Genomic DNA, 71,844 nt, shown 5'->3' with positions numbered 1-71,844 from the left:
TGTTATTTATTATTTAATTCTTTTAAATATGTCATTTTTACATGGAAGAATTATTTAACCCTTGTAAACAGGATAAGAATTTTCTTTGAAGATTTATTTTATCGCAGTAAAAGAATTTTTTTTAGTTGGGTCTATCGGCAAGTTTTAAAAGTCACGGAAGTTGTAGAATGCTTCTTTACGCATTCTGATTTTGTGTTTACAAAGTACGTACAGGGAGATGGTCGTGTAATTAAATAAAGGGGGATTTATTATTTTCTGTATAAGTCCTAGAACAGGATTTCTGTTACACCTTAAAGTTCTTGAAATCAGACTAGATAACCGTGAAACCTATTAATATCCATTATCTATTACAATACCTGGAAATACGAAACGCATTCAAATGATAGAACATGAAGATAAAATGTTAAAAGGAAAATAGTTGTTTTTTGGTCGTTAGCTCGCGGTTAGGATTTAGCAAAGAAATAAAATTGGCACAAGTTAACGCATGCGCTAATGAACAATTTCTTATTATTAATTAGCGCGCGCGATAAGCAGGTGTCAACCTATAATGCTTCAGTTTTTCAACTTTTTCATTTTTAATGTTTATTTTTAAAGAAAAAAAAAAATTTAACTAAACGTACTTTTTACACTTTCTAGGAAATTGTCAACAACGCAACCCTAACAACACTATTATTAATCTTTGAAATGTCTATCGTGTGTGTCTAATAGCTTCTACTTTTGGAGAAATGTTCGCCAGTGTTGATCTCACCACAGCAAATGAACAGTATTGACATTACGCTATTTTTTATATTATTTTCCGTTTCAATTTTATATTCGGGTTAATTAAGTGACCAATTTTCGGTTTATAATTAATTATGTGGATTATAAAATCATTATTGAAAATGAATTTGACGTGATTACAATTGTAGCGATTCTAAATGTTTTCTTGCGTTTAAGCACCTCTGACGGTAGCGTCCGACGGAACATTTTTGAATATTCGTGCAGTCGTTAGCCGAGAGTCAAATATCTCAGCAGATATCCGATTTATCAAATATCTGCTCGAAATATTCGATAGTTTCTCCTGCACTTATATTTCGTGTAATATACGAAGTTCATTTATAAAATTGCATGCAAGTCAATCAGATGGAGAGTTAAAACTAATTGAAAAAAAAGTTATCAAACAAAGGATGTATTATATCGCACTTCATCTTTCATTGTTCTCCATAGTAGAACACAAAAGATTAGCAATCAGATGGAGAGCCGAAAAAAAGTGAAGCGCGAATGTTTTAGAACAACAAGAAACAAGAACAGCGAAAGAGACAATGGTGGATGATAAAACCGATATTCAGCGAGATATCGTAATTATTCATTCTCTCTTTGTTGATATTCGAATGTTACGGCATTCATAAAAAATTCTCCATAACACGAGAACATGGAAACAAGGGTAGCTTTTTTTAACAAAAGCATTTTTTTTTTCTTTTTACGAAGTTGTAGACTGCTATTGGTTGTATTCTAACTAGTATATTTCGTTTACTTATTTATTTCCTTAGTAATCTTTTGTGGTCTTTTTAGGGTTTAGGGAATTGAGATTTTATGTGCACGAGGTTTCGCGCGCGCACCATAAATTAACGCGCTCGTTCGCGCACGAAAATTTTTTTTATGCCAAGGGTCTACGCAACTTGCAAGTCATTCATTCATACAATGAGTTACTTTAACCTTATTGTTTCTTCATCATATGGACACAACTTTAACTTTTATTATTAGCAAAATAAGCAAAGAAGAGGAAATGTTCTCGCGGCGCAAATTTAATATCGCCGTATATTTGACATTTAATACACGTTGTTTTTTTTATAAGAACAAAGTTTATTAGAACGGAAGGCTTCAAAACCCTAAAAATTAAGAATATGTTAAGAACATTATGAAGGCTTCGACGCGATTGGACAAAAAAATTAAGGTTAGAAAAAAAGAAGATTATTAAATCACAAATACATTCTTTTTCTTAAAATTAACAAAAGTCTTAAAACAAATAATCCTATAATATATAAACATAACTTTTATATCACGTTTAAACTTTACAGTATTCTCTGATCAATGTCATTGAAATCATCTATTCTAACTAAATCTGAGCCATCCTATTATTCGACGAGATATCGGACAAGGTAAGAGTTGAAGTACTTGATTTTCCCCTTAAACCATCCATTTTCATATAGACCCGTGAACTATATGACCCGAACTCACTACAGGTGGATTTCATTTTTTGTCATGTAAACAGACGTTGATTTCAGCCCGGTTTGAAAACTCACCACGGGTAAATTTCACTACCGTAAACGCAGCCTAAGTTTATATTTTATTGATATAAAAAAAGTTTAAGAGCATTGTAAGAACAGTTTTAGGCTATGATATATAAAAATTAAGAACATTGGAAGGCTATCCCCGATTTTTGTGTTCTTATAAAAAAAACGTGTAATGACATGTCAAAATTGTTGCGATGAAATAGTTCGAACATGGCAAAGATGAGCGAACTTAAATTTTATTTCGTTTTTGAATGAATTTGAAGTTGTTATACTTGTCTAAATTAATATAAATATTGGAGGACCTGTACGTTATTTCGTGTGCGCCATTATATTACCACGTGCACGTTGTATGCACGCTCATCGTGCATGAAGTTTACCAACGTCTGTGTTTTATTCATAAATATTAATTTTCTATAGGTCAGACCATTTGATGTAACTTTTTTTGTTTCTGGATGATTTTCATCAGTAAAAGGTGAAGACACGGTGAAAAAAACGTACTTTTAGGTAAATATATTTAGCGTAACGAACAGTAGTCTTTACTTGCTACGTTCTAAATTTTAACTGCATGCAGCACGTGTGTAATAAAATAAGCAACAAACACACAGCTAGTAGACATCGAATAAGAGTATTTTATGCCTGGCAAAACTCGAAATTGCAGTTTTCTACTACTTGCTTTCACCTTACTTTGAAATAGTTTGCTTTACTTGATGTTATTGTACTATGCTTGGTCTAGTCCATCATCCTCCTAAGTCTAGTAAACTTTACTTTACTTTACTTTACTTTTATTTACTTAGCTATATGTTGCTTTGCCTTGCCTTTTACTTCACTTCACCTTGCCTTGTCTTGCCTTGTCTTGCTTTGCTTTGCTTTTCTTTGGCTTTTCTTTGGCTTTGCTTTTTCTTTGCTCTACATAACGTTTTTACTTTTCTCCGTTTTATTTTTACCATTTTTTGGTTAGCTTTTCTACATGACAATACTTTGCTATACTTTCTTGCTTGCTTTACTGATCTTGTTTTGAGTTGACTTCAGTGTTTTAACTGCTTTTTATTAAAACCCATAACATTTAAGTTTATATTGATTGTAATATAAAATCATATACAGGAGAAGAATTACATAGACACAAGATGGCTAACACTAAGAATTGAATTTATACATCCACGCAAATAATATCGCTCCATAAGAAAGGGGACAACAATGTTACATTACCATGCTGAACCGTGAGCACGAAATAATTAACATAAAAAAAACAGCGAACCACTGCGTAGAATAATCTTTTCGTGTTCAGCCGAAACACTGATTTTTGCCTTTCAAATTCAGCAATGCATGAAAAGTTCCGAAAGTTCTACTCAACTGCTTTTTTTTAGCATTGCGTTGGAGCATTATATATACAGCTCCCCCAAAATGCGACCATGGTTAGATCTTGTGTAAAAACTAATAACTATTCTTTAATAATGCATAGATAAAAGAAAACAAAAAAAAATTGTTTTTCTGAAATATACATAGTCATGCATTCTCCATAATGAAGCTTTTGTCCAGAATATCCGAAAGGGATTCTGTTATATTCCTATCGATTTTGCCTTTCAACTCTGGCGGACTTGAAATATTCTTCGTAATGTTTAAATTCTTCATATCGATTTTTCAACACCAGCCACAGCTGCGAAGCAACGGATGACTTTCTAACTTCATAATCTTGCACTTTTTTTCAGTTTGTCGCGGAACAATTCCCATTGATTATTACTACTGCTTCACATGTTTTAGTTTTAAAGGTTTGCGAAGAAGCCTAGTTCTAAAAAATGACCAATAAAAATGTTTTTAGGTCATATCAATACTGTATTATTTCTCATAAAAATCCTGGCGGTGGTGTATGATTCAGTGTGACGCATAACTTATTGAACGTGTGTGCATGCTTCTTTTTGGTGTATGTTTCGTTTGTTATTGATATTTTTTTTACCTCTCCAGTTGCTGCTTCAGTGCTATCCTTCTTTTAGCTAAAAGTAAGAATTAAGAAGTATGAAGTTTCCATTTTCGAAGCTTAGTCATTAGGTTGACTCACTGGTAATCTACCTAAGTTTCGCGCGTTTTTGTGCCTTCTCGCGAAAGGCTTTAAATTGCCACGATCGCCATTCAAGAAAATATGTTTTCGCGAATTTCTTTCAATTCCGTTATTTCCGGATACAAATTGTCGCGAAATTAAAAACCTTGTTTTACTAAAATTTGGAAATTCTCGCAAAAATTAATTCTTGCGAAAATATATTTTATCAAGGTCGTTTTTATCATTCCCAGTGCGGTAAGCTAGAGATCATAACATGAAAAACTAGTATCATCATGAGAATCTGATTCAAACCTTAGGTATACTTCACTTTGAATTTCATATATCAAACTAAGCGAAAGAAGGGAAAAAAGAGGTAGCAAATAGACAAAGATGCTTACCCGCTTTGACCGCTTTTGCTTTAATAGCTCGATATAAAGTTGCTAGGGCTAAATAAAAAAAGAAAGAAGAAACTAATTTTTATACCTTGTGTAACTTACACAAAATTAGATAAAAAAGAGAGGTTGCAGATTTTAATCTCTGCGGCAGTCTATACACTAATATCTTAGAAGCCCTCGCAAATGGTGAGAATAGGAAAAGTGCTATATTTACAACACTTAATTCGGTAGGTTCTAAATTATTTTTTTAGTTATCTTTTTTTGCAAATTTTTATTTCATCCAAAATAGTACTTCAGAACGAACCTTTTTCTTCCACGATTTGAGCTTGCGGTGCTGACATGGATTGAATTTGTGATTGCAGTTTCTTCAGGAATCTTCTAGAACTTGCTGTCAACGTTGACCTGGTGTGCACTTCAGGCGAAGATCTATCCAACACTTGCAACGTTTCGTTAATCCGTCTTAAAAATGTGTTACTCCCTTCTATTGTTGTGTTATGGTTACTTGTATTATTCTTTATATTTCTATTGTTACTCATAAAGTTTAAGATGGAGCTATTATTCGTCTTTGACTTCTCCATATCTGGATTTCTACTTAAATGATTCACTTCTTCTTCGGCTTTTTTACTTAACTCTGTTAATGGTTTAGACTTTAAAAACTCGTGTTCTTGTTTATTGTGATTTGCTTCGTCTAGAGTATCCTCTTCATTTTCTTTCTTCCCAGATAAATCTAATACAGTGGAATTAAATAATAGCAGATATTTGAAATGTAAGTTACATTTATATCAATACTGAGATTTTGTCTAGAAGATTTTACATTTATAATCTACTGTTAAAGTTGAGAATTTCTTTATAGATACACACCAGAAAGAAATCCGTTATTTATGATTTAAGCTCTTAATTTGTTTTATTCTTATATGTACTTTTACGCAATTCATCAAAAAACAAAAAAATATGTCACGCATCATATCGAGGTTAGATACACGACCTTTAACTGTCTCAAAGGAATTAAAGATGCGCCACAAAACATTCTTTCTTACATGCTAAACCTCTTCCTTTTGCTTCTTCCAATTGAATTTCTTTGGACGCAATCATTGCAGCTAATTTTAAGTTCTTGATCAACAATTTCTTAATGGCATCATTTCGAGCTGTCTTAGGATCGTTGTTTTTATTGCTAGTTGATTTCTTTGCTTGCTCTTCTTCAAGTTGTGTTAGTTTTTGTCTAAATATAAAAATAATGGAGATTGCAAGGTTACTGTGTGGTAAATGTTTTTATTTTGGATTATCCAATTGAAGCACATTTTATACCTCTTCAATTAGTCAACAAGAAGTTGATCTGATAATTGAAGGTGCCTAATTTTTTAAAATTTTGTAATTCCCCCCGTCTTTTTACCTAAAGAGAGTTCGCCGGGGACTACAGAGGCCGTACGATCAAATTAAAGAAATCAAATTGAAGAAATTTAGCTTGTTAAAAGTTTGCGCTTTCCTATCAGGCCGTTTACTAATTGAGTTTTCGCTGACTGTGGTTTTTCTGCAACGAAATTTTTTTGTTATTCGGAAGTGTTTATTCGTTTTTTACTTTAAATCTCAGATTACCACATTCATTAATGCCAAGTTTGCTTACAATAGAAGAGTAGTATATTTTCTTTATCCGAGAGTTTTAAAATTCTTTAAAATAACAGAGTACGCGCAGAAATACTAAGCTTTATTATTCCAATCACTTTTCTCGTCGAAGTGTTTTTGTCCAACTAAAGGAGTCCACATTTGGAATGCAAGGAAATTAGTTAAGTACGTTTTAACTTACCTTAATAATTTTAATCTATTTTTTAACTTTAATAATTTTGTTTTATGTTGTTTTGCAGCAGTCTCTTGGACTTGTTGTGCAGTTTGTCTCGATTCTTCAGGTGGCGGTGCATCTTTGGCTGAACTTCCAGGTTTATCACTTGCATGAGCGTGCACTGTGACTGGCTGGATTGAACCAAGGTTTGCTTGCTGGGACATTGTGCCAGATAACTGATTAAGTGCGCTTTGTTGTTGGCTTGTGGTATCCTGGTTACTGCTGCTACCAAATACATTTGGCATCTCATCAGGAGCGTTGGAAGGCTGAGAGTCCATTTGGTCCATTTGTCCCTAAAAACAGCCGAAGAAGATGAACTACTAAACAGCGAAAGATTGTGAAGCGACTGAACCAAACAATAATGGTATTACGATATCTTTAAGGTAAATCTTAGATACAGCTATAATTAAGGAAAATATTTTTATGTGTTGCAATTGAAACAATTTAAAGGGGTTAACACAAACAAAATTCACTGCTCTAAATAGTGTTAGGTATTATTATTTTTTTGCTTTTTGTAAAGATATTGGGAATAACAAGATGTTCTATTATAATTTGACAAATGAGAGAAAAAAACATTACAGTAAGAAATCAATAGTATATACGTTGTAACATATCTCATTGAAAGAAGATATTGAATGAAAAAAATGCCTTGATACCTCCATGGTACATACAAATAATTAATTAAGTATAACTTATGTGACTAAAAATGTAGCCACATAAGTGTTCATCACCGAAAATATTCTGTGTTGATAGTTTTCCTACCTGTGGATTGAGTAGGGCGCTTAAGGAGGTGTCAGTGTTACCACTACTTCCAGCGGTTACACCTCCACCGGCCCCACCACCTGCACCATCAGGTGAATAATTACTATCTGAGTTTAATCCGGATTCTAGCATCTTTTGGAGTTTCTCGTCAGAAGTGTCGAGTTCTCCAAGTTCGTTTGTCAGAAGATCTATGATTGAAAGCATACTGTCATTTTTCAATTGGTGAGTGTGAGGGGAGTTGGATTAACCTCCGTCTTTATTCTGAATATCTACTCAAAGAAGCATAATTTTTGCATTATTGAATAAGTTGATGGTTGGGAAATCGATGATAGTCTGAGTAATTTAAAAAAAATGACAATGGTAATGATTTTAAAAATAAAACAAATGGTATGATATGGTTGCAAAATATTTGGTTAAAAGTTAAGACACCTTTTTTAAGACTATTTTTTACATAATTTAAAATGGTTCTGCTCACCAAACTGTAGCTGCTTTTTAATACGATATATAATTTTACCTTGTACATCACCATTTCCTCCTCCTATGCCTTGCCTGTCATCGCCTTGCTTGTGTTTATGCTTTGGTGATTGCAACTCTTGTAAAAATGACGATTGTGCTTTACCATGGTTATAACCATAATCACTAAATGAATTCATATCAAATTGTCCAACGCCCGGCGTATTAACATTATCACCTAAATTTATACTATGCTCTAATTTTCCTTCTAAGGAATTTGCATCAAATGGAGATAGAATGTCATCATTTACGTCATTGCCATCATCCATACTGCTGTATAGCGATTCACCGCGCCCAATTTGACTAAAACCACCTCCTAATGCTGACATAGATTGGTCACTTTGACCTTCAAATTGGGACTGGTCATTTGGCGACGCAAATTGTGCAAGGCCTAGAATACAAAGATGATGTATCTAATTTTACCAGTGATCTCACATGTGGTGATATACCGCATTACTTTTCTTTTAAAAAACTTTATACACAAGAATGAGTTTTTTTAGGAGATTAAACAACTTTAGGAGATTAAACAACTTACAATCATTTTTTATAAGATTAAAGAACTTCAAAAATAACCTAGTTTGTCAGTCAAAACATTGTTAAATCATACCTCCTCTGTTGTCTCCACCAGCTCCGATTAAATCTCCTAGACCTTCCTGTCCTCCTCCTCCTCCTAATCCACCAAACTGATTGGAGCCTAGCAGTGCATTCAGGCTGTCCATACCATTGCCTTGAAAGCCTAAACCACCTGCTCCATTCTCAGATAACTGCATTCCGCTATCGTATCCTTCACTGCGGCTTCCACCCTCCTCTCCACCGTAGATACTTTCATCATCGTCGTATCCTCCCCCTCCCCCTCCTCCTCTACCATAGCCTTTTGAGAAAGAATTCCCGTAGTCTTCATCACCGCCGTCTCCAAAGTTTACAAACTGCTTTTTCTGGCCACTATGCCCATCACTTTTCTTTCCGCCTAAAAAGATAAGAAGGAAATAGTTAAAAAAAACAGCAAACGGTTCAGTTGTGTGAGATTATTTATTTAGACTTCCCAATGAAAAAACCTAAGTCGAAGACATTTTAATGAACACACTAAAAAGTATAAAAATAGAAATTGAAATGATAAATAAGAATAAAAATAGAACATGATTTTTTTTAACGATCATTTTAAATCAATCAATTCCAAAGTAACTCTTAAAATATTTCCTTTCATTCTTTCTATTAAGAAATTAGTCATGCCGCTCCAAAACACACTGCAAAGATCACAAGATAATATGAGTATTCAAAACAAGAACAACCCCGGATATTTGGTGGAAATGGTTGCTTTCTGAATATTTCTCGAAAAAACCAAAACAGCATCAAATGGCCAGTAAAATGTTACTGAAGAAAGGGATGTAGGCAACGTAAACAACGCTGAAAATGATTTGGCTTTTCTTTTTCCACAATGTCCGCATTACAAAACAATCCTCTTCACCGATGGAGAAAGGTCCGAAGAATGGGCGAATTTCAGCGAGCTGACGTCAGCACAAATTAGGACTAGTTAAGTTTCGGATCTAACCAAGTAGGTTAAAGTCCGTTGGGATCACCGACCTGTGAATTTTGATAAGCTCAGAGTGCGTATTACTTACATAGAAACGGCTTTTACGATCGCTTGTGGTTACGAAGTTTAAAATCTCGCCCTCCTTTGTACTAATTTATATAGTCGAAATTGTAATTTAAGACTGTGGCTGGTTTTTAAGAAACACACATATTAACATAAGATACAACACTTGCGATATGCTGATTGGACCACTAGATAATGAGAGTATTTTATTCTCGAATTACAGCTCTTATTCCCATACGACGGAAACGGTAACTATTGTTACACCTCATAATATGAAAATTAAAAACAAACTTTTCTTACTGTTTTGGTGAATATACAGGAATATGAAAATAACAGCGAATTTCATCTTTCATTTTTAACAATGCATTTGTCTGGATGAAGCTATTTCATTATACATAGTATACATAAAACTAGAAAAAAAGACATTAAGTGGTAAGGATTTTATATTTGCAAATTTAAATGTCAAGTCAAAGTAGTTCACTTTTACAAGAAAAACAAGAGTTTTTTAAAGGAGAAACTCACTCACACTTCTTTATAAGCAACACAAAATTTAAGCTAAGACTCATTGTTGGTTAAGTGTCTCTCCTTCCTTACTATGTAGACTATCTACTTTGGAACACCAAATTTAAGTTTTTGATTGCCCTCTTTGTCGGTTAGGCTAGCGTGCCAATAGAAATTAAACTTTACAAAATAGTATAGTACTCTTTTTTGCTGAGAATATAATATGGTCACCATCTCACTGACAATATAGTATAACACATCATCTCGTTGACAATATAGTATAGCACATCATCTCACTAACAATGGTCACCAACTTACTGACAATATAGTATAACACATCATCTCGTTGACAATATAGTATAGCACATCATCTCACTAACAATGGTCACCAACTTACTGACAATAAAGTATACACATCATCTCACTGACAATATAGTATAACACAACATCTCACTGACAATGATACATCATTTCACTGACAATATAGTATAACACACCATCTCACTAACAATGGTCACCATCTCACTGACAATATAGTATAACACATCATCTCGTTGACAATATAGTATAGCACATCATCTCACTAACAATGGTCACCAACTTACTGACAATAAAGTATACACATCATCTCACTGACAATATAGTATAACACAACATCTCACTGACAATGATACATCATTTCACTGACAATATAGTATAACACAACATCTCACTAACAATGGTCACCAACTTACTGACAATAAAGTATACACATCATCTCACTGACAATATAGTATAGCACATCATCTCACTAACAATGGTCACCAACTTACTGACAATAAAGTATACACATCATCTCACTGACAATATAGTATAACACATCATCTCACTGACAATGGTACACCATCTCACTGACAATAAAGTATACACATCATCTCACTGACAATATAGTATAACACATCATCTCACTGACAATGGTACACCATCTCACTGACAATAAAGTATACACATCATCTCATTAACAATGATACATCATCTCACTGACAATATAACATGACACATTATGTCACTAACAATGGTCACCAACGTACTGACAATAAAGTATACACATCATTTCACTGACAATGGTACACCATCTCACTGACAATATAGTATAACACAACATCTCACTGACAATGATACATCATCTCACTGACAATATAGCATAACACATCATCTCACTAACAATGTTCACCAACTTACTGACAATAAAGTATACACATCATTTCACTGACAATATATTATAACACAACATCTCACTAACAATGGTCACCAACTCACTGACAATATAGTATAACACACCATCTCACTAACAATGGTCACCAACTTACTTACAATAAAGTATAGCACATCATCTCGTTGACAATATAGTATAACACACCATCTCACTAACAATGGTCACCAATTACTGACAATAAAGTATACACATCATCTCACTAACAATATAGTATAACACATCATCTCAATGACAATGATACATCATCTCACTGACAATATATCATAACACATCATCTCACTAACAATGGTCACCAACTTGCTGACAATAAAGTATACACATCATTTCACTGACAATGGTACACCATCTCACTGACAATAGAGTATAACACATCATCTCACTAACAATGGTCACCATCTCACTGACAATATAGTATGGTACACTATCTCACGGACAATGGTACACATCTCACTTGCAATATAGTATGGTACACCATCTAACTCACAATAAAGTATGGTAACCATCTCACTGACAAGATAGTATGATACACCATATCACTGACAAGATAGTTTGGTAAACCATCTAACTCACAATATAGTACGGTACACCATCTTCCTGACAATATAGTATGACAAGAAAGCCTAAATAAACCTATATTATATCTCTCCGTGAGTAAGGTTTCTCTTTGATCATAAAGCTTGTAAGATAATAATAAATTAAAATTAGTCTTGGTCACACAGTTCTCTATACCTCACGGGAAATATATGTGCTACATATATATCACCACAACCTGTATGTCTTGTTTAGTTCATTAGTACAAAAGTATGACAAAAAATCTATTATTTTCGTTTACATATTATTAATTAAATATACTGAATATTATGCAGAAAAAGATTGAGTTCTTCTTCTGCGTCTTTCTTTACTAAATATTGAATGGTGTGCACTCAAGCAGAAAAACCTGTAACTTTATGTCTAAAATGAGTTTAACTAAATATCAACATATAAAAAACAACCCTGGGTGTATGATAAATGAAGAGAAAATGAATGACTTCTAAATTTTTACTCGTAGCAACGAAACATACAGTCTAAATTTGTATCTATTGTATTCGTATCGTATTCATGAAATGTTAATTAAACACTAAATATTCGTTTTAATAAACCAGTATTTTTTTCTTTCATTGTCTCAATACAAAACGATGCTTGGTATATACAAAAAAAAGAGATTTCTATCCTTAGGAAATTGTGACTTAATTTACAATTTTTTGACTTTAACATTGATTGGTAAATATATCTTTTAGACTGTCACGCTTGGTAACAAACAGGCTTCGTACCAGAAAAGGATATTGGTACGTTAGGAAATACTTCTTTTAAACGCGTTTAGTTATTACGCTGGTCGCCAAGTCATGCTTGACCCCTGTTCTTCAAATATGTCAAAATTTCGGGGTGAAGTTTCGTAACTGGTCCCTGCAGACAGCCCTAAGAGAACTGTATACAGACTATACTAACTGTATACAGACTATTGTTCAGTAACTTTTAAAAGATATTTTTCTTAAAAAAAAGATAACTTAGATAAAACAGCTCGTCATATGTTTACAGGGTAAAGTAAACAATAAAGCGTTTAAATATCTAACATGTGTACCAGATTTTTATCCTCTTTGCCATTTGTAACACTCTTCAAAAAAGCCGATGGTGTCCCAAGAAAGGGGAGTGCGAAGGGGGGCAGGTTGAATAAACTTCGCCTAACAAAAAGGAGTGTGGGGATATTAATACAAAACTTAGTTAAACATAAAATTAAAATTATGCCTCAAGTGATAACAGATAGGTGTAGCTGACGATGACATTTTGACACTCAAATTACAAAAATCTAAATGTTTTTATCAATTTTTGCCGACATTTGTTTGAGAAAAAGTGATTATAATTTTGATGCTTTAGTTAATATCCATTCAGCTTTTAACCAATTTATTGAGGCTACCTTAGGAACTGAGACTTATCCCGCAAAATAGACAATATCGCCTAACTGTGTCTTGTTAGGATAGGATATTGTTGTTACGATAAGATTATATCGTGTGTTTTTATATAAACCGCTGTTGAGGGACCTAGGCAAGCCACTTTACCCGGATTTGTGGCACGGTTTTTCTGCACTAAAGCGCTCAACCTGGTTTTTAACACCGATTACCCAGCTAGTATTACCATAACCGTAAGATCCAGAAGTTATTTAAATTGATTAAATTAACTTCTTTCAGGATATTTTATACTCGAAATGCTAGATAAAGACAGCGTTAAAAACTTAATGGAAAGATAACCACATAAGTTGATATTGTCATTTTCATATCACTTAATTACCCGTAACTGATTGAATTACACTTGTCTACTTTTTTTTTTCCGAGATTGTAGCTACACTCTAATTAACAGACATTTATACACGAAATTTAATTAGTGGTCACCTGCAGAAAATAATGCAAAAATTAAATTGTTTTCTATAGAGAATTAACGAACGAAAAAACAGTGTTTTTACTAGGATTTCTATTGTCGTTGTTATTTTAGTAAGCAAGTAACGGGAAGACATGGTATAATTTACCTTCTTTTTTGTTTTTTCTAACATACTTACTGACAATATAGTATGGTACACGAAGCTTATCGCTGTCATTAGGCCATGGAAAAGATATCTCAAGGAAGATATAGAAATATACACGAATCATTGAAAAAGCCCAAAAATATCAACTTTTAAAAAGCAGACACCAGGAAGCGGATTTTCAGTAACGGCGTTTGCTAATTAGAGAAGCTATTGTATTTCCCTTTAGCCTAGTTGACAAGGAACTTTTTTACAAGGAAGCAAGCAACTCTCATTTCGATAAGAAATTACAAGATTACATTCTAACAATATAACTTCCTCAGGATATTGGTGATAAGCCAAATTAGAAGGAAGCGGAAAATAATTGAGATTTCTGTTTTAAAGCTGGCGAAGGCTCGATATGAATGTTATTATGATCAAATATGGTAATGGGATGACGACCATGGCAATTACATTACATGTTTCTCGCAGCATACACCAGCAAACTCATGGTGAGGCTCACTGGTTTCATCCGTCCCTTTTTTTAGGTGGGATTTAACTTTGAACATTTTGCAACGATATAGTTTTGTGGATTTTGCCGTATTTAAATCAATTTGCCAAGATCCGCGAAATTAAATCTGACAAAACAGTTATTTGATAGTCATCGTCTAAATGAAACTTTAGACCCATATTTTCTAAAAAACTTCATAAATTTTATTTATACTAGTCGTTAGCCCGTGGAAAATCAATGGGTTCGCCCGTCCTTTTTATACCGCATTGCGTGCTTCTCGCTATTGCGCAGCTAAGCTACCATTTTGCGTGACGGACGGACGGACGGACGTATACGCGCATTATAATATAGACTAGTCGTTACCCGTGGAAAAATTCACGGGTTCGCCCGTCCTTTATATTTACCCGTCGCAACAAAGTGGATAAAAATATATCGCATTCGATATTCGTGTTTCCGTAACATCATTTTCTAACTCAGAGGGGGTCCGCGCAGAGACAGACAGACGACGGCTATTATTATAGAGATTAGTCGGTGGCCAGTGGAAAAATCCACGAGTTCGCCCGTTCTTTTTATACTGCATTGCATGTGTTTCGCTACTTTTGGTACCATGTCGCGTCACAGACTGATAGACAGACGGACAGAAGACAGACAGACGTATAGGGGTATTATAATATAGTTTATAATATAGATGACATTTTTATTTATTCTTTTCCCATTTGCAAAATTACTTATTTTTTAACTTTAGAAAAAGTCTTTCATACAGAAAAAAAATCTTTGAGTTATTTAAAGTTAATTCGTATTTAAATCTGTAACTATGATGACACTTTTGTGAGGATTTTTGCAGCAATTGTCGTGAAACATTTTTTGTCGTTTAATGTTATTCCGCATATGTTCCCAATACATTTGTGGTTATTGTATCAAAGTTGAGGAGCAGTTGTAAAAAGTTCTTTTTTGCTAAATCCGCAAAGATTCGCAAATTCACACAGTTTAAACGTCACGAAATTAAGCACCCCTAATGAAGCTTTAAATTATCTGTATAGCATAAATTGGGCAAATGTCCATCGTTTTGCAGGATAGCTTCAAGTCTTTAAAACATTGCTATCGATGTGAATTATCTCAATATAAAAATTACATATACGTCTATATTGCTTGCACAATTTTCCTCACATGGCATTGATGGAACTACGTCAGCAGTAAAGACACTTGCTAAAAATTTCCGTACTCTGCACAGACATCATTACTTCCAATTAAGAAGGGAATTCCCTAACGCTCGATTGCACTGGACAACTATTTAGAGGTGTTTAACCACACGACTGCACTGGACAAATATTTAGAGGTATTTAACCACACGATTGCACTGGACAAGTATTTAGAGGTGTTTAATCACTCGATCGCAGTGGACAAGTTTTTGGAGGTGTTTAATCACACGATTGCACTGGACAAGTATTTAGAGGTATTTAACCACACGATTGCACTGGACAAGTACTTAGAGGTATTTAACCACAGGATTGCACTGGACAACTATTTAGAGGTGTTTAACCACACGATTGCACTGGACAAGTATTTAGAGGTATTTAACCACAGGATTGCACTGGACATGTAATCAGAGGTGTTTAATCACTCGATTGCACCGGGCGAGCATTTTGATATATTTAACAACTGGATCGCACCAGGCGAGTATTTAGAAATATTTAGCCACTCGACGAGTATTTAGAGGTATGTAACCACTCGATCGCACCAGATAAGTATTTGAAGATATTTAACCATTTAATCGCATCGGATAAGTATTCAGAAATATTTAACCACTTGATCGAACCGGACGAGTATTTAGAGATATTTAACAACTGGATCGCACAGGGCGAGTATTTAACCACTCGATCCTACCGGACGAGTATTTAGAGGTATTTAACCTCAATCGCAACACACGAGTAATTAGAAATATTTAACCACTCGATCACACAACTCGCGGGGTTTAATCGATCAATTCGTTAATCAAAGAGTGAAAGTAATATTTTTATTTCACCAATTACCAAGTTTACTGCAGTAGCTTTGTACTTGAATTTTTATTATTCTATGTCTTATACCAAATAGGCTAAACGATTTGAAGAGAGGCAAATTTCTTGATCACTTTAATTTCATAGGCCTGTTAATGCTCGCCATCTTCTGACATGACAATGAAATAAATGTCCACCTCTGATATACTGGAAGCCGCTGTGTGAACCCTGCCAATAGGCGATTGAAGGCGATCGAAGTGTGCATTCGGCAAAATAAAGGTAGGGGTATACTTTATTTTTTACAACATCTAAAATACGTTCACAATATTATGTTTTGACTTCATTTCTTTTTCTTTTCCTATAAACTTTTTATTAAGATCAGAAACCAGATTCATAACTAAATTTGCACGATTGATAAGATACATTGAAATACTTTAATTAAATTTCGTCACATATAAGTTTTTAAGAATATATTTGTTTGGACTAATCGCATATTACTACTTTCGGCTAAAACTTTAATTCTTGTAATTAGTTTCTGGTTCGTTTTTGATAGATTTCTAGGTCAACAGTGCTTGGAAATCGATCCAACACAAAAGTAAATGCCGTTGCGATGTTTTGACTTACGATAACCCCTTCATAGTTTTTTCACGTGGATAATTAGGTTTATTTAATCTAAAAGGAAGCACACTTGAAGGAATGTTTTTTCATATGCTGATATTTGGCCGTGTTTCATTGTTATTCTGAAGTGTTTGTTTTTCTATTGTATACAAAAATGAAGAAAAGTGTTTTAAAATTTAACGTGAACAAAAACACGCAAATGTCATGCGGCGAGATGCAGCGCCAGAGGGATCTGCATTTTCAATGTGAATTATGGTTTAGATTAGAAGCTACCTGATCAAGGAAGCGTTCTTCTGAATTTGTGACTGTATTTGCGTAATAAAAATTTAAATTCGTAGTCAGTAAAATTAACTCGACGCCGTATCAAGCAGATTGGATATAATTTTTCACCAACAAATACAAGGAAGCGAATATCATTCTCACTCTAGTGAACAATACAACTTCCGTTGGCTGCACAATAACATCAGAAGGAAGCGAATTTCGGTTTCAGATTTTTGTTTTTAAGTTAATAAAAGTTGAAATATATTTTTTAATAAAATATCCTATTAAAAAACGAATTAATTGTTCATTGACGAACATACTGTGATGTCATCCGTTTGTTACTACTGCTGACAATTTATTGTTAAGGAATCTGTGTATTTTTACAATAGCGAGTAAGATATATAAACAGACAGAGTAATTTTCTACTTTAAATGGATAAAAGGAAAATCTAATTGTTTTTTAGAAAATAAATAACTTTCACAATGACCTTGTCTCTTCACTGGACTTTGGTGTCACCAACCAGTCTTAAGATCGATTGATTAACTAAGACAAATGTAACTGAAGCTTCATTAGAAAAATGTTTGGTTTGTTAAGGACACATGTTAAACAGGGTTAAAATTTTAAAAACAAATGATATTTCCGGCAAGTAAATTACAGTGTCACACCCTTTTCTAAGCTGGTGCAAATCATGCTCCTCCCCAGAGCTTTTTGAGATACACCTTTCGAGGTTTATTTCAAAGAGGGCTGAGAAGGAGAATGCATGCAATCATAATGCAGTGGCTTATTAATTTTAAAAATGTTTATGATAAAATCATCTTAGATAAACACAAAAATACCAGTCTCTTTGCAACTATCACCATTCACAGACGAAAAAAACACTATATTATTGCCCATTCTTATCAATAGCAAATTTTTATCGATCATTGTATTGTAGTATTAGCTAGTGCGATGGAGAAAAAGATTTGTTTCAGAAGAAGATTCTTTGTAAGGCATTGTCCACTGGATGTCAGATGTTCTTTATTTTCTAAGAAGAAAGTGACTTCCTTTTGGAAAACAATTGCTTCCTCTTAGCTTGTTTATAAAGGGCAAATTACACGCGGAAGTCTTACGAGTTTCAGTTCGATTTCTTTATCTTGTAAAGAATAGAGGAAATAAATAGGAAAGATTTAATTTTCAAAAGCTTCGTTATCGTAAGGTTGTGCAAGATTTCGGGACTATTTGGTTTTTCATACAATGTACAGCAACCCTCAATGCAGATGTCATCTTACAAAAGGCTTTCAACCATTTTTATCCCTGGTGAGTATTTTAGTTTTTGTCGAAATGTTTTTATGATTCGAATTGACACAAAATTTGGTTTTGAATTCGGATCATTTGCAAATAACGACTGAGGTATTGTTCATTTCAAACGAAATGCCTTTTTTTAGAGGGTTTGTCATTAAACTTTCCTCTGTACGGGATTATAGACTGATTTATAGTACAGTTATAGCGCGTGTTTGTTATAAAAACTTAAGAAGTTCACCTTCTCTCCCTTCCTTCATATCAGTGACCATAACAACGACCGTTTTTACATTGAAAGTCAAAAACCGTTGATGTTTTTGCTACTTTTTCGCGTTTTAGAAATTCCATGCTGGATTCAATTGTACTTTATTATATTGCCAATTTAGTTTTTGTTATGTTTTTAGGTTTTTGCATACTTCTGTCAGTAAAAGTTTAAAATAACAATAAAAAAAGCGCACAATATGACTTTTATAAAAAAAAATTGGAGGTAGTGAGTACAGATATATATAGCCTCTTACAAGGATTGAATTTAACACTTCTAGACTTGATTATGCGCAGTTGTTGATGTTTGCAGCTAATCCTTTTTTAGGTAGATTGAAATTTTTGCCCTTCCTTTTGCCGGCATCAACATTCCTAATCTTGCCCTAAATGCTTCATTTAAGTAGAATATCTACTGTTGTTTTGTAATAATTCTTCTCCAAGATTGTAAAAATGTTCTAAGATGGTTCCGACTAGATGAGTATAAACAGGTACTGAAGTAAAAAAGAGTCTAGATGCCTGAAGCAAGAAAAGTATTAGAATGCAACAATCCTGGCTGAATAACATTTTTGGACAAAAATATATGGATAATTAAGATTATTTTGGTTATTTTTGTTAAATTATACACCATTAACCAGCTAGTATTCTTCACTCAGTAGTTTCCACAACTTTCACTCCTTTTAGATATATAGGTTAAATAAGCAACATTGTTAACTTATCCACGCTCTAACAAGTGTGTAACTGCCACAAAAGCATCAAAATTTAGAAAAAGTTGCAACAAGCCATCTCTGTTGCTACTTAGAAATTCTGGTACATAACCTGTCAATAACAAATCATCATTTCACAAAATTTACCTGTTTCGTATTTATATAGAAAGTTACGTTAATGAATAACATAACTCTATAAAAATAAAATTTCCAATAAGGCTTTCTTAGTCGCTGCTCCTAGCATTCAGTATCTAACATGCGCTATATAGTTTTCTTCTTGCTGCGTATTTTAGCAGCCTTAGAAGATGAGACAAGTCAATTTCAAACCATTTTTTCATTAACCAGTGATGCGCGCTAATTTTTAAACGCTGGTAGCCTCGGCTAATTTTTAATCCTCACCGAAGTTTCGCAAAATGCTTTTCCAGCAATTTGTGCTTTAAGTTATTTAATACTTAATATTTTAATTACTTGTTACTTATAAAAGTCTTATTATTGAATTAAAAGCTTGAGTATCTTAATAGACATATTCATAAAAAAAACTGCGCTAATTTGCTAATCTCTTTATGCCTTAAAGCATTTAATTACTTCTAGCCGTAAGTAAAAATGCTTTTGATAAAAGAAAACCAGTAGCTCTTAACGCAAGATAAAACGTACAGTGTTAGAGAAATGATATAATAGCGATTTTACCCTTTTTACTTTGTTGCTGATGTGTATTTATCTTGTCCCATGTCTTCCTTCTCATTTCTTTCACCCTGCTTAACATGGCGGCTAAAGTACTCAAAGGTTCTTGGTAATCTTTCTTAAGTTTTTAAGCTGCAGTAACGATTCTATTTATTAGTGTTCTTACCTTGTAGAACCTTTATTTAAGCTTACATTTACTCTTCAATGGTCTTTTGAATGGGATTTTTTTTTGATCGTGATGGTTTCTTAAGGCAGATTTCCATTTCCAAGTTTTTTGACGGGAACGGGAAAATGATTACGTGAGCATGCGCAGTTCACTTTTTTTGCTTTCCCACGTGAAAATTTTCCTGTCCTTTCTGTCCCGGGAAAAAGTTGAATCGAATCCAACTTTTTTCCGAGAGCTGGCAGGATAGGAAGATCCTGTTATTTTTGCAAACTCAGAAAAACATTCGATTCAAGATGGCGTTGCAGTACGAGTACGAAGATGATAATTTCATAGATAATTACAACTCAACCTTCGTTCAAGAAAGCGAACAATAGTAGCGTGGTATTTCCCAATAGTGATTTAATAGTAATACCAGTCAAATCCAGGATGCAACCAGTGTAAATGTGTTGAAAGAATCGAAAGAAAAATGAAGAAAAAAATTGGGAAGTCGAACTAATCAAGAAAGTGAGAAACTATCCCGATCCTAAAAAGTTGCCAGACTCATATTTTTTTATTATATATTTTTTTATATTTATTTCTTTCCTTTTTTAAGTAACAACAATAATAAATACAAAGTTCTTCGGCTCAACTTTTGAAGAAAAGCTGCCATATTTGTTTCGTTTTTTAATTTTTTCCCTTGCGTTTTTGTTTCATTTGAAGTTAATTTTTTTCCGTTCCCGTCTGTTTATTTTCCGTTCCCGTTCCCGTCAAAAGACTTCGAAGTGGAAATCCGCCTCTACAGTAAGAAAATCCTATTTCATGATGGGACTTCTTAGTTAAGAGAGGAGATTTTGAACTTCGTAACGATAACGATTCCTTCTTATTATGTTCGTCTCTGATAAAATCGACGCTCTGTGAAACAATGACATGCAGTAAACCTGCTAAAGTTAATTTTGGATTTTTGTCACTTGATTAAATTAATACTTCGTTGCCAAATAAAAGGCTGTTAAAGTGTAAGCACATATATAACCCGAGATCTACAAAGTTCTCTGAAACTCCCATAAAACGCAAAATGATTTTCTCTTCACGCGTAAAATGTTTTCTCACGTATGATTTATGTTGATTAGGTTTACACAAACGAATCGTTATACAAGACCTGCGATAGACTACAGATGCTGTCGTTTGGTGACAGTCTTATGCCAGGCTTGTTTAATTCACTACCTTCAGTAATATACGTCAGTGGTTTCATTAGAAAATTGAAAAACTGTGTCTGAAACCTTAAGATTAAAATCTAAACTGCCTTACATTAAATGGCAATTGATTAAAGAGTAAACAAAGAGTAACAAGTAAACAAACAAAATTAGATCAAAATATACAGGAAATTAAAACAAGGCTTGTGAAACTAGCGCTCGTCAGAATAATCACGATTCACTCTAGTTAAGATAACACCATTTATAGCTTCCCTTATTTGGTTAGGTTTAGCCGTCCTGGTGAAACTTAAGATTGCTTATAATATTAAGACAGGATTTTACTTCGCAAATTGCAAAACCTAGGAATCTCCCTGTATTGTAATCCTTGTAATCCCCTGTATTGTAATCAAAATATTTACTTGTTTTATCTGCCAAACGATTTGCTTTTCCAGGTAGGTCTATATATTAATATCGATAGAATAATCTAAACCGATTTTGAAAATACGTTCAGCTATTTCTTGTAGCTGGGATTTTGCACTACTTGATTTTGTTATTTTAGTAGCTCCGAAATTGTTTGATTTCCTATTAATAATTTTTCCTTTTAATATGATTTTAAATGTTTCTGATGTAAACAGAATTAAAATACAGAATAAAAATAAATGACTCCACTCACTAAATTTAATTCTCGAACAGCGTCAAGTCTTGAAGAGATTACGCAGGCTCTTTTTTTCGGTTGAACAAAGTGATTAAGAAAATAATCCTAAAAATCAACTTGTTGATTACATTGAGTTGTTGATTACAACAACGAGGAGTTTTTTTGTGATGTTGTTTTGATTTTACAGAACGAATTAAAAGCCGAGTTTTTTTTAATTCGATAGTTACATTACATTAACTTGCAATCTTTTTGCGCCCCAATCAAGCACAAATATACAGCAGCGTGTCATAAGGACGAAAGAACGCCCATTTGATTTTACACTGTTTTGGACGCTTTAAAGGGCGGGGTAATTGTATTTTTATACTTGCTCAGGAATATATGCCTCACAATATTAGTATTATTTTTTTTTTGATGAAAAACCACTGTGATAAATTTATAAGGAAATATGGTCATGTTGGCGCTCCATAGAATATGTCTATGACAATGGTTTAATTCAACCGCAACCTTTCAGCCTTCTTCAAAAGTAGTTAACTATTGCTGCAATCAATTAATTGCAATATTTCCAGTTTTACTGACTTGACCACATGGCCAAAAATAAAATGACGCTTTTATTTTACACACTACTTGTATATCAATTCTCAAGTTGTGTGTGTCTCTAATAGGAAAAGGGAATGTGTTTTTTTTTAAAAATTATCTTGTTTATTGTATGTTTTGCGTCTTAATTTTTAAATTTTATTATACAAAAGTCACTGGTATTTAACTTTTATTGTCCCATTAAAGCACATGGAACAATCTGCTGTCTATTTTATTCACTAATTTTTGAGTAAAAGTAAAGAGCATTGAAGTTATCAGCTAGTCATAATGAGTATGTACCAACAGCTTCCTCTCCAGGGCTCTTTTTCTATTTCTGACAATTTCGGCTCGCCGTCCGAGATTATCTAAAAAAGAGGAAAATAGCTCCCGGAACGAAGTTAGTGTGACAAGTCACTAAATACAATACTACATTACTGAAAATGATAAATAAGTGAATCACTTAATTTGAGACGATTTCTTTGTATCAATTTGAATTATTGAACTGAAGGAAGTTGATGAAGCAAGCGTTTTTATTAGCTTATATTCATATCAGGGTTGATGCTGAAAACAATTTTAAGATACGTATAGACGTAGGCTAGCTGTATTTCCTTTGTGCAACTAAATGTCGACTTTGTTGCAAACATTATTCCTCCCACCATTTAAGAATCCTTGCTTTCTTCTAATCTAGGTTTGTTCTTATCTGACTCTTTGCGTATTAATTGCTATCTCTGAACTGTGGGCAAATAGCATTGTCTCAAAAGCTCTCTATTGAATACAGCTCTGTGATGGTTCAAACTTGTGTCACGATAGCCAAAAGAAGGAAACAGTACATATGATTGGTTAGCTGGTACACCAGCTCCTTTTGTGCATTATTCGCTGATATCTCGTTGTTACATGTTAGCCTTTGTGGTATATCGCAAGGAGGTAGTATCCTTGCTTAGTCTACAGCCAATTCTGGGAAGATATTATCAGATTAATAACACAGGACAATTGCCCGAGAAGCAAGAGGTTCCACTCAATTAACGTTTAGTCCAACTCAATTAGCTATCATCTTTGCAACACTTTTAGGTTCACCAGTATTCTATTCTTCCATATGTGACGTTGCCCCTTTGGAACTAAACTGTTGATGAAGCCTTAAATTAATTGTGCTGCACCTTTCACTCCTAATAATTTTATTATGAAGCCTTCATTGCATGAGAATCATTGAGATGACAAAGAAAAACATATGATAAAAATTTTTAATAATAAGCTAGATTTTCTTAGTTCCTGAGACACAATATTTTTCCCCACAAAATCAGCAACAAAGGATTAACTAAAGACTTTAAACTTGACACATAGCTCCGTTGGCATTTTATTCTAAGTTTAAATTCTCATTAATCAGGCAAATCTACGTTATGCAATGATTGTTTTTAAGCGAACTGTTCAAAAAAGTTCAAGAGTGTGAACTTTTACAATTTTGATTCAATTCATAGGTCCAAAATTTTGATCCTGTGGTCCACAAGGCTATTGCAGCACGCGTTAGAAATAAATTAAGACATTCGCCTTGCAATAAAACTTACCATAACAGTTTAAAGCATTCATTTCTGTCTATTTAAAGCGAGGTTCTCTTTCTGGAAGGTTTAACATATTTGCTGTAATGAAATAGTATGTTAGGCAGAAAAATGTTTGGTACAACAAAATATGGCTTACAAAGCGTCAAGCCAGGCCCTTGAATGATTAAAAATTTGCATCACATGACATACTTTGCGAACAATAGGGTCATTCCCATTCTTGAAAAACCAGTAATTAAATCAAATCCATGATCATACTATGATCTGAAAGTGGCGGATAAGATCTTTCGTGCCGAGATTCTAAATTTGTTTTGAGGAAGTTTAACTTCTAATTGATATAAATAGGATGGATTGAGAGATGTAAATCACAGTTCATTTTATGTTAAAAAGGTAAAGCAAAGCTGCTGGTCAGTGCACTATAATGGAACCGGTAAGAAGCATATCTCGTAATACTTCTATGTTCTTTTCTGCTAATATAAATAACTAATTCTAAAACTCGTTTCACGAAGTGATATTCAATTTTGTGTTACATGCAACAAAAAAGGTTGCGTCCTGCGAGATAAAAAATGGACGAGAAACAGTATTTATAATTATCTGAAATAAGATATGTTTGATATAAGTAATGTAGTTTTGCAATACTTCTTTACAATAATAGTCATATCTTTTCCGTTTGTGTGTCAAAAGCCAGCAATACTAAGGACCCACAAATAGTGACGTCCGAAATGCGTACCACATTTTAACCAGTGGTAAGTTCCACAAGCGTAATGAGCTAAAGTTTTAATGTTTCTTTAAAACTATTAGAGTTTGTATTTTCTTATAATTTTATTGCATTACTAAATTAAAGAATACACAAGGAAAAGGCTATCCCATGTATAAGTCTCTATCAGGTAATTCGCGGTTACAGGAAAACTTCATATCGTAGCGTATTTCATAAAGCCAGCGAGTCAACTACCTAACCAGCGCCTTTGTTAGAATTAATTTTATTAAACCCTTTACAGAAAAATTTAATATCTTTGTACAACCGCACGAGGAGTTTTGCAATCCGCGTTTCTTTTATGTTCTCACGATAGGCATACCCATATAATCGATAGTATAAATTGCATAATTGCAAATAATGCTGGCAAGAAATAAATAAGAAGTAAAAAAGAAGCCAAAAAACGACCTTCATTGATCTGCTTGTTCTATATCAGCTTTAAATATATTATTTTTGCTATTTCGTTAACTCCTTGTCCTTTATTTGTACTCACTGCTATTATATATTTACGCTCTGTTTTAGCACCAAATTTTCAAAACACAACGGATTTAACCTCGTGAATGTAAACTCTGCTTTGAATGAATGTGGTGTTAAAATTGCACCCGAAGTTCTTTCAAATCTCTACTTTCAGTACATCCTCAACCGTTATCTTGTACTTAATTATCGTCTCACTCAATAACCTAATTAAAATACAATTGAAACTTTTTCTTTCACTGTTCTTTTAATTTCTTTAATTATTATTCTGTTCATTTGAATATTCTAATACCTAATTGTTGTTGTCAGAGAAGTCAATAATTGGGAATGTAACGTACATGTTTTTGCCTACATGTACATAGAGTAAAAAAACAACAAGAACAACAGAGGTGTATATAGATTAGACCTGTCGTTATCTTTAAAAAAAAAAAGGAAAGGCAAATATTATTGTTTTAGTGTAGAAAAATAACAAAGGCTATATTTTTTTTATCCTTTTTCCTCTAACCCTTGCAGATGCTATGTTTATCACATATACCACGCATTGATAACGCGCATTGTCTTATAATTTAGGGAAAAGGTATCGCATGACGACGCATTAATACACCTCCGAGTTTAGAAAAGTGCTCATTGTTTTCGTTTCATAATCTCTCCATGGGCTCGACCATTTCTATGAGGAGAAATTACAGACTCATTTTTTAGAGAAAGTGTATAATCACTTGTTTTATTTTTTTTACTAAATTCGATTAAGCGTAATGTTATTAACCCACTCTGTTATTACACCCACATACTTTTAACATTGTAACCCATTCGGAAGGCAAAGAAAAATAATTCTTTCGTAATAAGATTTTTTTTCATAAGAATTCTGATAACTAATTACAAAGTTAGGTGCAAATTCCACATGTTTTTCTGCATTGTTCATCAACCCATTTGCGCAATGCGTCTGTCTTTGGACGCGAGCAATAATCTTTATATCTCGCACACTGATCTTGGTAATCGATGCAGGATGGCACTTTAAGAAAAAATAGAAAATATTGAAGAAAAAGAATATTGAAGAATTATGCAGATAAAGAAAATGATAATATAAATATGAAGTACAGATCAACTTTGCGGTATGCTTTTGGATATTAATTAAAACAGGGACTTTATATTAATTTTTGGAGATTCTTTGTTGTAGAAAACATTTAATTCGCAGAAAATAATTATGAAGCATGTTTAGGTAAAATAAGAAAAAGAGACACAAAAATAAAAGATTATGCTTACTTGTTGGACCACCTGTGACAGGATTGTTCCCTAGAAATAAAATAAAACGTTATAAGAATAAAAAAATAATATATAATAGCTAAAATAACAAAAACAAATAAACATTTCCGAGACAACATTAACTAAATTTATTCAGATGTATGTTAGAGCATGCAGGTGGAAAAACCTCCATGGTTAAAAAAAAAAAAAAAAATAAAAATAAATAATACCAATTGATTGGAGAACTCTGTCAGAGCTATAAATCATCTCATAAAAAATAATAATAATCTATATTATAATGCCCGTATACGTGTGTCCGTCCGTCCGTCTGTCTGTCACGCAAAATGGTAGCTTAGCTGCGACGGGCGAACCCGTGGATTTTTCCACAGGCTAACAAATAGTAATAATAAAACTCCAAAAAATCTACCATTGCATTTGTACAGCAATCTGATCTGCTTAATATCAAGTGCGCTCAATCCAACATTCGAGCGATCATCATTTAATAGATGTTGTAATTTCGGGTCCTTTGTTTTTATCGTAAATCTATTTCTAGAGGTGAAAGAACTTTGTGAGTAGTGCATGATGGATCTAAATAAAGAGTTGAAAATACCATCAAAAAGTAACCATGGTGGACATTGCACCAAATATTTTGCAGGTGAAAGAAATCTGCTTTTGAAGCTGGTAACAAATATAAAACTAAAAAAGGGTAATAAATAACTCATTTTTACCAAATCAGCTCCTTCCCCAGTGTATCGGAAGTGGAATAAGTTGTAAACAAGTGACACCCTCATGTAAAGACAATTTGCTTTCCTACCTTAAATCGTAATCTACTCCAAGACTGTCGATTTTATCACGCCCGTATTTTCTAAAATTGTTTCGTGCACCTAAAATATTTCAAGAAACCTGCCAACAGAAGGGATAACATATTTATATAAGGAATATAGTTTCACTAATGAGTAATTTCTTGTTCCTTAAAATTAGAAACCGCATAAGCGAAAGGCTTATTTCGCGATGTTTTGGCCTTGTAACAGTTTCTATTACCGAAATCTGACCAAATTATGCTTAAATAGAATTATTTATTTTTAACACTTCAACAGTTAACAAAACATTTTTACTTTGAGGAACATTTTCCCAAACGATAGTGATGTAATTATCTCTATCTGGTCGACTTTGTTCATGCCAGAAACCTAAATATACAAGTCATATCTCAAAAGCACTTATATTTATATGGATATAAATATTATGGCCAATGTGTAGCTAATCACCTTGTTTTTCAATCATTTTTTTTTTATCGCAAGGCTGCGTTAATTTAGTGAAAAAAAATCTTTTTAGTGAAGAATTTTTATCTCAAAAAATGTCCCTTCACACCACATTCTTTTGGTTTCCCGTTATAAGCGAAATATTTTTAATAACTGCTTCAACATACCCAGGGCATGCATAACCTCGTGAACTATAACATCTCTTTTGTAACAGCCTCGATTTGGATCTAACGACACCTTTCGAACTCCACCGTTTGGTCCAATATGAGAGGAACACCTAGAGAAACAGTGAATTATATAGGTCTTTCTTGATTTGAAAAAAGTGGGAAAGATGTATTTGATGCCTGGTAATGTTGCTTTTGTGGGCAAGCCGAAAATAGCTAGGCTACGAATTGCACTAAGGGCTTCTATTCAGTGCATTTATGCATTCAGGACAGGTAACACATTGTGAAAGTCACTAAAACGGAGAAAATCATATAACATTTCTAGACTATTATCAAAACTATTATCTACTTATTATATATAACAATGACTGAAATGTGTTAAAATTACATTCACTCACCCGAACCCTTTGTGGAAGTAGATATATTGATGATGGTAGGGTTGTCTTTTGATGAATCTTATACATGTATGTTCCTTGTAATGCTGAACAGCTTGGCGAAACCCTTCTTGGATTTTAGCGTTAGCTTCTATTGTAGAGAATAAATAAAAAATACTGCGTAATGGTTTTGCTTTACAGAGAAAAGGTTTTTATTGACTAGAAAAGAAATAAAAGCATCGTTCATAAGACCTTTGTTTTAAATAACAAGATATAATGCTGTTTAAAAATTTGATTAAAGGTTTAAATTTTTTTTTCTTGCCCACCTATAAGACTATGAGAAATTTGTCCCAAATTTCAACTTTCTAGATTGTCTAAAAGCACAGCAGTCATTATTAGAATAATCTACGGATTCGCCTGCCCATTATTTACCGCATTTCGTGAGTGCTACTGCAGTAAGATTCTGCGCAGAGACACGCACACGACGGCTATTATTATGAAGACTAGCCGTTAAACCGTGGAAAAATCCACGCGGCCGCCCGTCCTTTATATATCGCATTTCGTGTTTCTGTAAAAGGACGCGCCTTTTGTGGATACACAGACAGACGAACGCTATTATTTAAGAGATGGCAATTTGAAATTGCTTCAAAGAAGACCAAAATTTATCAATAAATTGTAACAAACTGCAAAGTAGACTTTTCCTGTTCGAGTTTTTTGTTATTACTATATCTTTCTTTGGAAAGGTTCGACCCCTCATTGACTGGTTAGTCTATCAATTTCAGATCAAATATGTATTTTTAATTATGGAACAAAAACACATTGAAAGAAGCGTCGGACAACAGTCTCACAGCAGTCGCATAATTTTTTTTTTAAAACCCACGACAGTTGCACAGTTAAAGTGTTGTACTACTAGCATGGAGTTTATTGGAAACCATTAAATGTTATGTATTCTTTAGTTAATTCTATTATCCTTACTTAAAACAAGTTCTCATAATAAGGTAAGTTGGAACACGTTCATGATAATGCAGTTTTACGTAAGACAAAAACTTGTTGTTTTAGAAACATGAATTTGGTAATGTTTTGAGGAAAAAAAGAAAGAGACTACCACAGAAAGCGGATGTTTACAAAAATCTTTTTGCTACATGAAAAATGATGCGGTCTGCAGCATTCTTTCAAATTAAATATTTAATTTGATCTACAAGATGACTTTATTCAAAAAGTAGAACCAACACCTATATAACTTAAAACGCTGAAACCTTCTTTTACGTTTTATACAGACTGAATTATCTAGAATAGAATTGGAATGAAATCACAATTATTTTGTTTTTCTATGGGTTTTCTTGGCACTAAAACATGTTTGGTTTCTGCTCTCTCATCTGTCCCTTGTAATCGCGAAAGTGTTAAACAGAAGCGGAAAACTTTAGAATCGAAACAGGAATTGTGGGGCATTGTGGGTCACGTTTACAGCGCAAATGATCCACCAATTAAAAGTTAAAGGACAGCATCTTTTGGCATATGTACTCGATCTGCTCTGGAGTAAATCCACAGGAAATGAGAAAAACAAACTTGTAAGTATGAACGAAATTAGGACACTCTGTTTAATAATACCTGTCTTCCGTTAGTCTCAAAATGGTACCGCGGTAGCGAGACACACGAAATGCGGTATAAAGGACGGGTGAAACCGTGGATTTATTCACGGAATGCCAACTAGTTTAGATAAGTCGGCATCACATGACAAAATCATCTGTCCGAGTTTAAACATAGCTTAGAGAATAAAATTTAGAACTGATTTACAAAGATGAGAAAGTACGTACCTTCATTCGGTAAAATAGCTTGTGTTAATAAAAACAGCGAAAAACAAGCCACCAAGAACCAATGAAAATACATCCTGCTGTCTATCTCAGACTTCTGCTTCTACAATTACTTCATGTTTACAAGGAGTAACAAATTTAAAGCAAAAATAGCTGACAATCTGATCAAATTTTAGGTTTTTTTAATTCAATAATGCAAGGTATCCTTTGAAAAGAAATAAGTATTTTTATTTGACAAGCTGCATTTAATGTCTGCTTTTAAAGAAGTGTTTGTGTTACATGAAAATGTTTTCTCATTTTATTTTTATGTTTTTTTAAAGCTGAAAAGAAATTCACTAGAAATTGACTATAGTTAGTATCTCGCCATACCTTTCGTATCGATCTACGAATGCTGAATTTGTTGCTTTAAAAAAATCAGATAGATGTACCTATCGATAGATGTACGCAGGACCTATCTTAAACAGTATTTAGTACTCGAATAGTCATCCTGTATAAATATCCAATTTAATAATTATAAAAATAATAATAATAGCATTATTTTATTGGTAAATAGAAAACAAATTTTGGATATTTTTGCAATATTATCTTTCAGGTTTTAACTTTATTTTGTTGTCAAATGTTACAAGCAACATATCTCAGCAAAAAGCACACGTTTTTCTGCAGTCTTCCTCCATCCATTTTCGAGTACCACTACCCACAGGGCTAGTACAGTAACGTGTATACTTCGAACACTGAGCATAATAATCAACACATCTTGGCTCTAAAAACGCAACATTTCCTTTATCAAGACAATTTATTATTTTTTAAATGATCTGGATTTTCTTTAAGTAAATATAAAGTAAATAATATAAAATGCATGTATGTTGAAAATGATGCTATGTGCGTGAAAAAAATTAGAGGAAACATTTAGAGAAAGACGAGCGCACTTGTGGTTAACTTATGAAAACCATCCAACGCTTTAGTAAAAGTTACTTATTGGTGAAACTTAACCAACTCCAAACACACTCTATTTTCAAATCGCTAACAATTATCGGTACCTGTCGGTTGTCCAGTCGGTGGAATGTTGCCTATAATAATAATAAAAAAAAAATTAGCATTTGATTTAATAGGTGCTCTCATAAAACTAATTGAACTCAGTTTCTATTTTCTTTGGTATTTTCTTTTGAGAAAGTTCTAGAAATGTCTTTTTTTTACTAATTGGAGTCTTCCTTTAACAACGCTACAAGGGTTTATCTTTTATGTCAATGTTACCTATGTAACAAGTGTCACATGACAGAAATATTAAGTTCTAATTACAGTTCTATTAACAAAGCCAATCCTAGAAACGTTATCACGAGGGCAAATTTAAAAATTATAAGGACATTATAATTATAAGGCATTTAAGGTCAGGTAAGGTCATATGAGACTTTAACCAAATTTTGATATTTTAAAATTATAATCTTTTTCAATGTTATTCTTGATGAGTTAGAGCATTTCTCGTATTTTTTCCCTTTTCAAAAATTCTAAAACTTCACAGGCGACCGATAAATAATCTACAAAAAAAAACAATGTTTTATATACTCTTTTACTCTTTTTATGCACTCTTTTAAATTTGCGTAGCTTTTAATTATTTAGTTATTCACAACGCACATGTGCCGCACCCTCACTTATTTTCAGTGGAACAGAAGTGCGGAAAACAATTTTCCCTACCGTTGCATTTATACATCAACCGAATTTGCTTTATGTCAAGTTCGCTGAATCCAGATTTACGATTGTAGGATTTCTTCAAGTATTTTTGGTCGGCTGGATTAATGGCTATAATTGATTTGTATTTGGTGCCACCTGTCCACGCATTTTCATCATAATGCATGATTGATCTATAGTTAACGAATGTTTAAAATACTGATTTTATGCAACAAAATGATTTGGATTGAAGGAATATGCACATTGAGTTCATCGAACCACGTGAATGGGTTCGGTTAAGCAACCGGAAAGTTTTTATGTTTGTTAACTAACGCTGCACAAAGGCTGTTAAATAATGGTAGAATAAAACCACGTAATAAAAGAATAAGCAAAACAGGTCTTATACTGCCGCTCTACTTAACCAACTTCCTCGCCCCTACCCCCGTCCTCGTCCCCGCCCATCTATGTTAAATCGCATAATATCACAGCAGATAATAGTCCGTTCTGCATACTTTATTGGGAATGACGAGTTTGCATGTGTTTTTTTTCTAAATAACTTGTTCTTTTCTGACTTACTTGATATCATACGGAACTCCCAAGCTATTCACTTTGTCGTATCCGTACTTCTTGAAATTGATTCGAGCAGCTGAAAGGTGAAGAAACTTAACAATTAATTCGCTAAGAATTTAGTTATATAATTATACACATTTGTTGGAGCACATTGATAAATTGTAGTCTTTCAAAGAAAGTAAAATCAAGTAATGGAATATAAAGTATTGTATACCAAAGACCAGTATGCAAATGTAATTTGATAAAGCAGTTAGTTACCAAACAGGTGATTTGTTTTTCAGTGGAGATTTGTTACAAGTCTCCATCCACCAGTCATGCCTCAGTGTATAGTAAACACTAATTTAAGGTCTTAAAGGGTAATTTCCACTGCTACAATATATTTTACACACTTAATTGTCCACACTTGTATATTCTTGTACAAGATATTGTACAGATATAACCACGATGTACAAAATGGACTTCAAAGGTCACAATTTTTTTAATCAAATCATTTTGATTTGTAGAAACTGGTAGAAGATTCCTATTGAATTGATTATAAGAGTTCAATATATCTTTTGTTTTCACGCATTTCAGCATTATCAAAACAAAAGTGTGAAATATTTAAATCCTTCTTGTCGTTACTACTTAACGGATACTGACTGGTTTTGATGTTGTACTGTAAAATACAAAGCCCGAGGTCAAAAGTACAGACCGCGCTTGCAAAGTCTTTGTAGCACTGAAAACTGCACTGAAGAATGAACGCCTAAAGGTTCATTTGCGCAAGAAATTATCAGTGGTATTATTTCTGTATTTATTTCTAGTTTCCATTTGACATGAATGTTGCAACCAATCATTACTGGAATTACCTCACGGCACTACACAATGACTATGTGAACGCTCATCAACTAATACAAGCAGTCCAACAACAGATGCAATCTCACCTCTTGGTACGTGATCCAATATTATTCGTACGTAGTTATCTCTGTCAGGTCGACTTTGTTCATGCCAAAAACCTGAATGTGAAAAAAGAAAACTTAACCATTTTAAAAACATATGCGAATAAAGGAGGATTTTGAGGATTGCCTTAAACTTGACAAGTAGCATCAACTGGGTTATACTTATGATTTGTCCTGGAAAATATTGTATTTTTTTTATCGCTGCGTTTGCTAATTTACTTTTTTACATTCAATTATTTTGGGCCGGAATGTTGTTCAGTGACTTTTCTGTTAACGGTTTGATCCAAAGTTTAGAAAATGTTGCTTATAAAAAAGGAGCGTATGCAAGCCTACGTGTCAGCAATAGCTTAAATTATGAGCAAATATAAGGAAACCAGACGGTCAGTCTCGAATTTAGCCGCCATAAGTGATTACATTGGTTGTTTCTGAGTTAGAATCGCGCATTTGGTACTTGTCAAAGGTCAATTGTCAATGTTTGCGGCGAACTTCTCCTAAATTTTGCAACGATGTGGATTATTACGTTGTAAGGACGCGCTAAAAATGTCACGAGCAAATTTTACACGCTTTCTACCTAGCCAACGTGTTCGCAAAAGCCTGCAAGCTGTGGTTTACTGACCAATTCAACTGCCCGTGTTTAAAAATAGGACGAAAAAACTGCCTTTGTTTCATTAATTTTGCCCATAATTGTTGAAATACACCGAAGACATGGAATATCTTGCGAAGTAAAAATGAATGACATTGTTTGTTTTAAAAATTACTAATACAGACAGGACGCTGAGCGTAGGATGGCAAAAATGTTTTTGTAAATATCTAAAATTAGCAGTGACAAAACACATTAGTCGAGCGTCAAGAAAACTTTGCTGTGGTCTGACGTAAGTACTTTCGACTAATTAATTCAGAAGAGTCAAATAAAGTCGTCAAAAATTTAACTTCACTATGGAATGTTACCCTTTTTTAAATTCCTTGGAATCTGTGAGAATATTTAGTAATACCTGCTTCTAAGAAGGCTTGATAACAAAAACTTAACGCCATAAACATTTCTAATTAAATATCAAGCGTTTCTTTTGGGGTAAGAAAATTATTAAATTTTGAAAATTAGTGCAAATTAGTAAATATTAAATATTGAATAAACTTTTACCTAACGCGTGCATCATTTCATGAACAATGACGCCCCATTTGTTGCATTTCTCACTCAAGTCTACGCTACGTACGCCACCATTTGCGCCCACATGAGAAGAACAACTAAAAGAGAAGTCGATATAAATTAGTAACTAAGGGTCGTAGGGTCTTTAACCGGGTTCGTAAGTCTTTAATTTTATAAATACTTCAATACCCGCCCTTCTTGAACAGCATATATTGTCGTTCATAGGTTCTATTTTTGAATCGTAGACATGTGTGTTTCTCATAATGTGCTATGGCTAAACGAACACCTTCCTGAATCTTTGGATCTTTCGCTTAAAGTGAAATGATTTATCGGATGAATAAAAAACAAAAAAACACAGATAAAGCAGAATAGCGAAATAGCAAAACAAAACCCTCGATTCAACTGTTAGTTATCTTACCAAATTCGCTGCTGAAGGCATATGGTATGGTATGCGGCCAAATTTTTCCACTTGTAGCAGCGTAGAGGTTTTTACCATTCAAAATTGCTTCTCTCTGATCAGGATCTAATTTGATATCACCTTCGAATAAATTTAGATCTGTAAATAAAAAAAAATAATAAAAAGAATTTTATAACAATAGAAAAAGATTTACAAAGAAATCTATACTGTTTGGTGTGTGAATGAGTAACTTTTCTTAATGTCTCTAATAAATTTTGATATTTATAATTAAACACGCTTCAAATCGAGGCATTAAATTTTTATACCGCCTACACCTTCAGCGAAATTAGACGCTAATTGAGTTTTTAGTGGCAAACAAATGATTAAAATGGTTGTCATATGCGTCATGGATTGTTTAAATTGACTTTACTTGTTGCTCCTACCTTCGTTGGGGAGCATCCCCTTTGAGAAAGTTACACATAAGATAAAGCATACGGATATCTGATGTGAGAACGCCATTTTTTGTGCATAGCATTCAAAACTGTCACATATGATAAAACAGGTTTTTTAGAATTATGATTTTTTTGACGCTGGACAAATAAAAAAAGGCAGAAGTTCGCGATTTTTTTTATGTTTCTCAGGACAGCTGATTTTTATTAATCTAGATCCCAGGACCTGCTGTTTTTCATATGTGATGGTGAGACGTTCGTCAGGTGAGGTGAGAGATAAAAAGGCTGGGGACAATGTTGGATTTTCATAAAAATAATTCTTTAATTTAGCATAAAATTTGCTCAGATGTTTCAAAAGTCATGCAATTATGCAAACAATTTACAAAAATTTTCTAACTTTTCTCAGTCACGAAGTTATGAGAGGCGCATTAGTTAACTGAATATAATATTGTGATAACGACTCCATTGAATGTTAGTTCAATTTTCTTGCTAATTGGATCAACTTAAGAAAATGCTTTACTCATGTTTATTTTGTGCAACAAATGACGTCATTTTGCTCTTCTCTTGGAACTAGTGCAGAAGATTTTGTAATAAAACGAGAGTTAAGCAACATCGTGCCCAAACCCCTTAGGGCTCTTTTCCTTCTTTCTACTTTTTCCGCTAAAGCACAAAAAGCTTACGAGTGCGCGTGCACTAACAAAAAAGCTTGTGAGCTTTTTTATGTGCAGCCTTAGTAAATAATTTCGACATTGAAATTATAATACGTAGAGTTTTGTCAACAGAATTTAAAAGGCTGGGAATGTAACAGTCTCTCTTCAAATAAAATTATGGAATTACTTGAAAAATTTTGAAATTTTCAATGGCGCATGCGTGTGGTACATTGGTGACTTAGGATTGTCAGTTTTTATTTCTCAGTAACCTGAACGAATTTGATTATTCCTTTATCAAAAAATGAATTTTAAATATGCAAGGTATTTTACCCTAAAAAGGAACATTGTTTTTTTTAATTTTGTTTTAAAAAACCTTGTTCTTCTCCGAACATGGCCATTACGTTAATTACGTTAATTGAATAACACTGTGTTGTTTGTTCATAAGGAAAATAATCTGTTATAATTCCCTTTCACACAAAAATGCTTTTAATGGTGTCAAATAAATAGCGAAACATTTGTTCACAAAATTTTCAAAACACTACAGTAACTTAATACTAATACAATATACAAACAAGAATGGCTATCTAAGCCCTGTATATTATAATATATACTCTCTGTCTGTGTGTGAGTGAGTCAATTTAAAAACTGGGGGTTTCGGAAACGCCATTATATTCGCAATTATAGTAACAACCCCTGCCCACATAAATTTCAATACTTTATGCAAACCGGCGCCAAGGCGCGAGATACCACTGCGGGAAATATGTACAGCGGGTGATCCTTTGTGGGATTTTCCACAAACTATCCACCAGTACACTAAAAAAATTCAGATACGAAAGAGTCTGTGTGTATTGTTTCATACTCTGTCACTGATTTTTAATTCATTCAAAGTTGCACTGGGAAAAATCTTAAAACGTTATGACGTCATGTTTTATAAAGTGAACGAAAGTAATAGTGGATTACAAAAGATAATTTTTTCTTGTTGCGGTTTCATAAAGACAAAAAGTAAACAAAGAAATTACACTTAATTAGCTTGCTTCGATAAAATAGGAAGCGAAACAAATGTTTTTTGTGATAAAAGGGTTTATAAATGCTGCATTTGTTATAATACCTTCTCGAAGTTTTATATTCTGGTTGTGGAAGAGATCTAACTGGTTGTAGAAGAAATTTATTTCTGAATTTTTTATACAAGTACACTTGATAAGATAAAGTATGTTCTTATTTTCTACTTCACTTTGCGATATTTTTTATACGAATCAGAGAACTGTTGTGAGTTTTACTTACATTTTATGTAGGTTTAGTTATATATGCGAGTTGAATAACGTAAGATTACTTTTTATAATATTACACATTACATAACAATAAACACAACCAAGTCTATTATTTCTAAAGTCGGTCATAACAGCTTTTTTACGTTTGATAATACAAGCCATAAACCGTGGAAAATAACCATCTTCGGCTAACAGACGAACAGATGCGGGAAGAATTTTAATATAGTTTTGAACACGGTTTTTAATGTGTCTTTTTCACACCTAACTATAAAAGAAAGTCAAATTAGTTAAATATTAACAAAATATAAAACTGTATTTATTTTTTGCTGCACCAGACGCTTATTTGAGATGAAATAGGGCGGGCTGTTTGGATCTCTAAAAATGTAAGGGCTCCCTCACTCCTGGCTTTTCAGAGCCAAAAAGTGATGAAGGAAACATCAGATTAACTCTTTAAGCACGGGCACCAGAAATAGCTACAATCAGGCAAAGCAGTCTTAACGTTGGAGCGTCATAACTCCTGAGGACATGGTTTTATGCAGCTGATTAGAAGAAAAAAAAGAGACAAAGAGCCGGGGTTCGAGGCTGGTTGTCAACTGTTAAAAGAAGGGTCCTTTTAAAAACGCTTCGCTGCATGAGCTATCATAAAAACTTGGCACAATTGGGATAAAAAAATGGGTTGATGTCATCGAGTCCAAAATGACGTCATCATATATTTCCCAAACCCGAAAATTTTGAAATAATAACTGTTCCAAACGTCTTAGATAGGCAAAATTCTTTAATAGAATAGTAAAAGGCTAAATTTAAATGAGGGTATATTTAAAGGAGAAAAATATTGGCCAATTTTATTCCGACCACCTCGTAACCGATGAGTCAACATGGCAACAGAGGTGACGTCATACCACATATTTTTTTGATTATCCTGAAGCAATATAAAAATAATAGAAAGTTACCATATTTTAGCTAAGTTATTACAAATAAGGAGTGGGTAATAAGAAAGGGAGGCTAAAAACCTACCCCCTTCTCAGCAAATTGGTCGCACATTTTTATGGATTTTTAATGATGACATTTACGACAGCGAATTAGCAAAAACGCTATATTTTTAATAAGCACCCCAAATATTGCATTGAATTTCCAACAATGGACAGCTTAGATCCATTTTGCAAGCTGTAGCTAGTAGAACCCAAACAACGCTCACTCACATATTTTTTATGATCTGTGTTCGTCATGCTATAGTTTATCAACCAGGCAACAAAGTCTACACAATTGATTCAAATTTAACAGTCTAAAAGTCTTAATTTTATTATCTATTTATCTATTTCTATATTAATTATTTGCACAAAGTGACACATGAGTAATTAGATTTTCTGACTTTTTTGAAAAAAAAAATGCAAGATGTATTAAATAACGTATATTTCTATATTTCAAACAGAACGTTAAAATTCGCTCTAGAACTAAACTAAATGAGTCAACCGTGAAATTCTAAAATAGAAGTTCAACAAAGGAGATCAACTACTCAGCTTCACTTCTTCCTTATCATCTAAAACTGATATTACAGAAGGTATTGGACACCATGAAAAAAGCAACATGCAAATAGTATTATGTTACGAATAATCCATAAAAGCGCTTCTCTTTAGACATAGCCGTCCGCCTTTCCTACTCCCATTTCCTTCTTCCATCCTTGTCTTTTCTTTGACGTCACTTTTGATTGTAGCATAAGATATATCTGTCAGCTATGCCACAAGGAAATGTAACAAAAATGACGCGTTCCTTCATGTGTGGGCTTTGTAACATTTTGCAAAAGTAGCAAGTACCTACGAAGGACAAAAAAAAGGGAGACAACTAATTACATTATCATAAGAGCAAGATGCTATTTGAGACAAAGAAAAGTAGTCTTTTTAATAATAGCCTTCGTCTGTCTGTCTGTCTGTCTGCGAAAAACGTTTCCTGTTACGAAAACACGGAATGTGTTTTATAAATGACTGGATTGTTCCACGTGTTGTCAACTAATTTTCTATATTTTACACATTCTTGGTGGTAATACGCATTTTAGTGTAATTCGTCATAAAAATAAAGACGACAAGATTCATTGTTACATTCTGTATTCAAAGCTTTCGGTAGAACTTCTACCATTTTTCATGTACAGTCGTATAAATTTAAGTTCTTTTTTGACCAAATATGGTGAAAGTACGAAAAGATTCAATGATCAGAATCAGCATACGCTCGTGGGCAGTATTCCCAGAGAAATGATCATTAAGACCTGTCAAAAAGGTACAAAGGAGATGATGATATGTTTTTGTTAAGAACAGGTTTGTTTCTATGTATCATTAAATTCTCTTTTAATTCTAATACGAGTTTATTACGTGCAGATATAATAACCGTAAAATCATCAAGGGAACGAGATGCTCAGACTTAACAGGTTAACCCGTTAAGGAGGATACGCCCATATTTGCTGAAGCTCTGACTTTTAAATGTCGGCAGGTCTTTCCATAATAAGAAGCATTGTAGCTGCTACACTTAAGAGAAGATAGACAACATCTAAAAGTTAGGACTTAGGCACTCTTTAAACCTAAAAAAGTAACATGCGAACAGGCAAATTAAAAATGACTCTAAGACTGTAACCAGGCAAAGACTTGTTAACAGAGTTGACCGAACTAGTTCTTAATTGTAAGGATAACTTTCCCCAAAAAGGTAAAAATATTCGTAATATTATTTTATCAGACTCACTCGGTAGATTTTTTGATATGTGTAGTCTATTTAAAAAATATTTAATGCATTTGTCAACATAATAACTCTGATGTTCATTCTTAGATTAGATGTTTTTGAGTTTCATAACCTCTATATGAACTAATTAAAAATTAGAGATTATGAAAAAAAAAATACTAAAAATCAAGGTATAAACTAGACCACGTTTATATTCGTCCGCTATGAAACTGTTAAAATTAGAGTAAACACCGCTAAAAGTGGGTTTTCTATAAACTGATGTAATAAAAGAACTGTCAATGCTATAATTTATACGACTGTACATTGAAAATAGTAGAAGTTCTACCGAAAGCTTCAAATACAGAGTGTAACGGTGAATCTTGTCGTTTTTATTTTCATTTAATTTGATCATGTATTTTATTTTAGTAAATCTGTCTCACACATTTACCGCATCGGTAATTCGGACGTCCTTGTTCACCTGTTAGTATGAACGAATTTCTTTCCGCCGCCTGAAATAAGGCTGCGCAGAGGCAGACGGCAATTAATACATTATCCCGCGGAAACATCTACGGATTTGCCCGTCTTTAAAACTTCCCGGTACATTGCATTTCGCAAGAATGTGGTTAAAAATATGTCATATTTTCTATGTGTTTCCGTAGCACGACTCTTGGACAGACAGACAAAATACAGATAAAATTAATATAAAAATTATGGAACAATTATCAATTATATAAAAGAATCAAAATTTTAACGGAGAGAAGAAAATTATTTTGAAATGCTATTGTCTCTTTCTCATATTTCAGAACCTCCTGAAAACTAATTGAGCGCGTCTTATAGACCAATTGTACAGAATTGTCACTACGTCAGTCTTTCCTTTTAAGCATTGCTTAAGATTCACGTTAACTCTTGATGTTTTTAACATGCAAGCTTTTTTAAAAGCAACATTTTTTAACCAGCATAAGGCTAAAATCCTTTGAAAAACAAAGCAATTTGCAAGCAACAGCTCTTCTCCAAGTAAGTGAATAAAAGAAAAAAAAAGACAATTACAGGTGTAGAAAAACAATAAACTTGCTCAGATCAGTTTTATTTCAACTTCAGTTGACACACTAGCCTAACTAACAAAAGAATTCATGAATTTGTTTTTTTCCAAGTAGAACGAAAGAATCAAAACAGAGACAGAAGAGATGAATGGAAGCGGCATCGTGTCTTAGCTGTAAATTTGTATTTCTGATACAAAAAAGCATGCATGTGCCACATAGCAACAATGTTTATCATTGTCATTAAAAAATTCCACGTTCTGTAGAAAGCAATGGGAAGTCATTATTCTATCCATAATAGGGAGCTTAACTGCTAGGTTTGGCTAGGCAGCCTCCTACTTTTGGTTCAGCTCTATATGTTATTGGCTTTAGTAAAGAAAAATGATCGTAATCATGTTTCCATGGTGACTTTGCTTGCAGTAATACATCTTTTATTTATACACGATATATGCTCGCAGTCTTTTCTAACAGATCCATTGTAGCAGCCTTGTCGGAAAGTTAAGGAAGTAGCCCCACATCTTTGTAGTAGCATTGAATGAACTTAATAGTATTTAGAAATTCTTTCACACGTGCAGAGGATTATTGGTTTACGTTAATCAATATTTTCTTATTCAGACTATTCTCTTATTCTTTTTGTAAAAAAAAAAATGAGTTTAGGCATTATTATTGCAGTTAACTATGATAGCTGCATATGACAAGGAGTAGATATCTCCTGAGCATCTTCCGTGACTGGAAGACAAGGTTCGAATGTTTAACCTATTTAATGCGAATGAAAGAAACCAAAGAAAAACTTTTCTGACACTGTGGACAGCAGGAAGCTTCCGTGATAATTTAATGCACTTTCCAGTCATTTTAAGGCATTAATTTTTTAAATTTGCTCTTAATGGCAATCATTGTGAAACCTTTCTATAAACACGCCATCAGCATATAATTAATATTCCAAAATAATTTGTAATCGACAGCCATTTAGGAGGAGGGTTCACAAGGCGGGATTTAGCGCCCCTTAATAATTTTTTGTTGTTGTATTCCCCTTTTAACATGTTGTATTCCCCTTTTAACATGTTTTATTCCCCTTTTTACATGTTTTATTCCCTTTTTAACATAATGTACATACAAACTATATATACAGTTTTGTTGAATTTTGATGCGTTTCCGGCAATCTGGATGAGCAGATTTTTAAAATCGTTCCTCGGGCAAAAGCATGGTTTTCCCTCACGGAGACCTTAAATCTGAATAAAATTGCTTCCTACGGCACTGAGTTTTTAGTACATCTAGATGGCTTAACCATGTAGCGAACTTCATCTTTATGATTTAAACGAATAGAAAAATAGCGCGCAGAAAATAATGAAATTGACTTGAAAAACCACGGGAATCTCCTTTACGAATGCTCTTATTTAGTTAAAAATGGTGGTCGATTCGTTACTTTGTACTATAAATGCATGAAATAGCGGTGCCTGGAATATGTACGTGATAAGCTGAGGACAGAAAACATGTGCGACGGTTGAACCCGAAGATTTTTCCATGTTACAACCAACTTTTTGTTTGTGAGGTAAGGTGGGCTGCAAGTACCACCGGGCTAAATTCAATAAATTTTTCCACAGGCACTATTAATAATTAAACTAGCATATCAATATCTAAATGAACCCTTAAAAATTTATTTTCAATATTTGACTCATAAGATCTATACAATATATTAGTCTGTGTTAACGAGATTAAATGCGAAGCCTATTAAATTGCAGTTTCTGTAAACAAAGAAATTGTTTTGTCAGCATTCCAGTCTAGTGTGTCGTTCTAAAAAACCATACAAGGAGTAAAAAGTACGTTAATTACTGTGTTAATTTACTTTCCATACTGTGATTGGAATTAAACATTGAGATAAAATTCACATTGAATGGCCCAATAAGTCTTCAAAGACTTTCTCTCACTTCAAGAAAATTCTCCGCAGGACGAAACGGACAGCAACAGACTCTCTCCTTGTTCTTAAAATCATACATCGTCTTTTACGACGGCAAACGGGATTGAAAAGTAATTTAATTTCGGTTCGCACACCAGCCTGCGCAAGAAAACAGGTAAATCTGGTCTTCTCAAGTAGGTTAACACACCCTTTTCTTCCCAGGTAACCCATAAGCAACAAGTAAACAGCATTTACTTTCAGCTAAAGTTTTATGTTGCTTATAAAGAAAGCGTATGACTTTTTCTCTCTCGCTGATGTGTGCGAAAATAATTGTTTCTATTTGCAATGCAGCGCGTGGTGTACAAATCTCACATTTACGTCAAAAAAGCAGAAAAAGTATTTAAAAAAAAAGCTTGCTAGTTTCGGCTTATCATTTTTCATTTTATTTGTAGATAATTCGTCTCAGACCATAAATTAAAAAGTTGAAATACGTTGTAGGTAATCGTGTAAGCTATTGACGACATTTTTACGTCTTGTATAAATATATGGTTTTGAATATGCTGAAACAGGCTTGTTTAATAAAAGAAATTGTTCTTTATGTAGTAAGTGTATTTTATTCCTAAAAAATATCTGAAAGATGTATTCGCTACATAAATGACACATCGGTTCCAGCAGTAATTGAAGACTAAAATACGCTTCATGTTGTAGAGGTTGGTAAATGGTTGGTTGCATTGGTAAATAGACATTTTCACATTGTTCATTATCTTACAACATTATACGTTAATACAAAATAACTTCATGTACAGCTAAAAAGAGAAAGATTTCTCACTCCTGCTGTCTCAATGATGTCAGGTCACATAAGTGTGTATTAAGTAAACGTCATGCTTTGTTTTTAGGCAGAAAAGTATATTTATATGTTATTATCAATTCCTTTTTATCTTCACCGGAACAATGCATACATTTTCCACCAAAAACTGCATATGTAACGAAATGTTTCAAATTAAGGGATCTGAACTCTCTGTTCAAGCATTCGTAGCTGGCCCGAACAAACAAAAAATTACTTTTTTAAGCCACAATGCGTAATTTTTGTTTTCAACTCTCTTGTTTGTTTTCTTATTCAATACTTTCGACGCCTACATACATGTAAATACATCTCTTATGTTTCTGACAATGGGAAATGTCTATCATCATTTTCCCTTCTGACAATAAAACAATAACATTTCGTGGGCAGTGATATTAATTGCTATAGAAAGTCGACATTTTAAATGCAAAGTTTCAAATTCTGTATGAATTCGTAGGCGTATGAAAAAAAGATACACTACAGCTAAACAAAGCATTAGTTTGGTTTGGCCACCTCTTCTTCTGTTTAAAACAATAATACAATATCATTTTATAACGAGTTAGTTTTAAAACAGGTAACAAGTTTCAAACAACAGAAGATGCACTCAATTTAGCTATTAAGTTTTTCTGCAATTCAGCAACAATTAACATGTGTCAAAAGACAATAGCTGTCCCAATTAAAATATATAATAATGCACAACTTAAATAACAAAGCCTAATACAAGAGTTGAAGTGTTTGTCAACACGTAAAGACACTTGTTACACTGAAAAAAACACCCATTGTCTCCTCTGTGTTCACAAATTTAAAAGAAGTAAAAGCCATTTGTTAACTAAATTTTTTACCAAACGTGTATCAAAACAACATACATATTATTGTTTTAAACGGGATATATGCCTTCCATTTTATTCTAAATAAGTGATAACTCGAATAATAATAAGTGATAACTCGTCTATATCTGTATTTCTCTTTGTTTTCTTGTTACGACATACATAGCGCAGTAAAAAGAAAGCAATCAATCCGACATCAAATTCTAATTACACAGCTTTTGTTACCATCATTGCTTTGGTTACATCACTAGCGTCTGCAAATTAGGAAAGAAAAATATATATAGTTCTTAACTACCATCAGCGGCAATTTAAAACCAGTGGCAGATAATAGATTAACTGAAGTTTCGTCCGTGGGTGCATACGTTCCGGAACGTACGAAAGTTATTAACTCTGTTACAAAAAGATATATAACACACATACGCATATAAAATAAATACATTTTGCAAAACATTTTATTTTCAAGACTGGACAAATGTTGGAAAGACGTCAGCATCGAAGAATGATGGATCCATTGCGACCCTATCCACAATTTTACAGTGATTGTCACAGCGAAGGTGATGAAAACGACGACCCGTTTAACAATCTACCAAGTCCTCAAATGGAAGACCTTATTTCAATGGACTTCAGCGATTTGTTTCAACCCGAAAACCAAACTGATAGCTATGAAGAGCTAAAGCAGATAATGGAGCAAGTTCGCCGCGAATCAACAGATTGTCTTTTTGAAAGTGAGGTGACACCTGTTAACATGCGGAACACAACTGAAGAGAATCAATTTCAAACAGGTCAGTTTTTTATCTTAAATCTCGAGTATACTCTCACCCTAACGGAAGGAGGGGAGGGTTAATGTACCCATTGGCCTGTATTTCTAACATATTTTTTTTTGCCTAAATTTGAACTATGCAAACTAAGAAAAACTTAAGCACAACCCTTTTTCTACAGAGAGGACTCTTCGAAAACTAATGTATATGAAGCATTTAACCAGTGACACGAAGTATTTACAGCAGGAGGCCAATAGCAACCGAAACAGTTTAGAGATAAGAGAAACAATTTACTGAGAGACATTTTGGAGGAGCATCAGCGTATTTTAAATTGAAAAAATCGGACAAATGAATTTAGTAGAAAATATAAAAAAAAACATTTAATTCTTTTGTACTTTCATAGCACATACTTTTACAATTTTTGCTTGAGTTATAACTGCAATTTAGGATCATTATATCATTGCATTGTTACGAGTCATTTAAATTAATTAGCTGTAAGCAAAGCTGAAATATCGTGATGAAGACAAAACGTAAGAAAAACACAAGTCATTTTTAATGAGATTGCCGCTGCGATAAGTTGGTTTCTAATGAGCCCACGGAAATCTTTCAACTCAACTCAAGCGCTGTTTTTTCATGGATTTTTTTTGTTGCACATCAAAACGAAAAATAAAAGAATAATACACCATTTTTAAAGTAAAAACCAACCATAGACGGTAAAAAATCAAACGATTAAAAAATGACAGAAGCTTTTCTTAAAAACTATTTACATCATGTACAACTAAATTCTTATTTTCTTGATTGTTACCGTCTATGCTTGGTATTTAGAGCGAAAAATGATTTTTCGAAACAAATCTCATACACTTCCCTGTGGAAGAAAAATAAATACTAAAACATGATTAAATTTCGCAGGGATTTAAATTTATGGATAAGCTAATTTCAAACTCTCTGCAATATTTTTTTTGATTAAAAAAAATTGCCTGATTAAAATAATTTTTTTTTTTAATTTACTTCATTCCATTTTATAATTAGTTTTGTTAGTTTTCCTGACTTTTTTGATTCTGCCTTTTTTTTAGTTTCCAGCAGGAATTTAACTTTAAATTGAGTTTTTAGAGAGATTAAACGCCAAACTTACCACTTCACTCCTTTTTCAACTGAAAGGGACAGCTTATATTTAGTTTAACTTTTTTTTTGGGACATCGTTAATTTTACTTTCAATATGATGTAATGGTTAGAAATTTTGTTTCGCTTTAATTTTTTCCTATTACAAAAAGATGTGGAAATTTAATTTTCACTGCTAAAATAGTGGGATTTTGGTACTTTTTGTCACAGTTGATTAATGAAAGAAAAAAACATTTTTTTTCTATCAAAAGTTTTTGTAAAGACCTTCCTTCTGATCTATTATACTCTCATAGCAAGACATATTGACGTCAAATTGACATTTCAAAGTCAAATATTTTCTTCGATTTTGATTAGTCTTTATATACCATTTGTCGTTTTCAAGAATTCTATGAGGGCAGTACAACTACTACACTCTCTAAAAAGAGGACCCAACAACCCCCACCCCTCTTAAATAAAGGTGTTCACTTACTTCTAAAAAGATCAACGCGAGGTATTTCCATTTCATATATTATCCAGGTCATCGGTCAGACGAAATATCCAAACAATCAAAACAATCCCTAAATTGCTCGAAATAGAATGTTATTGATTTTGTCTGCCTACGACAATGTGAGAAAAACAACTATATTAATAAAGAGAGTATAGGCAATAAGTCTTAAAAACAGTCGTAGCAAGAGCCTGGTTAATTCCTTTTGTAAAGATTGGTATGGTTACATAGCCCACACATTGAATGAAGTGATAATGAAATATTATCTCCCCCACACTGTCTACCTAAATGTAGTTTTCCCAGATCCAAGAATATATTTTTTTGTTTTTGTTGTTTTAAACCTACAATAACTTTTGATCAGATTTTGCATCATCAGGGTTCGAGATCTTTATCTTTATTTAACGTGTCACTGAAAAAAGGATAAAAAAAGGATATATATGTAAAATGCATAACAAAAGCATATGCGACAGTATCGCAGATCTACGCTCTATCCTGCAGTGTTAGAGCATCAGAAAAAGTACAAAAAAGTTGAATCAAATATTTTTCGTGAGAAAGGTAAATTATAACACATTAATGTTGAAAATGTGGAGAAAATCTTAGATTCTTAAGAATAGATGTCCAAACAAGGTATATCCCTTAAAAAACAACGGTTAATAAAGAGGTAGCTTAATTAGTAAAAGTTTAGGCCCTTTAAAGATGCTTTAATTTGAAGTGGAACTGCGTATTGTGTAGTTACTGTAGCCTTATTATTGCTGACGTGGAATGAAGCCAGAAGACCTGCTGTTAGGTAAATTAATCATACACAATAGATGTTGATTTCATAGGTTTGCAAAGCGTAGGAACATGTTTTAATCTACTTTTGGCCTTTTTAAATCTGCACACAAATGCATCTTAATGGATTTAACCGCCTCTGTTTTTCGGTAATTAATGGTAATGCATCTTTCACAAACCACCACTGTCTGAAAGTGACAAGGAAACGAACATACGTACGTAGAAACAGACAAACAGATGCACAGATCGATTAGCTGAGTGTTGTTGATATAAGAATTCGAGCAATAATGTTCGAATTCTTATATCAATATATCAATAAATTCTCTTCACTTCGCATCATCTATGCTATACACTATCCTGATTTTATGACAATGTAGCTATCAAGACCGCAACAATGAAACTCGAATAAGAGGAAATGTAATAAGTTTAAAAAAACAATGAAACAAACAAAACAAACAAAAAGGAATCAACAAAACAAATCAAACAAAAACTAACAAACAAATAAACAGAAACCTGAAAAATAAAACAAAAGTTTCTTACAGAAATTAATCATAGTTCACTCACGTACAGAATGTTAGAAATATTCCAATCACGTCGAATCCAATCTCAATTACAGTTTCCACGGTAGTTATGGTGTATTCGGGTCAGGTATTAGCAATATGACATGTACCCTTTCTCGCACCAACAGCAACTTGGTTATTATACGTAATTGGTGCTTCCCGTTAAACTACCAACGTTATCAAATCATCGATGGGCATTCAAACTTTATCATGATCAAAATGTTTATTTAATTATCAGTTTACCTGTTATTATGCCAAAAAAAAAATAAAAAAATAGCAAAAGAGCAAACATCAATCTATTTTCCTGTCAAGTAATTCTCCAACTTCGATAACTATACACAACTAAGCTCTCTTTCGATAAAGTTTTCCCCACAATCTCAAAATAGTTAACATAATCGTTTTTTCATTTTTATAACTTTAGAAAGCAAGGTCCGCTTGTACGAGTTTGTTTTGCAACTGCTGAACGAAGAGTCCACAGACTGTGTTAGATGGCTGTGTCCCAAAGAAGGAGAGTTTGAAATAACCAACTCAAGCAAAATTGCATCATTGTGGGGAAAGGTGAAGAAGAATCCCAACATGACATATGAGAAATTTGCTCGAGCTTTGAGACATTACTACAAACTTGGTATACTGATAAACTACAAACACAAAGAAAAACTGCGGTACAAATTTTCGAAGGAGATTTTACTAAAGAATAAAGTTGGTCAGTGATTGTTTTTTGTAATGAAAATTACGGAAATATTTTTTGAGAAAATGAAAAGACAGCTGTGCTGTTTTTTTGACTGTTTATTTTTGTAAAATAGTCTTGCATGTAGATATATATATATATATATACAATTGTTTATGGCAGCAGATAATTTAAGGTAGTATTTTTTGTATTAAAAATTGACTAAAAAGAAATGAAATAAAACTCTTTGTTCAACAAATATATGTACTTCTTCGTCAGTTTCCGCAGGAACTCCGTTTTTGCATGCGATGTATTTCCATCAATGGTAGAGGCGATCAATTTTTAAATATATATTTTAAACATCCTTCATAGCAATTTTAAAGGTAACCATTTTATTAGGAATAGTAAATCTGTTATTAAGTTTCTATATTTGGGATTATCAATACATGTGTACCTTTCCAGTTTTTTTTATAAAATATAAGAACATAGCAATAATAAGAAAAGTAAGAATATCAGGGTCTACAACTCGGACATAATATGAAATTTTTTGTCATCCCTAAAAACCGTTTTAAGACACATAAATTTGACCTTAAATTATTTTATCTGGCTTAAGGTTACTTTGGTAGATCTAAAACCCTAAACAACACTATTTTTCTGACATCCAGCACTTCCTATTTTCCGAAATTTCCGGACTGTCACTAGTCGTGGCGAAGATTGTTCAACAATGCAGGCATTGTAGAAACTGGGACTGACGCATTACAGGTAGTTGCAAAAGGTAGAGCTGGCTGCAGATTATTAGCTGTTTTATTATTTTAAAATAATACCAAAATGTCCAGGGTTGTAGCTTTAGAAATGGCTTCGCATGGGAATTAAAAGATAGAGATTGATGTGGTCTTATTCAACATTTAGTCAAACCTTCGTACAGTCGACAGACTTACAACTGGTAGTAGCTACAAATTGCAACAAAATGTAGCGTCACTATAAATGAAATTCTTATCCGTTTGTTCACATTCTTTTTTCCATGAAATTAATCGAGTCAAGAAATTATCGCAAATTAAATTAATAGTCATGAAATTAACGCGGTTCAATGATATTATTTTGAAAAATGCATTTAATTAACGCGGTTGAGCAAGGTTGTTCCAAAATGCATTTAATTAATGCGAATTTGAGAGTATGCGATATCACACGAAGAAAAAAGACAGTTTGGAAATCGAAATAAAAGTTTTCGTTGTTTGGAAACACATTGTTAAAAATTTAAAAATTTTGGAAGAAAAAGTGCTTTCAGTTAACCACTTGGATCAGGGTATGAAGATTATACAAAAGCTATTTTAAAAAAGATCGGTGAAAAAAAGAACACCGTTGAGAAATAGTAAAAAAAAATGTAAAAAAAAATGTTTGTTTTTTAAGCTTTATAAAAAAGTCACCAAATTACCAGTATTTTAATTAACGAGTCATGAAATTAACAGTCCTTAAATTAACGCGAATTTTGAAAAACCACGTTAATTTTATGACTCGTTCATTTCATTAGCATTCTTTTGTCAATATTCAACTCGCAATGTTTGTAACATCGTTATATTTAAAAATAAAATTTTTAATAGCTTAGCTTTTTCTATTTTGGTATTTCTCCTATTCTCCTATATTAATAACGGTCTTTTTTACAAAATAGCTGTAAGATTACTACTTCGTGCTAAGGATGGGAATATGTACGACGACGCATCCGTAAATTCTTCCATGGAATCAATATATATCAATACACGTGGTCTGTCTTTCTGTCCAAAAGCGTTGCGCCGCAGCTTTATTTTGGACGCTTGCAATGCTATTTCAATCCTTAAGAATACAGAAAATTTTTCCACGGATTAACGACTAGTCCTTTATACTATTTCCCGGTTTTTACTGTGTGTGCGCGAGAAAGAAGTTGTGTTACAGACACACGAAATAGCAAATGTGATATATTTTTATCCACATTGACTCGTATTCTGTCTGCTTGTCGGCGTAGAAGTGGGTTGGAAAGCCCCGAATTCTTGAAGCTACAAATAACAAATATGATATATTTTGACCGATGTTGTTGCGATCGCTAGAGGGTAGTAAACGAATCACGAGTGGTGATTTTATACATTTTTATATATTTTGCGGCCTCGACATTCTGACGAAGGAATATAAAAGCAAGTATAACTGAAAAGTATATAATCACGTTTATAACCATGTATAAATCTTATACAAACTAAATTTGAGATATTTTGTAGAACTAGTCGGTGGCCCGCTGATAACTCCACGGGTTCGCCCGTTTTTTTTATACCCCTTTGCGCGTCACTTGCGGTATCATTTTTCGTGACAGACAGACAGGCGTATACAGGTAGTAAATATAGATATTATGTAACGTAAAAATGTACAGTGTAATTGGTTAATTGGTACACTTTTTACACTGTTATAAATTAGATGAAAGGTTGTTGATATAGTGACAGGCTTACTGTGGACAATGCTGAAACAATCTGATTCAATTATGATTTCCACGGCGGATAAAATTTTATTTTTAATTAATCGGGTTCCTTTACGTCAGCTTATTTCGTAAAATTGAAAGTGTCGGGTGACCGTTTTAGATATACTGAGCCATGACAAGTAAAAGCTTAAGTTAACAGACGTTGCGGATAAATTTTGTTTGTTACACGACAATTCTGCAAAATGGGGAACGATAAAGATGCTTTTCTTAGGAGAGGTTAACTTATTTAAAGCGCTGTTGCAGGAAAGTTTTAAAAAGCTATTGTAAAACATAAGATAAACCTGTACTAAGCTTCCCACCTGAATATGTGGAACGGCTAAACCCACATTAAAGCACTCCATCTGGCGTTCAGCATCGAGTCACTTACCTTTATACCCTGTTAACATGTTGTCGAATGAATGCTCAAAATAGCAATGCCCGAAATATGTAAAACGGACGAAGATTTAAGAAACAGGCGAGCCCGCGGATTTTTCCACGTGTTACTTTTACGTTCATCTAGCTCAGACGAGTACTTAGTTTTATGACCGGAAACAACGATTACTTATCTAGATGTAACAGAGAAGGTTTAATTAGCCTTATCTTAATAATCGTTTAGAATTGATACCTCAGCGCGCAGCTGGAAGAAAGTACATGGACAACTCGTTCTCGAGATTTTTAATCCTGCGAATAATTTAAACGTCTCCATACTGAGTCCCAACATCTGCAGATAAAAAATACTTAATGATTATTTTTTTTAAAATATCTAATATTGTGATAATTTAAGTTCAACTAAACTTCCTTTGTGTATAAAACAGAGAATTATTTCGGGATGATTAGAATGAATATAAAAGTTTTAAAGTTACTATTCTTTTACAAATCTTTTGATTATCTCAGCAATTTTTAAGAAATCGAAAGTTATTTTTGGAATCATTGAATACAAAATTTTTAAACATTTTTGCTTAAGTGATAAGATTATTGTTAAAGCGGAACTTCAACAAGCAGTCCTGAAGTGTTATAGCGCTCGTCGATATAAAGTCTTAGTGAGGGTGGTTTGCACAGCCGAATAGTAATTATACTGTCCGCTGCTTCCTTGCTGCTTCTAATTAATAAATTGCATGGATTTATGATCTACAAAACACTCAAAATTGGCCTTGGAGAAACGTTCACGTCACGTCAATATTAAACACTCAGGACAAGATCAATATACGTTTACAAGTCCCCACAATCTGCCTATTTTTAGCCATTTATATATCTTTGACTTTACTAAAACTCTCCTGCAGTTGCAGAAAATTGCAAATTTAATCGTTACGCCAACATTAGAATGTGTAATTCTTGCTATAAATGACAAGGTAGCATTCTTGCGATAACACTTGTTAAATGTGTGTTTTCATACGGTTAAAAATACATTTCGCATGTGCAAAATTTATAGACGGAAGTTAAAACAGACCGCCATGTTAAATACGCCAACCATACGCTCCTAGAGCTTCCTTCCTGAGGTAAACTTTATTAAAGTTTCCATTAAGTCTGGACATATTCATTATAATCCGGTTAGATTTTTGTTCCGGTACGGATATGACGCATATGTCTACAAATGGAAAGTTTGAAATTTCCTAGTACGACAAAGGATATTAAGGACGCAAAAAAGTTTGACATCGAAAGTCCAAATAGCTAGGGACGGAAGTGTGATATCATAACTTTTTATACTTCTTATATTGGTCAAACTGAACGTTTTCATGCACTGATAATTTTCTTTTTTGTAGCCAGATCATGGAGCTTCCATAACAGTGTGGAGGTGGTGTAGTGGTGGCGCATTCGGCTGGTAATCATAAGGTTTTAGATTCGACTTCTCTACTCAGGCGCACTTTAAATGTAGTGTTGTCAGCCCATTTGGTGTCATCTACTGACCGCTAATTGGCTTGTGTGACAGGCAAGCAAGTTAGAGCAATCCTATACCTATATCTGGCGGTAATGTAACATCGTTACAGTCGGAGGGGAGGAAGAGCTAGCCGTTAGGATGGAATCCATAAGGACTTTTAACCTTCCAGCTACTTAATTACTTACTTACTTACTTACAGTGCGTGAATAACTAATAAAATTGTCGAAGCATTAAAAATGACCGGTACTAGATGTATATGTACGACAGTGGCATGGTAGAAAATGTAAAAATATACAAAACACGCAAGAAAGTGACGGAAATATTTTTTACTTTCTTTCTTTTTTTATTGATCGTACCACAATCATTACATGTTCAGCTACATATTTAATTAAAAAACAAAAGCAAATTCTAATACCAATAAATATAATGGCGGCACTCCCACACAAGAAGTAACAAAATAATTAATGAAATGTACCACAAAATTTTGGGCAATCTTTTCTAGTGATGTTATCATTTTTTACCGCAGTAAATGACTTTTCACTGCTGGTTCTATACAAGTCGTAAGATTTTTCTTTAGTGGAAAAGATTCCAATGCTACCAACAAGCAAACCAAGTACTATACAAGGCCATTCACACAGAAAAAAAAGTGGAGGGGCGTAATGTAATTCCGGCTGCAGAGCATTGACCGTCTGACGGTTTTGTCTATGGTTGAAAATGATGAAAAAATACCTTAGTCTCAATATTTTTTCATAAGATTAAATCTATACTCGCCATCTACCACTGTGCTTTTTTATTTTACTTAACTAATCTGTTTGAAATTTTTCCTCGATTCAAGCCATAAATTTTTGAGGTTATGCCTTCATCGATTTCTTTTTGTTCTCCCCCTTTTTATTCGTTTCAAAGATTTTTACTGTACGCTATTACTACTGATGGAAGATTAGAATTGATGAATATGTTAGAAATAAATCCGTTTATTATTATAGTAAATTGCCATAGAATGAATGTAGTGAAAAAGTGAAGTTTCTTTTTTTAACATTTAACTTTTTTGCCAAATCCGTTATTATTTTTATTCTTGTTGACTAACTAGACAATTAATTAGAAATACAATTTTAGGGGGAGCTAGGTTAAATATGGCAGATAGCTGAACCAAGCAAAAAAAGAAATATAAATGGTGGGTGCAACAACATGAACTGATACTAAATTAAATGTCTTTACTTAAGCTGACTCTTCAACTCGGATATAGATGGACTTAGACCTTAATCGAATGTTCTAGCGTGTATCATTATCATTTTTCCAAACATTGGGTATATCCCTCACATGGTATGGGTTGACCCGTAGCTGTGATAAAGGCTCTCGCTAAACATGCTCGCGCTGAAACACGGACTTTAAGACTACACCACGCCACGAAAATTCCTAAGCAATGTGAAAATTTCTGTAAAAAAATGTAAAAAATATTGTTCTCCTCCGAACCTGCAACCGCTAATTTAAATTTTCAGTTGAAAATCATTTGGCTGGTTGTCCAAAATATCGTGTCTTGATTGTTTTACAAAAATTGACTAGACATTCGCTGATATACAATTTTTCTTCCCTTCTCTTACGATAATGTCAGTAAAATTTAATTTCTACCCCGATTTCAGTTCATTTTTGGGACCGAGAAGTCCGTTTAAGCATAAGCTTCTGTGACTTCGAGCCATACTCAAGCCTTAAGCCTACTTAATCCCTCTCTAATAATCTAAATCCTTTTGGTTTAACTTTCTTCCCAATTCGCCTCTGTAGTGAACCTCTCAATGCATAATAAACTTATTGTAACAGCCTAAAATTATTGGTAATTTAAATGATGTAATTCTAAAATAGCAAGGAAATTCGAAATGAATTAGTGTACATGTACGATGTGCCTAATCTCTATAATAATAGCCGTCGTCTGTCTCTGCGCGAACCCCCCACTGAGTTAGAAAATATCAAATGCGAAATATTTTTATCCACTTTGTTGCGACGGATAAATATAATGGACGGGCGAACCCGTGGATTTTTCCACGGGCAACGACTTCTCTTTAATAATAGCCGTATCTTGTCTGTCTGTCCGTGGACCCCCGCTGAGTTAGAAAATCGTGTTACAGAAACACGAATATCAAATGCAAAATATTTTTATCCACTTTATTGCCACGGGTAAATTTAAAGGACGGTCGAACCCGTGGATTTTTCCACGGACTAACGCCTAGTCTCTTTAATAATAGCTGTATTTTGTGTGTCTGTCCGCGAAAGATGCGTCCTGTTACGGAAACACGAAATTGTTAAAATACGCATTAATACCAAATGCGATATATTTTTACCGACTTTGTTGCGACGGTAAATATAAAGGCCGGGGAACCCGTGGATTTTATTACGGGCTAACGTCTATGTTATAATACCCGCATACATTTGTTTGTCTGTTACGCAAAATTTTACTGCGAGTAGGGAGACCCACGGAAAATCCCTGAGCCCTGCTCTGTTTAACCGTTCACGCTTAATAGACCACTAGGCTCGATCTTTAGTAATAACTAATCCAAGTTCCTCGCGCCACAACATGCTGAAGGAAAAAATATGCTACGATTGGGCTACCATTTTGCGTGGAAGTAATACTGTCAGGTTCTCCTTTTAATCTCTTTTTGTATGTTTCACATGCTAGGATGAATATATTATCTTGTTTTCTAGCCATGTATAAATCTTAAACAATCTAATTTTAAGATTTTTTCCAGCTGCAAATCTTTTTAGGCAGCATCCTGCTTATTCATTCCTGTCCTTTTGAAGTTTTTATTCAGTTTGGTATATTATTTATTTGTAATTGGGCTTGTGGCTATCTAGTTAGCTCTTTAGCCATCTCTGACTAAAAAGTTAATGTAGCCAAAATACAGTTTGGTTACAACAAGATTCTTAACAATCTTTATACTAAATGCAGTCAGGTAGCTAGCTACTGTTATGAATACTTATGCGCAAAACAAAACTGGATAGGGTAACGACCGGCTGTCTCCGGTATTTCTTTTAAAGCTGCAGTTGCGATAAGTTATGGTATGGTATTACGCCTATACTCATGTGCCATACGGTTTACCTGTGCTAAGCTATGCATGGTGTTAACGACAGTCTGTTTCCTGTGACTTTGTTTACACTGAAGTTGCAATGAAGTTTTTTTGAAAAGGATATTACGCCTATACGCATGTGCGACATGGTTTACCTGTACTGAGTGGTTAGCCCGGTGTCATGATTAATTTTTAAACTTTCACGAAACTTATTTCACGGAAACTTATTAAATAAAATAATATTGACCGACTGTTTTGCTAAAGGGTAACAACGGGTTGTGAACTGTGTTTTTGTTCCAACTGAATTTGCAGTAAAGTTATTTTTTGAAAAATATAATACAGCCGAAACACTAGAATGTTGTATATTATTTACTCGATTTACGATATACTGCATGTCTGTACTGAGGCGCTCCACTTAAATGTGTGACACAGTTTGCGGCTCTTAGTAACGGCTCCACAAGTCGTTCAATGGCAGGTGACACAATTACTTCTAGCTTAACCAGCGTTTCGACGCCAAGTCCCCCGCCTGGTATCTAATAATTAAAAGCCTGTACTTCTGTGTTTTTTAAATACATCGCATCAAACAACCATTTGTCACAAATTTAATGCCAAAATAATACTTTAATTTTTTTTTACTAGTTGTCGTCAAAATAGCACCCTAGGTAATTAGTTCCTAGTCCGTACCTGGACTTTTGATTTTACGAAATGGTTGGGGTAATGATGAGATGGGTTTTATGGAAACTATAGGTAACGCTTTTAATGTTACTTTTTCATATGATAACCGGTTTACTTCGAAAAAAGATGGCAACTATTCAAACAACCTTCCACCATTGTAATTATGTGGTAAAATATTTCGTGAAAGTCCCAATATTAACTGGAAGCAACATTTAGCATATCACAGGCTACTTAGACTGTTGTTGCTTGTGTCCAGAATAATTGTATCAATAAATTTTGGACATTTACCCAAGTTTTTAAACTGTCAATTGTGTTATCACCTAAGTATTTTTTATACAAGGTTAACCCTCTGAACATGTTGTTGCAGACCAACCAAGCCACTTTCACTTTTAACTAGGTAGATAACCAAACAAGAAAAGAACTTAACAGTAAAGAAAATAAAAACTTCTGGTAACAGAACAGCATAAATACCGCTATAGCTAGCAGGATAGAATAAAAACTAATAGCTAGCTATCTAGCTAGCTTAGCTGGCTAAGTATGTTTCCCAGGATATTCGTAAAATTGGCTTGTGTAAGACTTATTCAATGGGTAGAAAAATATTACAAAAATAAAAAGCTTTTAGAATACCAAAAGCTCAACAAAAAGAGACTTCGAAAACCCAGAACCAAAAAAATGCAACATAGCCAACCTTAGTCCTAACCGTTTTATCTACTTTAACATTTTCAGGCTGAAAAAATGGGCTGATTTGTTATTCATAAAAAGCAAGGCTTCTGATTGGTTTACCACGATTGTGCGTAGCAAAAATATATAACATTTGTTATTCATAGCTTCAATATTTCCTGCTTAGTTAGCACAACTTGATTTTGGCCGACAGACAAAATAACAAAAAATAGTATTAATATAAAGACTAGTTACTAGCCTGTGGAAAAATCCCCGTGTTAGCCTTCCTATTTTTTACGTCTGCCTAGCATGTTTGTTTTTCGTGCACCCGTAGCACGACAATAAAATTACACAGATACAGACACCCGGGTATTAATATTTTATTACCCAGGTCTCATTTGAAACTTAAATTTTGAAGCGAAAATAGCAATTTATGTTGATTTTTGAGTTCTATAATAAATTACACTACTCTAAGTAGCTATGCTGTTCTACTTCAGTCCCATCAAAGAAACAGAATCACTAGCAATCGCAAACAAAACTAATTATCTTTTGTCTTCACGATAAGCTTTATCAACTCATCATTTATTTGCTTGTAATATTTTTTATTCACGGTACTGATTATCGATAAATCAGAATTCGTTGATATGAAAATAAAATATGGCAAAGACAGCATCTCAGTATACAATAGCAAAAATACATGAAGACGTAAAGAGAACAGATAGACGAAAAAGAAAAAGAAAAAAAATCTCGAAAAAATTTTCTGACTTGCAAAATTTAAATGTCAACCTTAAAATATTTTGATTCCTTCCACAAGCTTACGAATTTTTGTAGACAAAAAAAGGTAAAAATAATCCACAGACCTTTTTTTAGGAATTGTTGGTATCAATCTTGAGAGCGTTGGATGCGAAACTATCTTATAACAAGCGCTGATATCTGTATTATACACAAACAAAAAGGAACATTTTCTCTCACTACAGAAAGTCGTTAAAATTAAAAGGAAATTAGAATTAATCAAAAACGTATATGCTTTTTATGTCCATCCCGAAAACAACTTAAACCACAAAATTATCGATTTAATTGGTTAGAAAGCCCGTATGCACTCCCGCGTGCTTCTTGTGTGCCGGCTGTGATCTGATATTGAATGAAAAACAAAGCTAGTGGTGGAGCGCTAATTGCTTTGTTGACCTATGTATAGATGGATGTTGCCAATCTATTTATTGCTATGATGGAAATTAACATTATCTAATAAAAACTTATAAATGCAGAAATAAGCAGTTTCGTTGCAGCGCAAAAGTTGAATGTGAAAAAATTACTCATAAGTTTAAAGAAAGAAGTCCAAATATTATCACAGAACGCGTATTGCTCGGCTTAGCATTGTTGTAGCATATAGAATGGAGTTGATGTGGCCTAAATGACTTTGTACCTAACATTTGATCTAAATTAGGATGGAATAAGACCCTTTTTAACGAGATTTTCTGATAAAAACTCCAAAAGAACTTGTAAGATGTATTTCTTTGGCATCCCTTTAAAATCCAAGTCGGTCGTTTCATCATTACAGAAATGGCAAGATTATGCAAGTTAATAATAAAAATAAGGTAAAATGATAAAAATGTAATCAATCATATGTGCATCACATATTTTATTTATCTTCCTTAGTGGCTAACAGAGATCTATCAAAACTTTTGAAAATCAAAAGATTGATCAGGGAGTAAGAAAAAAGGCATTAAAAACCAAAAGGCTACTTTGCTTGCCATTAATTTGTTGCGTTTGCGTAGCCTATGATTATTCGTTTTAATGCTTAATACGCCTCTTATCGAATTAGTAATGACAAGACACGCGTTTTTTTTATAACAAAGTCCCTGCATTTCACTGAGTGCCAGCTATGTATAAATAAAAAATTGTAAAATATAAATTTTTAAAGTGAATAATCAGCATTACTGTTTTTGAAGAATCTGCGGTGCAAAAAAGACATGGAACACACAATTATATCTTCATTCTTCTTCTGTTACATATATGTTTCTTGATACTACACTATTAAATTGATGAACAAAATTACGAGCAAAATCCACATGTCTTTCTACAGTCTTTCTCCATCCATTTTCTTGTTGCAGTTCCAGGCAAGTTTTTGCAGTAATGATCATAGTTCTGGCAATTGTTGTAGTAGTCCACACACGATGAAACTGAAAAAAAATTGCCACCGTAATATAATTAACTAGTCGTTAGCCGTAGAAAAATCCACGGGTTCGCCCGTCCTTTTTATACTGCATTGCGTGCGCCTCGCTACTTGCGCAGCTAAGCTACCATTTTGCGTGACAGACAGACAGACGTTTACGGGTATTATAATATAGATAAAACATAAAGACAGAAAAAAGAGAAAAAAAACGCAATGTAATTGCTGCGTAAAACAGAAAGTTTAATTCTACGTTTGGCTTACGCTTTTCTTACCAATTAATGGCAAGCACCATAAGTTAATGTAGTAACGTACCTTTCTCCCCCCAAGAATATACAAATAATATACGATTATTTTTTACTTCATCCAAATTAAAATATTGTACAACTCAACAGATAAACTCTGTCTTTCTAAAAACTTATAACTTTTTATCAGACACCTAGGCTAAAGGGCTTATACGCGGGTATGCTTAACGAGAGTCGCTTTAGTTGTGCGATAAGGAAAATGTTGATGGAATGGATTGGCTTTTATTATGTTAAGCAACAAAGAAATCAGAGTAGCGCGATGCTTAAAAGAATTAATATTATTTGCATTTGTATTTCACGATATATATAAAATATATTTTAGTGTGACGAATGTAAAAATACACTTCCTTGAGAACTTAAAGTTTCATGCGTTCTATGAACACAATCGTCAGCCAGCTTTATATAAAAAGATTGAATATATAAAATATATAAAAATATATATACGCGATATAAATAAAACTTGCTTGAAATGTTATTAAAACTTGTCGTCAACCTGTAGAAATACACGACACGCCAAAATCAGCAAAACTATACCGCATTGGTTATTTCTAGCTTAAAGATCTTGTACTGGCTTTGGCATGATTCAGTTTTAGCCGACAGATATACAAAGTATAATATCATAGAGATGAATAATATTGTAGAGACTAGTCATTAGCCTGTGGAAAACCCACAGAAAATCCCCATCACTGAAAAGTCGTTAAAATTATATCGCATTTATTATTTGTAGCTGGTTACTACGGTACAAACAGACAGAAGGACTACGGCTACGATTAAATAGACTAGTCGTTACGCCGTGGAAAAATTAACAGGTTCGCCGGTCATCAGATTTTTACCCGTCGTACATATTTTTCACATTGGTATTTCATGCATTTTGTTCACCTCTTAAGTCGAAGCAATGAAATACTCAGACAGGGATTCAAAAAAATTATATATTATAAACACAAGGACAAAATTCAGCTACTAATAAAGAAAAGTGCAAAGAAATCAGCTTTTCAAAAAGCCTTTATAAACAAGTTGATTATAAAAAACACTGAGTATGACTGCGACCAGCCTTGAATAGACACGTAGAAGTGTAAACAAAAAAATAAAATATCTAACCTGTTGGTTGGTCAGTCACTGGCTGGTTTCCTATAATAATTCGGTTAAAGAACAAGATAAGCAAGCAATTAATAAAATATCTCTAATGGTACATATCTTTTTTTCGACTTTTTTCGCTTTTGCGAACTTCTATTTACGAACGGTTATTACTTCATAATGGCTGTCGTTACGCTCTCTAATGTTACTTGTTGCAGTACCAAAAATATTGTGAACATAATACTTTGAGGGAAGACGAAAGGTTCCATGTCAACACAATAGTTTAAAGTCACTTTTAAAAGTAATACAAATAGGAAAAGGTTTTCACAGCGCTAGTGAAAAATGTTAAAATGTTGAATTGTGGTCATGAAAAATGTGATTTTATCCCGCACGTTATGTTGCGCAGACAATTTCAAGGTAAAAGTGTGTAATTACAAATAACAACAACAACTAACTCAACAACAACAAAATAAAACAATAACAAAACAAAAAACAGTCGAAAGTCTTAAAAATGATAAAATAGTTCTTTTAATCAATTGTTCACCATTGCACTTGTACAGCAATCTGATCTGTTTAATGTCAAGTTCACTGAATCCATTTAACGTTCGGTCTCCTCTAATTAGGTGTTGGAGCTTTGGGTCTTTAGTTTTTATTGAAATTCTGTCTTTACTTCCTGTCCACGCACTTTCTGAGTAATGCATAATAGATCTAATATCAACATAAAAGTACCCTGTATAACTTAGAACAGAGGATAGGAAGTCATTGTCTGATCTCTATTCGCATAAAACATAGAAATTGGTCAAATGTGAATTTGAATCTTTATATAAAACATAGGCAAAGGTTAAACAAATGTTACCAATTGTATCAATTTATGTGTGCAAGCTGAGCTGAACCCTAAACCAACTCATGGAAAATATCAAAGTGTTGTCTTGGAATTCGGTTTGGTACTGCGTAAATGTTAATTATATTTTCAGTCGACCTAAGTATGGCATTGTTAGCCATGAATATGCACTAAATAAGCCTTTAAATATACGTACTTAACGTATACCTGCCATGTTTTAAATGTAAAAAAACAAGGAACATGCATTAGTAAGTATAACACAATTGGATGCTGTCATTCTGATAGAAGATACATTTGCTAAATTTTGGGAGAAGAATCCGTTGTGGAGAGAAACTTTTGCAGGCAGAAGATTTTATTTTTTTTGTGGATTTTGGCCAAATTCGCAAAGATGGTGTGTTGCGGAATATTCCAAGAGTATCGATTCCAGTTAAATTTATGAACATGAGAAGTAAATAAATTTATTTTTGTTTCTTTGGCGCGCCTTTATCACGTGTCCTAGTCTTTTAACGAGTGTATCGTCTTACGACTTATCACAAAGTCCTTCCTAGACTGACTCTACTATAAGTGCTAAAGAAGTAAAGACAATAATGAATAAAGTTATTTTCGTTTGAGGTACGAATTAGAAAATAAAATAATTTTAATTTGTGAAAGCTGATATTCGCAAAAGATAGAATTTGAATTCCAAGCGAAAAATTCGAGCATACAATTTCTTAAGTAGTAAAATTTAAAAATATACATTGATTTGAATAAAGATTCACTTGTATTAATCCACGGTAGTTAAAGCTCGCGAAATTTTCCAAGGGTATTGATTCTTGCAAAAGCCTTTTAATATGGCTCTCTCGCGAATATCTTTTCCTCCATATTCTACGCTCAAAGGAGATTTTTAATACGGCTTTGTGTTTTGGATTAATAGTTTAAAGGTGTTAAGTGCAAGCTTTAATAGAAAACTGACAGGGCAGCTTAAATGAAGAAATTACCTAAAAAAGACACTTGTTTATCAGGATAAATATTAGAATATATGTTTTGCCAGGACGTTTTGACTTTCAAGGTTTTGGGACAAAATTAGTGGTTAAAACGTGTGCCGGATATAAAATGACTTACTTCAGATCGTATGAAACACCAAGGCTATCAACTCTATCGCGCCCATATTTCTTGAAGTTGACACGAGCTTCTATAAACGTAAAAAAAGGGATTTTCAATTTTGTCGTCACCTGGCAGTTTTCCATAGAGTTTTTTTTGGTAATTTTTATATTTTCATCCATCACTTGCAACATTTATTTCTATATTATATTTAACTATATAATTCTTAATTGTATAAAATGTTTTGTTGGCTAAGAAAAAGTGAGTACGTACTTCTTTCTGATACAAACTTTGTATAATGACTAATGAGAAGGTTGTAGGGCCTATGTGTGTCGAAGAGTGATTCTGGTCGAGTTTGTAGCGGATAAGCGCTGGAAGTCTCCGTGTATTTAGATTGCTAATATTCTTCTTACCATTAAAAAAAGTTAGCATTGTAACTTATTCACCACTAGCAGATATATCCGGTGAAAAAACCAACTTAAGCAGAAAATCAATGGAAAAAAAAACCTCATTTGAATTTTGATGACGTCAGCTATGACTCGTCCTGAGGATTTTTTTTTAAATTTGTTTACCTGTTGCTTATGTTGTGCAAAACGTGAAGCGCTGATTAAGAGAATATAGAACCATGTGCTTTTGACGAACAGTTGAAGAGATATTGGGTTTCGACACAGAAAGAAAATGTGTGGCCAATATAACATACAAATTATGGATATCGACAACTCGACACTAGTACAAGAGATGTTTAAATGAATGTTAATATCATGTTACCTAGCTACGACAATTTTTGCCGCCTTGTTTTACTTATTAAATCATTTTCTTAAAACCAAACAGGGTAGCGAGAAAAACAAGCATACCTCATCTTAGCAACCAAAAAAAATTACACGTGACAAATGTGAGTAGCCTGTGGACCATCTTCTATTGATTTTTCATGTAAACAAGGTTCTAAGTTTGTTAATTGCTGATCAAGAGAATGAAATTACAAAAAAATTACACGTGACAAATGTGAGTAGCCTGTGGACCATCTTCTATTGATTTTTCATGTAAACAAGGTTCTAAGTTTGTTAATTGCTTTAAGCTTTCTTCTCAATGAAACTATATATCATACCTATTTGGAACAACGGTAGAATATTTAACCAGGTTTCACACACTGCTAAACTGTAAGTTCATCCCAACCTTAGAGGAATCCTGTTTAGAAAAAATAAAAGAATTGGCATAAAAAGGTATGACCCAAATCAGTGTTCAGATTGATGGCAAATGACATTGTGTGGCAACGTAAAACAAGGGGTAGTTTCATTCCCTTTTTCCAGCGTCTATAACTTGCCAGTCTAAGAGATACTTACTCCGAGACAGATTATCCCAAATAATTGTCACATATTGATCTCTATCGGGTCTACTCTGCTCGTGCCAAAAACCTAGAAAATGGAACTTATTTTAGTTGGAAATTATTTTATATTTTTTAAATTATTTAGTACAAGTGTAAACATACAAAGAACAAGATAACAGAAAAAAAACAAGGGTAAAGTTTATCAACCATTTTTCTTCAAACTTTCTTCTTTTTCTATGCGCTATTAAATGGTTAAAAGGCAACACGTTGTAAAGACGCGTAGCTGCCACCAACCTATTGCATGCATTAACTCGTGTACAATAACACCCCATTTGTTGCAACTGTTGTTAAGATCAATGTTTCTGACTCCTCCATTTGCGCCAATGTGAGAAGAACAGCTATGATGAAGGTTAAAATATAGGTAATATAAAATTGAAAATTTCATATATTTATTATGTATAAGTAAATTTAAAAGTCATCAAAGCTTTTACTGTAAATTGATAATTAAGGCTGTTCCATTTGCAAGACTGAGAGTAAAATAAAAAGGTACGCAAATCAGTTAGAACTATTGACTAAACTAAAATTATTTAGCAGATGAACTAAATAAACATGTGGAAAAATCTTTAAAACAAGCTTGCATTTGCACAATATTATTGCCATAATCGTTGCAACCAAGGAAGGCTTGGAAGAGAGAGTTTCTAATCCCCTGTTGTCTAACAAACAAGACACCTTATTTTGAGAAAATGGTTGTGTTGTAGGAATTAACTGATTTTGCGTTTTAGCTAGCATCTAATTTGACAATCAATGTCAGTTGGATTGGACAAGCATAGGCATCAAAGCAAGGTTTACAACTCGAAACAATGTAAAGATAAATACAAATGCAGCAACTCTGTTAAATACTTTTTTGCATTTTCTATTGTAGTAATTCCCTGTTGAGAACTAAAAAAAAAAACACCAGAAAACCTTACCTTCTACCCTTCCTGAAGTAAATATATTGTTTCTGGTGAGTTCTCTTTTTAAATCGTAAACAGGTATGTTTCTTGTAATGCTCGAATGCTAATCGAACACCCTCTTGAATTTTCGCATCGTTTTCTGAAAAGAGTACATTTTTAAAATTTGCATCGCGAAAAAAAGGTCATTTGATATTACATCAATTGGTTTTATTTTTTAGTCCTTCTTTTGCTAATGTTGTTCTTTGATGAAAATTACAAAGTGCACGCATTTTTAATAAGATTCAATATAACTTACGCAACTCTGGTGAAAATTCATACGGTATATTGGTCGGCCACAGTTTTCCGTTTGTTGCTGCAAAAACATGTCCGTTATTTTCTATAGCTTTACGCTGATCAGGATCTAACACGATATCTCCTTCAAATAGGTTAGGATCTAAAAAAAAATACTGCAACAGTTTATGGTAGTCACAGCAGTCCTACTTGGCAAAATAATTACCACATTATTTTCGGTAAAAATTTAAAAGGGTAAATTTCACCAAAGTTATAAAAGTTAGTCATGCGCATTTTTTTCTACATTAAAACTTTTCGTTGCTTTTATTTTAATTACACCTAGAGCCTCAATCCTTATTTTTGAAATCAATGCAAGACGAAAGAATATATCTTTAGCATTCAAAACTATTAATTCCGTATATTTCGGGAAAAGCAAGTTGATCCATGTATATCCTCTACAGATATATCAAGAAATATAGATAACTCACCAATTGCGGGTAATCCCAAATACTCTTGCGATTATTATAAGTATTTATAAGCAATAAATTATATACCTTCGTTAGGAAGCAGCCCAAAGGAAAAGAAAAAATGCAAGAAAATGAACACAACGGTGTGTAGAAGAAACATGGTTGCAGCACATACACCTGATCAATAATAGAGAAACAGATATCTTATTACCAGGTCACGTAAGAATAAACAATAATATGTTATCAATTTAACTAGCTTTTGAAAAAAATGCATAAATTTATTAAAAAGATCTTTATTTTCAATGAGATTTAATTAACATTTGTAAGTGTCTGCAGCTGAGTGTCAGAAACATTGCATTTTAATATATCCTGTTTGAATAGCTTTTCAATATTTATGGAATTTAAGAAGAACTTCATGCTTATCAAATTACAACTTTTTTGATCAGCTAGCTATTAGGCATACGAAAATTTTTTATAAATACTTTTTCAACCTTTTTTGTAGAAGAAACTCTAACTTCAGTTGACTGTTGCGGAACAGGGAAAGGCACGAACGATTTCTTTTTTATTCTGCTTACGGCACGGGAAACTCAGTATAAGCTCTTCCACAGTTGCACTATATTGAATTTTTTTAAAATTTAACCTGCTACGGATGTCATTGTCATGTAATAAGTGCAACGTTCGGCAAAAGAGTGTCTGTAACTTCTGATTTCCTTTCACTTATGCCTTTTAATCTACAGACAACGGAAATTTTTTGCTACAGTCGACGCTCGTTATCTCAATCTTCCACAAGACTGGTAAAAAAGTTCGAGATAACAAAAGTTCGAGGTAATGGATAGTCGAGATAAGGAGCTTCAATCGTGAAAAAGGTCGAGTTAAGGAAAGTTTGTCAATATCATGCACACAGAGATGGAATATTAATCAGAAGAATCAATTATTAGTATTCTCACGCTGTATGTAGAGAAAATTGTAAACATTCGAAATCTTGAATTAGAGAATGTTTACAATGTCGAATGTTTCCCTGATCGAATTTTCTTGTATGATTATATTCGAAAAATTACAGAAAAGGTCGAAAAAACGTGATAAAATGTACTCAAGATACCGTAAAAATAGGTCGAGATAAGGAAAGTTTAAGATAACAAGAAGTCGAGATATTGGACGTGTTTTGGCCTACGGGAGGTTGAAATGCCGAAGGGATCGATGAAAATTGGTCGTGATACGGAAAGATTGAGATAACAGGTAGACGAAATAACGGGTAGAAGAGATAACGGGTAGATGAGATAACAAGCGCCGACTGTATATTTATAGTTCCTGAATTTATCCTTTTTCTGAGACGCCGATTTTATCAAAATATCAGGTTTGACAAAGATACATGTGCAATAAACATCTAAAGCAAATGTCATGCTTGAAATTAGTCAGATAAGATCTACAAAAACACGTGTCTTGTTTGGGACGAAAAGTTTTATCCCGTCCCTTTATGCCGGTAAAAACATAGAGTTTAAGCTTTATATTTACTTCAGGTCCGCGACAGTCATGTTCAATATTTTGATCATTATTTTGTGTTTTTGCGATCTTTTTCCTTAGACAAATAACAACATGAAACGAGTTAACGAAAAGTTTAGTTAAGTCTTTATCCAAGCATTAACAAATTTTAATAAATTACGCTTTCGGACAATCAAATCCGCAGCTTGTGAGTAAAAACTAATCCCTTATCTTGACATTCCTCTGAAACATTAAAACACTGGTGGTGTAAAGAACCATGCTCAAAATGAATAATACGTTCATTATATGATCTTTTTTTCGTTCTCATTGGTCTCATTGGCAACTTAAAGTATTGAATTCTTATGACATCAGACTAATGGGTTGAAAACCGTAAAATCTACATACGCATGTTGTACTTTTATTGGAAAAGTTAGTTCTGCAACATCAGTGCTTGCATTGTTGGTTGTTATTGCACTTCTTAGATGATATTTTTCACCGTTTAAAAGGGGTTCCACACTAACTTCCTGGCATAACTTACTTAAATAACTTCTTTTCACTATGAAATTTCAAAGCTTGTTGTGCCTGTTGGTTACAAATTCGCCCCGTTGACAAGAAAAAGCGAGTTTGGCGCCAAATGGAGGTAAACAGACACATGTCGTTGGAATTAGTACAAGCATATCAAAGATATAGAGCATTCAAAAAATATTGTTTGTCAAGTGTGACCGCGTGTTTTTAAAATAGGTGTCTACCAAATAGACGACCCGTTCCTCAAACTGGTTTCAAGGGCATTTTTTATGGTCAGTAATCTGTTCTTTGATTTCATTTATCTGATGTTGATAATTATCATTCTTTACTCTTATCCATGCGTTTAATGCAGTGACAACATGTTCAGTTTGGGGATCACGATATTTTAATTCTTTTATTCTTTAAAATAACTTAGAACAGGGTTAAATAACTGACTTAATCTCCCGCGTTAGTTACTAGGGACCACCTGCGACCAAAATTAGGCGTTTATAATGCACTAAGGACCTTAAGGCCAAACAGCTGCAAAGAATTTTAAACGCATGTGTAACTAGAACAATTTGGTAAGTTTCCCAAACTGTGTCGCCAAACCCGTTTTGGAATGGACGGGTTAAAACTTTAAAGCAATCTTGGACCACAAAAAAAATTATCGCCTTCGAGAGTAATTATGCTTTTAAATACTACAGTAAGTTTTTGCGCTGCTTCGTTGGCGTGAAAATGGTTTTGACCATTTCTTCACGTTTGCTCGCCATTTGTTTACCCACTAGTTCTTCTCCAATAAACTTGACGATAAGAGTCCAAGAGCAATAGTGAACTTCCGAAGCCAATTTTTTTCTCCAACTACTTCTTCAAAGTTTGCATTGGTTCATAGCATTGCTTAGAAAGGGGTTTCTGGCAGCAAGGTTGTTACTTTCAAGAAAAAAAATCAATTTTAAGATCGCGTCGCGTATTTCTTAAATCCGACAATCACGATTCAAAAACATTTTGTAGTAAAACACAAGCGAAATAAATCGGAGTATAAGAGAAATATTGTATTGTTTTTAGGAATATTAAAAGTTAAGCCGCATTTTATTAAAAATATCTATTTCGTGCGCAATGCACCTTACACATTTAGCCAGTAGATCCAGCATAATTTTTCTTTTTATCTGGAAATCAGAATGGTGGGTCGCAAACTTCCTGCGGTCAGAATATTAAATAAAATATACATATAAAATCCTACAGCGCTTTTGCAATTGTTCAAAACTCAACTTATGGTCCGATATTTCTTTCCATTTTTTGTGGATGGTTTGCATTAAAGCATTATGCCATACTAAAATGTCTGTCTTAAATTATAATTATTTAAAAAAACATTGTTTTATTTTTCCAGAGCATGTTAGGATATATTTCAGATTTATTTTAATTTTAGATCATGGATCCCCTTAAACCCTAATACCTCCGTCACAGTTTGGTGAAAATTTTAATAACATAATTAAAATATACATTACTTTGATCAGCTTTTTAGGCTTTACACAATAGAGAATAGATAGAGGTTCTCTTTTGTTGTAGACTAGTCCATTATAATAATGCAGAGGGTGTGTTTGTAACAAGCAATTCTGACATCCACATTTTGTTCTTAAAAATAAGCGAAAAGGTTATTTTATATACTAAACGACAAACTACTTATTTTGGCGTAACATCACAACGTCTTTATCAAATTGACGCCGATGTTTTTATGTAAAAGATTGAATCGATTGCATTGTAGTTATAACTTTGACGTCAAATAACTTAGGAACGCGTTGAAATAACCGACTTCATCTTCTGCATGGGTAACTGGGGACTACCTGAGCGAAAAATTAGACCATTTCTTAAAGTTGGGCCAACCCACCCGTGTCACAATAAACGGGTTGATGCCGTTGTCGAAAACATTTAAAACCAAATATCTCTTTAGCTGTTTTGCAAAAGTACATGATCATATAAATTTTCTTAATCATCGTTTCAAGCTCTTCACAATAGAGGCAACAGGCGTAGAAATTTCTGAATACAAAAACTTGTACTTTAGTGGGAGCTAAACAATACATTTATTACATAATTTATTTCATATTTTTAAAACTTTGAATGATTTGAAACAAAGTCGTGCAAAACGTTTGCTACTAAATATTTTACTTTTTTACTGTTCATATGGGGTCTTTTCCTGTTCTTTTTTATGCATTTTTCCGGCACAAAAATAGGATACGTAGCATAACGTCCTCGAATATCTGATGGGCTGTTACTTTGTCTTTGACTAACAGGATCTTTTGGGGGCCATAAATATTCGGCATTTCAATAGCTTCCCTAGCGCACTTATCGATGGCCTCGACCATTTTTTGGCAATAATTGATTCTGCAAAAACTTTTCCAACAATCAACTGCAGCTGATTTTAGCTGTACAGTTCTACATTCCCAATTTATTTCGTTGACGATTTTTATGATGTTCTCCGTAAACTTCGATGGATTTATAAAAATTTCTTGATCTGCATTTAACTCGCGTTTTAAACATTCGATGATATAAATTTGTTTTTGCGAATCACGAGTTCAACTTTATCTTCTTCACCGTTTGGTTGTAGTAAGGTATATAAGCCATACATAAGATTTTTAGAAAATGGTGTCGAACCCATATGGTTGAATTTACTCCAACCGATATAAATCTTGTTTAAGTCACTTCCATGATGTGCAATGAAATTGTGGATTTTGCCTGAACAGGATTTATCATCACATAGATTTGGATCATCTTTATTTTTAACACAACACGGTTGATAAAATGAATAGCTACAAATACATATTAGGTTTATTTATATTTTCATTTTAAAAATTCTTTATCAAAGCTGGCAGTTTTGGTACTATTATTGCTTCGGAATGATTCGTATTGTCCGTTCCCCATCGTATAGCCGCTAAATAGTTTTCACCATCAATTGTTAACCTTTGGGAAAATGCTGTGGGACGTGGATTCAAACCGAAGGAAGGCGTAGCAGACAAATAAAATACGGCAAACTGTGGTATTCTGTTATTTTTTTCTGTTTCTCTTGCGAGAGGTGCGAAAGTGTCATATATGCGTTTAAAAAGGTCTTCTACAGGATTACCACTTACCAAACTACCATTCTGCAAAGAGAAGGTGATGATGATAAACAGGAGTTCATTGAAGTTCTTCATGATTCATTTCTTAGAAGTTTGATTAGTAGCCTAAAATATATTGTATTTTTTAAAATTCTAAAAAAAAATAAAAAAATACAACAACAAACAAAATTTTCTAATATTTTTTTATTAGAAAATTCAGACCCGGATTTTTCTTAGTTTGATAAATCAAACATTGTCTTAGAATGTTCTTATTTTTAGGCAAATAGCTCGTATTCTTATGAAATTGTTCTTGCAAAACAACAAGCATGCATTAAGAATCAAAAGAAACTAGTCTTTAGCTGGTCGAAAAATCCACGACAATTATTTAATAGAGAAATCCACCGTTCCACCAATCAGTAAATCATTTACTCTGCGGGGCACCCAGTTCGTTTTTTTTTCGACCGTTAGCATGAAGTATTTATATCAATTGTTTATGTTAAATATAATGCTTCGGCGCAAAAATTTTACACTTTAAAGTACACTTAAAATAACTGCTTTAATCATTAGAAAATAATAAGCAAAAATTCACATCCACTACAGAACGTCGCAAGTTCATACACTACCACCAATCCA

At 33.3% G+C, this 71,844-nt stretch overlaps 6 protein-coding genes across 8 annotated transcripts in view; 2 read left to right on the top strand and 4 right to left on the bottom strand.

Moving 5' to 3' along the window:
- The window catches only part of LOC130641951 (uncharacterized), a 14,292-nt gene extending 14,177 nt beyond the window's left edge, over window positions 1–115 (top strand). The window contains exon 15 of the mRNA XM_057448983.1: window positions 1–115. This exon is cut by the window's left edge and continues 1,902 nt beyond it. The gene's annotated coding sequence lies outside the window, so the exon portion shown is untranslated.
- Window positions 116–3,314: 3,199 nt separating this feature from the next.
- LOC130641945 (aspartate, glycine, lysine and serine-rich protein-like) lies at window positions 3,315–9,815 on the bottom strand. Its single transcript, XM_057448976.1, has 10 exons — window positions 9,704–9,815; window positions 8,417–8,776; window positions 7,811–8,200; window positions 7,297–7,484; window positions 6,502–6,827; window positions 5,738–5,919; window positions 5,005–5,427; window positions 4,704–4,751; window positions 4,225–4,261; window positions 3,315–4,059 (listed from the first exon to the last, which is right to left on the bottom strand). The coding sequence occupies exons 1-10, from the start codon at window positions 9,747–9,749 to the stop codon at window positions 4,011–4,013; spliced, it is 2,049 nt and encodes a 682-aa protein (XP_057304959.1). The 5' UTR covers window positions 9,750–9,815; the 3' UTR covers window positions 3,315–4,010.
- Window positions 9,816–16,342: 6,527 nt separating this feature from the next.
- On the top strand, window positions 16,343–49,177 carry LOC130641950 (ETS-related transcription factor Elf-5-like). Of its 3 annotated transcripts, none has more exons than XM_057448980.1 (4): window positions 16,343–16,473; window positions 33,218–33,343; window positions 45,023–45,341; window positions 48,673–49,177. In XM_057448980.1, the coding sequence occupies exons 2-4, from the start codon at window positions 33,230–33,232 to the stop codon at window positions 48,960–48,962; spliced, it is 723 nt and encodes a 240-aa protein (XP_057304963.1). In that variant the 5' UTR covers window positions 16,343–16,473; window positions 33,218–33,229; the 3' UTR covers window positions 48,963–49,177. The 3 variants fall into 3 exon arrangements, with proteins under 3 accessions (XP_057304963.1, XP_057304962.1, XP_057304964.1); XM_057448979.1 differs by lacking the exon at window positions 16,343–16,473 and adding an exon at window positions 24,517–24,540; XM_057448981.1 differs by lacking the exons at window positions 16,343–16,473; window positions 33,218–33,343 and adding an exon at window positions 37,038–37,199.
- On the bottom strand, window positions 26,167–30,332 carry LOC130641949 (zinc metalloproteinase nas-6-like). Its single transcript, XM_057448978.1, has 8 exons — window positions 30,189–30,332; window positions 28,399–28,525; window positions 28,004–28,113; window positions 27,693–27,764; window positions 27,392–27,461; window positions 27,005–27,165; window positions 26,599–26,628; window positions 26,167–26,347 (listed from the first exon to the last, which is right to left on the bottom strand). Exons 1-8 carry the CDS (start codon window positions 30,259–30,261, stop codon window positions 26,220–26,222), a joined length of 771 nt encoding a protein of 256 aa, XP_057304961.1. The 5' UTR covers window positions 30,262–30,332; the 3' UTR covers window positions 26,167–26,219.
- LOC130641946 (meprin A subunit beta-like) lies at window positions 30,747–35,566 on the bottom strand. Its single transcript, XM_057448977.1, has 9 exons — window positions 35,337–35,566; window positions 34,915–35,052; window positions 34,686–34,806; window positions 34,491–34,594; window positions 33,338–33,409; window positions 32,424–32,493; window positions 31,875–32,041; window positions 31,223–31,252; window positions 30,747–30,945 (listed from the first exon to the last, which is right to left on the bottom strand). The coding sequence occupies exons 1-9, from the start codon at window positions 35,410–35,412 to the stop codon at window positions 30,821–30,823; spliced, it is 903 nt and encodes a 300-aa protein (XP_057304960.1). The 5' UTR covers window positions 35,413–35,566; the 3' UTR covers window positions 30,747–30,820.
- Window positions 49,178–59,667: 10,490 nt separating the features above from the next.
- On the bottom strand, window positions 59,668–64,759 carry LOC130642347 (zinc metalloproteinase nas-15-like). Its single transcript, XM_057449432.1, has 6 exons — window positions 64,747–64,759; window positions 64,469–64,540; window positions 63,150–63,219; window positions 61,752–61,915; window positions 61,232–61,261; window positions 59,668–59,838 (listed from the first exon to the last, which is right to left on the bottom strand). The coding sequence occupies exons 1-6, from the start codon at window positions 64,757–64,759 to the stop codon at window positions 59,711–59,713; spliced, it is 477 nt and encodes a 158-aa protein (XP_057305415.1). The 3' UTR covers window positions 59,668–59,710.
- Window positions 64,760–71,844: the final 7,085 nt, after the last annotated feature.

Source organism: Hydractinia symbiolongicarpus, chromosome 4, assembly GCF_029227915.1.
Source record: "Hydractinia symbiolongicarpus strain clone_291-10 chromosome 4, HSymV2.1, whole genome shotgun sequence".
Classification (NCBI taxonomy): Eukaryota; Metazoa; Cnidaria; class Hydrozoa; order Anthoathecata; family Hydractiniidae; genus Hydractinia; species Hydractinia symbiolongicarpus.
The sequence above is the reverse complement of the archived record's forward strand: the minus strand, read 5'-3'. Positions and strand labels throughout refer to the sequence as shown.

What these genes read in the sequence shown, in the direction of transcription:
- LOC130641946 (XM_057448977.1), bottom strand. Translation starts at nt 35,412, where the DNA reads ATGGCGTTCTCACATCAGATATCCGTATGCTTTATCTTATGTGTAACT. An exon ending in TGCCTTCAGCAGCGAATTTG is followed by an intron (nt 34,807 to 34,914) that starts GTAAGATAACTA and finishes TTTCACTTTAAG; the next exon opens with CGAAAGATCCAAAGATTCAG. An exon ending in ACCGACTGGACAACCGACAG is followed by an intron (nt 30,946 to 31,222) that starts GTACCGATAATT and finishes TTGCGTTTTTAG; the next exon opens with AGCCAAGATGTGTTGATTAT.
- LOC130642347 (XM_057449432.1), bottom strand. An exon ending in GGTGTTTCATACGATCTGAA is followed by an intron (nt 61,916 to 63,149) that starts GTAAGTCATTTT and finishes TGTTGATATTAG; the next exon opens with ATCTATTATGCATTACTCAG. An exon ending in ATTGCTGTACAAGTGCAATG is followed by an intron (nt 61,262 to 61,751) that starts GTGAACAATTGA and finishes GAATTATTATAG; the next exon opens with GAAACCAGCCAGTGACTGAC.
- LOC130641949 (XM_057448978.1), bottom strand. Translation starts at nt 30,261, where the DNA reads ATGTATTTTCATTGGTTCTTGGTGGCTTGTTTTTCGCTGTTTTTATTA. An exon ending in TTGGGAAAATGTTCCTCAAA is followed by an intron (nt 27,462 to 27,692) that starts GTAAAAATGTTT and finishes GAAATATTTTAG; the next exon opens with GTGCACGAAACAATTTTAGA. An exon ending in GGAGTAGATTACGATTTAAG is followed by an intron (nt 27,166 to 27,391) that starts GTAGGAAAGCAA and finishes CTCTTTATTTAG; the next exon opens with ATCCATCATGCACTACTCAC.
- LOC130641945 (XM_057448976.1), bottom strand. Translation starts at nt 9,749, where the DNA reads ATGAAATTCGCTGTTATTTTCATATTCCTGTATATTCACCAAAACA. An exon ending in AAAAGGAAGAGGTTTAGCAT is followed by an intron (nt 5,428 to 5,737) that starts GTAAGAAAGAAT and finishes CCACTGTATTAG; the next exon opens with ATTTATCTGGGAAGAAAGAA. An exon ending in CTGAAGCAGCAACTGGAGAG is followed by an intron (nt 4,060 to 4,224) that starts GTAAAAAAAATA and finishes GTCATTTTTTAG; the next exon opens with AACTAGGCTTCTTCGCAAAC.
- LOC130641950 (XM_057448979.1), top strand. An exon ending in AGATGCAATCTCACCTCTTG is followed by an intron (nt 33,344 to 45,022) that starts GTACGTGATCCA and finishes TTTATTTTCAAG; the next exon opens with ACTGGACAAATGTTGGAAAG. An exon ending in AGAGAATCAATTTCAAACAG is followed by an intron (nt 45,342 to 48,672) that starts GTCAGTTTTTTA and finishes TTATAACTTTAG; the next exon opens with AAAGCAAGGTCCGCTTGTAC.